This window comes from Entelurus aequoreus, linkage group LG03 (assembly GCF_033978785.1).
Source record: "Entelurus aequoreus isolate RoL-2023_Sb linkage group LG03, RoL_Eaeq_v1.1, whole genome shotgun sequence".
Taxonomy (NCBI): Eukaryota; Metazoa; Chordata; class Actinopteri; order Syngnathiformes; family Syngnathidae; genus Entelurus; species Entelurus aequoreus.
The window spans coordinates 81,233,968-81,306,056 of record NC_084733.1 but is presented as its reverse complement, the minus strand read 5'-3'; the positions used below and the strand labels follow the sequence as shown (position 1 = coordinate 81,306,056).

The window sequence follows — 72,089 nt, the reverse complement described above, 5'->3', positions numbered from 1 at the left end:
GGAGAAAATCCGCACCGTAACACAACATAAACACAACAGAACAAATATCCAGAACTCCTTGCAGCACTAACTCTTCTGGGATGCTACAATATACACCCCCCGTTGCCCCTTATCCCCCCACCTCAACCTCTTCATGCTCTCTCAGGGAGAGCATGTCCCAAATTCCAAGCTGCTGTTTTGAGGCATGTTAAAAAAAAATAATGCACTTTGTGACTTCAATAATAAATATGGCAGTGCCATGTTGGCATTTTTTTCCATAACTTGAGTTGATTTATTTTGGAAAACCTTGTTACATTGTTTAATGCATCCAGCGGGGCATCACAACAAAACTAGGCATAATAATGTGTTAATTCCACGACTGTATATATCGGTATTGGTTGATATCGGAATCGGTAATTAAGAGTTGGACAATATTGGAATATCGGGTATCGGCAAAAAAGCCATTATCGGACATCTCTAATTCTAAATATTTAATAAATGCGCTTACAAAGGAGCCTATAGGAGTCGCTCAATTCTGCCTATAGAGCCCTTTAAAAAAACATCCAAACACCTCCATTAGGGTTTTATAGGCATGATGTAAGTTTATATGTAATGTAGTAACGGGCACGTGTATAATAAGATGTAATATTGACGTATTTTGATCATTTTAAGCATATGCAGCGTATTAATTTTAAATAACGCATCACAACGTTTGCTTTTTTTCCCCTCTTCATCACTGATTGTTACTCACTGCTGAGCCAAAAAACAGGAAAAAAACATCACTTACTGTACAAGGTCTGCTGTCATTAGGATGCAGACTGCTGGGATGTTCATATATTCCCATTTAGGTGAAAAATGTCTCATAGTTCTCACCTGTACAACTTGAAGACGGTAGGTTTGAACCCCAATAAGGTGGCAATCTCTCAGCATGGGAAACTAAAAAAAAAAAACCACACAAAAGTTCAGTAGTCATAAGACTACTGAATAATACTGACTACAATAACAAACACATTCTTCTCAAACTAGTTTATCATCAGGTCAGCTGAATCATGCCTCAAGCGTTCTGTATTTTCCACTTATTTACAGAGAAACTTAACAGCACCGCCCGTACTCTTGACATAGTAATGTTTTTTTCAAGTTGTGTTTTACAGGGAACTTTTACATTCCATTTATTTTATTGTGTTGACATTGAGGCAAATAATGGTCGCCTCCAGGAATAGCAACTGACTCTTTTCGACGAAACAGCTCATTTAGACAGAAGCAGCCAAATTAACGGGTCTTTAACTTAAAGTTAAAGTCATAAATACACAGCGTCAAAAATAAAAAGTGTCATGTTGACTTTATAAAGCAAGTTAAAACCACACCTTTTGACTTTTGGCGCTGCCGGCGAGACTTTGAACTTGATCTTCCTCATCCCAGAAGGAAAGGCATCTGATTGGCCCACCTTCGTCGCTAAGTCCCACCCTCTGACAGGTTGTACGCCGTTTAAGAACTGTGATTGGATACATTCTGAGTTTGTCCCGCCCATTTATATGACGTTTTTAAAAATGATTGGCTTTTGTTTGTGACAACTTTTAGTCTCGTTTGTAATTCGTTAACACTGGTTTAGTGAGGGGAGGGTGTGTCCATCACCTGTCAGGTGATGGACACACAAAAAAGAGCGGAAGATGACGTCATTATAGTCCCTTTTTCAGCGGATTTCTCCGCTCCTGCGGATAATTTTGTCAACTTGTAATGTATACGTTTTGTGTGAATTTTGAAAAATTTACTTTCTCAACTTCAAACATTTTTGATTTGAGGCGCAAGACATTTATTTGAGGGGGTCACTGCCCCCTCTTGCCCCCATGTAGAGCCCCAACATACATATACCTGTGTGTGTGTGTGTGTGTGTGTTTATATATAAATACACGCGCACACACACACACTTGTAAATATATATATATATATATATATATATATATATATATATATATATACACACACATACACCCGTGTAAAATAAATATATATGTATATATATATATTTTTTATATATATACACGTATATGAATGTTTATACACACATATACATACAAAAATATATATGTAACCTATATATGTACCCGGTGGTCTTTCCTCTGCCACACACTATATATTTACATATATACACACACCGATTATATATATATATATATATATATATATATATATATATATATATATATATATATATATATATATATATATATATATATATATATATATATATATCAGTGTGTGTATATATGTAAATATATATATATATATAGATAGATATATCTATGTATAAATATATATATATATATCAGTGTGTGTATGTATGTAAATATATATATCAGTGTGTGTATATATGTAAATATATATATATATATATATATAGATATATCTATATAGATATTATATATATATATATATATATATGCGCACATTATATATAAACACACATATATATATACACACAAATATATCTACATATATATACACACATATATACACAAATATATCTACATATATATACACACATATATACACAAATATATCTACATATATATACACACAAATATATATATACACACACACACATTTATAGTACATATATACACACACACACACACACACATATATATATATATATATACACACGTATATACATATACACACACACTTATATACACATTCTGTATATACAGGTCTAGATGTTCCTTCAGGTCTAAATGCAGGTCTAAATGATGAGATGTTCCTTCAGATCTAGTTGCAGGTCTAGATGACTAGATGTTCCTTCAGGTCTAGTTGCAGGTCTAGATGACTAGATGTTCCTTCAGGTCTAGTTGCAGGTCTAGATGACTAGATGTTCCTTCAGGTCTAGTTGCAGGTCTAGATGACTAGATGTTGCTTCAGGTTTAGTTGCAGGCCTACATGACTAGATGTTTCTTCAGGTCTAGTTGCAGGTCTAGATGACTAGATGTTCCTTCAGGTCTAGTTGCAGGTCTACATGACTAGATGTTTCTTCAGGTCTAGTTGACTAGATATTATTTCAGGTCTAGTTGCAGATCTAGATGACTAGATGTTACTTGAGGTCTAGTTGCAGGTATACATGACTAGATATTATTTCAGGTCTAGTTGCAAGTCTAGATGATGAGATGTTCTTTCAGGTCTAGATGACTAGATGTTCCTCGAGGTTTAGTTGCAGGTCTAAACAACTAGATGTTATTTCAGGTCTAGTTGCAGGTCTAACTGCAGGTCTACATGACTAGATGTTATTTCAGGTCTAGATGACTAGATGCTCCTTGAGGTCTAGTTGCAGGTCCAGACAACTAGATGTTCCTTCAGGTCACTTCACCCATGAACCTTGTGGTGCTTTTAATGTGAAAATCCTCCTCCAAGCTTCCTGACAGAGTTGTCTTGAGGTGGCGCCACGAGTCTGAGGTCAACATTGTTGGCGGCCATGTTTGCACCATCAACAATGTGTGAGGTGATGATGTCGCCATGATGCTAGAAACACACCTCTTTGTTTACACTTCACACCTGGACACACCTAAAACCACACTGGACCTGGAACACAAGCAGACTGGACCCGAACTAGAACCACATCATACCTAGACCAGAACCACACCCAACATAGACTAGAACCATAATGAACAAAATACCAAAAGATACTCTCTGTGACCTTTTACCTGGTCCCGCCCACAGGCTTTCCCCTCCCCCCGTGACCTGCTGACCTCCGTGCGTCAGGTGGAGAAGATGCTGGCAGCCCACGAGGTCTCCTTCCAACAGCACCTGCGCTCGCTGCGCAAGAAGATGAGCGCTCTGCACAACAGCACGCTGGCCGCCATGAAGGCCGCCAACGGTGAGAGGACGCCATGTCGGCTGTCACATGACAAACGCCATATCGGCTGTCACATGACAAACGCCATGTTGGCTGTGACATGACAAACGCCATGTCGACTGTCACATGACAAACGCCATGTCGACTGTCACATGACAAACGCCATGTCGACTGTCACATGACAAACGCCATGTCGACTGTCACATGACAAACGCCATGTCGACATGACAAACGCCATGTCGACTGTCACATGACAAACGCCATGTCGACTGTCACATGACAAACGCCATGTCGACTGTCACATGACAAACGCCATGTCGACTGTCACATGACAAACGCCATGTCGACATGACAAACGCCATGTCGACTGTCACATGACAAACGCCATGTTGGCTGTCACATGACAAACGCCATGTCGACTGTCACATGACAAACGCCATGTCGGCTGTCACATGACAAACGCCATGTCGGCTGTCACATGACAAACGCCATGTCGGCTGTCACATGACAAACGCCATGTCGGCTGTCACATGACAAACGCCATGTTGACTGTCACATGACAAACGCCATGTTGACTGTCACATGACAAACGCCATGTTGACTGTCACATGACAAACGCCATGTTGACTGTCACATGACAAACGCCATGTCAACTGTCACATGACAAATGCCATGTCGGCTTTTGTGTCACATGAAAAAACGCCATTTCAACTGTCACATGACAAACACCATTTTGTCTTTTGTGTCACCTGACAAACGCCATGTCAACTGTCACATGACAAACACCATGTTGTGTTTTGTGTCACCTGACAAACGCCATGTCAACTGTCACATGACAAACGCCATGTCGGCTTTTGTGTCACATGAAAAAAAGCCATGTCAACTGTCACATGACAAACACCATTTTGTCTTTTGTGTCACCTGACAAACGCCATGTCAACTGTCACATGACAAACGCCATGTCAACTGTCACATGACAAACACCATTTTGTCTTTTGTGTCACCTGACAAACGCCATGTCAACTGTCACATGACAAACGCCATGTATGCTTTTGTGTCACATGACAAACACCATTTTGTCTTTTGTGTCACATGACAAACACCATTTTGTCTTTTGTGTCACCTGACAAACACCATTTTGTCTTTTGTGTCACCTGACAAACGCCATGTCAACTGTCACATGACAAACGCCATGTTGGCTTTTGTGTCACATGACCAACATCATTTCGGCTTTTGTGTCACATAACAAACGCCATGTCGGCTCTTGTGTCTCATGACAAACGCCGTGTAAACTGTCACCTGACAAACGCCATTTTGGCTTTTGTGTCACATGACAACCGCCATGTCGGTTTTTGTGTCACATGACAAACGCCATTTTGGCTTTTGTGTCACATGACAAACGCCGTGTTGGCTCTTGTGTCACATGACAAACGCCATGTCAACTGTCACATGACCAACACCATTTTGGCTTTTGTGTCACATGACAAAGGCCATTTTGGCTCGTGTCACCTGACAAACGCCATTTTGGCTCGTGTCACATGACAAACGCCATGTTGGCTGTCACATGACAAACGCCATTTTGGCTCGTGTCACATGACAAACGGCATGTCAAATGTCACATGACAAACGGCATGTCAAATGTCAAATGACAAACGGCATGTCAAATGTCACATGACAAACGGCATGTTGGCTCTTGTGTCACATGACAAACGCCATGTCAACTGTCACATGACCAACACCATTTTGGCTTTTGTGTCACATGACAAAGGCCATTTTGGCTCGTGTCACCTGACAAACGCCATTTTGGCTCGTGTCACATGACAAACGCCATGTCAAATGTCACATGACAAACGGCATGTCAAATGTCAAATGACAAACGGCATGTCAAATGTCACATGACAAACGGCATGTCAAATGTCACATGACAAACGCCACGTCAAATGTCACATGACAAACGCCACGTCATATGTCACATGACAAACGCCACGTCATATGTCACATGACAAACGCCACGTCATATGTCACATGACAAACGCCACGTCATATGTCACATGACAAACGCCACGTCATATGTCACATGACAAACGCCACGTCAAATGTCACATGACAAATGCCACGTCAAATGTCACATGACAAACGGCACGTCAAATGTCACATGACAAACGCCATGTCAAATGTCACATGACAAACGCCATGTCATATGTCACATAACAAACACCACGTCAAATGTCACATGACAAACGCCATGTCAAATGTCACATGACAAACGCCATGTCAAATGTCACATGACAAACGGCATGTCAAATGTCACATGACAAACGGCATGTCAAATGTCACATGACAAACGCCACGTCATATGTCACATGACAAACGCCACGTCATATGTCACATGACAAACGCCACGTCATATGTCACATGACAAACGCCACGTCAAATGTCACATGACAAATGCCACGTCAAATGTCACATGACAAACGGCACGTCAAATGTCACATGACAAACGCCATGTCAAATGTCACATGACAAACGCCATGTCATATGTCACATAACAAACACCACGTCAAATGTCACATGACAAACGCCATGTCAAATGTCACATGACAAACGCCATGTCAAATGTCACATGACAAACGGCATGTCAAATGTCACATAACAAACGCCACGTCAAATGTCACATGACAAACGACATGTCAAATGTCACATGACAAAAGCCATGTCAAATGTCACATGACAAACGCCATGTGTCTCCCCACAGCCTCCTGCCCCAAACCGGAACCGCCCGCCCACGGCCACCGGCTGGGCCGCGTCTTCTCCGTGGGACACGAGGTCCACTTCCTGTGCAAGCCGGGCTACGAGCTGATTGGTCCGCAGACACAAGTGTGTCTGGAGTCGCTGAGGTGGAGCGGCCAGGCGCCAACGTGCCGCCACCAGGAAGACGGAGGTGCAGGTCCTGATCCGGCTCGGATCCACTTTAGAAACTTCTTGGTCTTATTTCTACTTTTCAGGGTCTGACGGCACCAGAAGCTCCTCCCTCTTCCCTTCTGCTGATGCCACGCCCTCCTCGCCGCCGCCGTCCTCCATGATGTCCGCCTCCTCGCCGTCTCCCCCCCCCGCGCCCTCCTCGGTGCACCCCTCCAACTGCACCCGCCTCCAGGGCGCCATGCGCTGCACGTGTGACGTGGGCTTCACCATCTCCGGCCGCGACAACAACCTCTGCACAGGTGACGGCGTTCCCGCCCCTTAGCGCCAGCTCCTTGTCCTACTTCCTGTCCTACTTCCTGTTTCCGTGGCAGACATCGACGAGTGCCGCCTGTTCTCCCTGGGCCAGCAGGGGCGCCTCTGCGTGCACGAGTGCGCCAACACGCCCGGCAGCTACCGCTGCCTCTGTCCCGCCGGCTACAGGATCGCCGACGACGGGCGCGGCTGCACAGGTCAGGGGTCAAACGGGTGGGCCGTGTGTGGCGTGCGCGGTCATGTGACGTCGGCGTGTCGCTGTGCGCAGACTTGGACGAGTGCGACGACGGGGAGCACGACTGCGGCGGCGAGGAGCTCTGCGTCGACACGCACGGAGGTTTCCGCTGCATGACCGTGGCGTGTCCCCGCGGCAACAACGCCACCTACATCAAGACGTCGCCAACGTAAGAGCGCCCGCTTCTACAAAGCTCCAAAACCAGTGAAGTTGGCACGTTGTGTAAATGGTAAATAAAAACAGAATACAATGATTTGCTAATCCTTTTCAACTTATATTCAATTGAATAGACTGCAAAGACAAGATACTTAACGTTCACACTGGTAAACTTTGTTATTTTTAGCTCATTTGGAATTTGATGCCTGCAACATGATTAAAAAAAGCTGGCACAAGTGGCAAAAAAGACGGAGAAAGTTGAGGAATGCTCATCAAACACTTATTTGGAACATCCCACAGGTTAAGAGGATAATTGGGAACAGGTGGGTGCCATGATTGGGCATAAAAGCAGCTTCCATGAAATGCTCAGTCATTCACAAACAAGGATGGGGCGAGAGTCACCACTTTGTCAACAAATGCGAGAGCAAATTGTGGAACAGTTCAAGAACAACATTTCTCAACGAGCTATTGCAAGGAATTTAGGGATTTCACCATTTACGGTCCGTAATGTCATCAAAAGGTTCAGAGAATCTGGAGAAATCACTGCACGTAACATTGAATGCCCGTGACCTTGGATCCCTCAGGCGGTACTGCATCAAAAAGCGGCATCAGTGTGTAAAGGATGTCACCACATGGGCTCAGGAACACTTCAGAAAACCACTGTCAGTAACTACAGTTGGTCGCTACATCTGTAAGTGCAAGTTAAAACTCTACTATCCCAAGCGAAAGCCATTTATCAACAACACCCAGAAACGCCGCCGGCTTCCCTGGGCCTGAGCTCATCTAAGATGGACTGATACAAAGTGGAAAAGTGTTCTTTGGTATGACGAGTCCGCATTTCCCAAATAGTTTTTAAAAGCTGTGGACGTTGTGTCTTCCGGACCAAAGAGGAAAAGAACCATCCGGATTGTTATAGGCGCAAAGTTCAAAAGCGAGGGGGTGTATTAGTACCCAAGGCATGGGTAACTTACACATCTGTGAAGGCGCCATTAATGCTGAAAGGTACATACAGGTTTTGAAGCAACATATGTTGCCATCCAAGCAACGTTATCATGGACGCCCCTGCTTATTTCAGCAAGACAATGCCAAGCCACGTGTTACATCAACGTGGCTTCATAGTAAAAGAGTGCGGGTACTAGACTGGCCTGCCTGTAGTCCAGACCTGTCTCCCATTGAAAATGTGTGGCGCATTATGAAGCCTAAAATACCACAACGGAGAGCCCGGACTGTTGAACAACTTAAGCTGTACATCAAGCAAGAATGGGAAAGAATTCCACCTGAAAAGCTTCAAAAATTGGTCTCCTCACTTCTGAGTGTTGTTAAAAGGAAAGGCCATGTAACACAGTGGTAAAAATGCTCCTGTGACAACTTTTTTGCAATGTGTTGCTGCCGTTAAATTCTAAGTTAATATTAAGTTTCTCAGTGTGAACATTAAATATCTTGTCTTTGCAGTCTAATCAATTGAATATAAGTTGAAAAGGATTACTAAATCTTTGTATTCTGTTTTTATTTACCATTTACACAACGTGCCAACTTCACTGGTTTTGCCGCCGACATTCTCAAACGCTGTGTGTGTGTGTGTGTGTGTGTAGGCGCTGCGAGAGGAACCCCTGCATGCTGGGCGACAAGGCGTGCGCCAAGGCGCCCAACTCCGTCTCCTTCCACTTCCTGTCCGTGGTGTCCAACATGTCGACGCCCCGCGTGCTCTTCCGCGTGTCGGCGGCCCGGGCGCTGGGCGACACGCTGCGCTTCGGGCTGGCGGGCGGCCGGGGGCGGGGCCACTTCAGCGTGCAGCGCTCGGGCCGCCAGACGGGCACGCTCCTCCTGGTGGCGCCCGTGCTGGGCCCCGCCACGCTGGAGGCCGAGGTGGAGATGAGCGAGCTGGAGCGCCACACCCTGCTGGGCCGATACCTCACCAAGGTCACGCTCTTTGTGTCGCCTTATAACTTTTAAAGGACCGCCTTTAGCATTTTTCAATTATTTTTTATTATTATTACCCTATTTTTCCCGGTACATAAGCCACACCAACTACATTTTAGAAACAGTAAATATGTTTCCATATATTAGCTGCACGGGACTATAGCTCCATTATATTACAATAGCATGTACAAATATGCATGAAAACACTCCTACGGACGTCACTTTAGTAAGTAAGAATAGTTTTAGTTATATTGTAAAACTTACAAACGTCGCTTGGGAGCGATTTATGAAGAATCCCTACGAGTACACCGCGGCACCTGCAGTGAGCGAACTCGTCCAAAAGATGGCGCCGTGGCACATACAAAAAAACACACCTTTTCAGTGTTTGTTTGTTTTGTTTTTTAACTATTTGCATTATGGCCATAAATTAGCCGCAGGGGTCAAAGCGTAGGAAAAACCTAGCAGCTTAGAGTCCGGAATTTACAGTTGTATTGGTGTCACGGAAAAAAAAATTCACTTCCGATATTGGAGCCTTGAGTATTGGCCGATACCAATGTTAAGCCGATACGATATCAGCAAAAATCCTACATTGTGTTCTTTAGTAGTGTGGCGAAAAGGTTTGATTCGGTGAAAATGGTCAAACAGAAAACAATGGTAGCAATGAAAAACTTTAGCATATTTATTATTCACCGTCTGGAATGGACTAATGCAGTCTTTAATTTTTTTGGGGGGGGCGAATATACAGTAACTTGAATGATGCGGACACGTTTGTTACTGGATACATTCTAATATGCCTTGGAGATTTTGTATATGTGAGCACTATGCAACTATAATTGTTTGATATTGGCTTATATTGACAAATGTGCTGTTTTATACTTTCAGTTCATTAATACGTTATGTCTAGCTTGTGTGCTATGGTGTGCTTAGCTGTTGTGTAGCTGCTAGTAGCCTATAGACTAGCATGTTTACTTTTTGTAAATGACTTGACTAAAACACAACAAAAGACCAACCTTGTGAGCTTATTGGAGGAATATGTACTATTTACTGACTGAAATGGACGTATGCTGTCTTTAAGTTGAAGTGGGGGGGAGGGAGATAAAGTGAAAAAATACATAAATATGTCAAATAAAATAAATGAAATAAAATACAAAGTTGAAGTGGAGTGCTAATTGTTTTTTTGGCGACAATAATTCATGAAGCCAAGCTCATGATACAGTAAGTTGAATGATGCGGACACATTTGTTACTGGATACTTTCTAATATGCCTTGAAGACTTTGTATGTGTAAGTACTATGCGACTATAATTATTTGACACTTGTTTATATTGACAAATGTGCAGTTCTATATTTTCAGTTGATTATTTCGTATGTCTAGCTTGTGTGCTATGGTATGCTTAGCTGTTGGCTAGCTGCTAGTAGCCGAGAGCCTAGCATGTTTACCTTTTGTAAACAACTTGACTAAAACAAAAAAAGACCAACCTTGTGAGCTTATTTGAGGAATAAGTACTATTTACTGTCTGGAACAGACATATGCTGTCTTTAAATTGAAGTGGGAAAAAATATTTTACAAAAAATACATAAATATATACAATGAAATAAAACAAAATACAATAAATGAAATTACATAAAAAGTTGAAGTGGAGTGTTAATTGGTTTTTTTTTGGCGACAATAATTCACGAAGTCAAGTTCATGATACAGTAAGTTGAATGATGCGGACACATTTGTTACTGGATACTTTCTAATATGCCTTGAAGACTTTGTATGTGTAAGTACTATGCAACTATAATTAATTGACACTCGTTTATATTGACAAATGTGCTGTTTTATATTTTCAGTTGATTTTTACGTATGTCTAGCTAGTGTGCTACAGTGTGCTTAGCTGTTGGGTAGCTGCCAGCTTCTAGTAGCCTATAGCCTAGCATGTTTACCTTTTGTAAACGACTTGAGTAAAACACAACAAAAGACCAACCTTCTGAGCTTATTGGAGGAATATGTACTATTTACTGACTGAAATGGACGTATGCTGTCTTTAAGTTGAAGTGGCAAAAAAATCCATTGAAAAAATACATAAATATGTAAAATGAAATAAAATAAAAAGTTGAAGTGGAGTGGTAATTGTTTTTTTGCAACAATAATTCATGAAGTCAAGCTCATGATACAGTAAGAATGATGCGGACACATTTGTTACTGGATACTTACTAATACACCTTGAAGACTTTGTATGTGTAAGTAATATGCAACTATAATTGTTTGATACTCTTATATTGCCAATGTGCTGTTTTATATTTTCAGTTGTTTATTACGTATGTCTAGCTAGTGTGCTATAGTGTGCTTAGCTGTTGTGTAGCTGCTAGTCGCCTATAGCCTCGCATGTTTAGCTTTTGTCAGTGACTTGAGTAAAATACAAGAAAAGGCCAACCTTTTGTGCTTCTATCGGGCATTTTCCGATACTTGTTCTTTTGCTGATAACCGACTGATATCAATATTGGACCATGACACCCCTAATTGCTACTTCTTCAAAAAAAAAATTAAAAAGCATAAAAGTTTAAATTAGGCATCTTTTTTAATTGAAATTTAACAAATATCAAAATTAATGTTAATAACATTAGAATACTTAGTACCGTTATTAGTATTATTCATTGTGATTTTGACTTTTTATGTTGTCTTTGAATAATAAAAAATATTTAACGTGTCACATTTGTTTATGTTTATTATAAAAAAAAATATTAGTCGCACATATGCTGTATGAAACGCAAATAGCGATACAGTGTCCCTCGATGTGTGTGTCACTTTAAGAAAAACAAAACAAGTTTGACATTGATTTGTCGTCATTGTCGATCCGAATGAAACAAAGAAAAAGGAAAAATTCCCCCCAAAATTAATTGTTTTGATAAAATATGCCAATACTGTATTTGCAAGTTAAATGTAGTGACTTCTTTAGTCCAGCAGATGGCGTGTGACCATTATGAAACCAGTGCAGTGTTGATGCAGGTAGTGAGTGTGGCACACACTCGCTGTGGTCGTTTGGTTCCTGGTCCAATAAACGTCAGCAGCTAATTCAACGCTTGTCAATGATGAGAAAAGCCCCGCCCACTTGGACCAAAGTCGGCCCTGATTGGCCGCTCAGAAACAACGTGCATAAAACACAGCAGAAAACACTTGGCCCTCTAAGTGCCACCATAATGAGTGAAGTACAGGAGCGTAGCAGGCCTAAGTATTTATTAAAAACAATTTTTTTATACTTTTGGTTTGAGAATCGCTGTCCGAGAACATTCCAGGAGCTGTTCGGCTCCGTTTTTAAAGTCGACACATTTTGACGCAGGACGCCGTAAAATCCACACGGGCGCCGTCTTCGCTCGCCACGCCGGCGGAGGAATTCCACACGGACGTGACAGACGGCCGACCAAACAAGACATCATCAGCACACAACGTGACGTGTTTTGATGTCATGGCCTGTTGAGGCAACGGTTACTATTGGCTGCTTGAAAAGGGGGCGGGGCTGACCTCAACCCCGCCGCCCCCCACTGTTTAAACCTGTCCCAATTGTATTGTGCTGCAACATTTTATCAGTCCTAACCAAATGTTTGCAGGCAAGTTTGTGCCTTCAAGGTTGGAACTTGAAGGCTGGTTATGAATAAATACACCAAGTAAAAACTATAAAAAGTTAACTTAAAAGCCGTGTCGGCACAAACAAAAAAACTAATTTTTGTACCACAAACGACTGGAAAAAGTTTGGGGATGTTCTGACATAGTTTGGGGGGAAGACGGGGGCTAGTTTTGATTACCAACACGTTAACATAAAAGCCATAAAACGTTAACTTAAAAACTGTAATAGACCAAAAATGTTTGCAGTACAAATTAGCACGAACGATTAGCACAAGTTTGGGGATGTTTTGACATAGTTTGGGGGGAAGAAGGGGTCTAGTTTTGATTAATAACACGTTAAAGTAAATTGAATATGTTTATTTTTTAAATATACCGTATTGGGTAATGTTAACATATTTAGAGTTACATTACGTGTTATACCTGGTGTATCAAACTTGATACACACATTTTGAAAAGTTTACTATAAAATATATTCTATATTATTCAGTAATTTTACATTGCATCAAACTGTTCATACTGATGTGTCAGTGAAACAAAATTGTTCTTACCTTATCCCTTTCCAACGTGGCAAAGTTTCTCTTCAAAACAATCAGGTGTCTCCCCTTTCTTCTTTGTGGCAATCTTGCAGGATCACAGCACAGTTCTCTTAACAAATTAATTACTGACCTCATGTGGATTATACGTGTAATGTATGTATCTAATCTGATACGTCAGGCTTTTTACGGAAAAACGTACTACACTGATGTAGAGGGCTCAAACACTTGATATAACCCTAAAAAACTAACCCTATAACGCCTTATGTTAGGCGTTATAGGGTTAGTTTTCGCAAAATCCTTTGACTTAATTGCCATTAAAGGCATTAACCCTTTAAAGCCTGAACTACTGACTCAAAAAATGACAAAACTCCCAAGTATTTGAAACTGGAGCTTTGATTGGTCTTTTTGAACAAATCATTCCTCCGCCCCCACAAAAATCAATTTACATAATTTTTCATTTGTATCATATTTGATACATCCAGTCCCACATTTTCATAACAAACCAAAACGTAATGCAATAGACAGAAATATCTACATTGTTATAATCAAACATTAAAAGAACATCAGCATTCTTTCCAAATATTATTTAAAGCATATTTAACGTAATTGATATCTAAAAAAAACTTACAAAAAGTCAACATCATTATGTATTTTTTCCCCCCTCACAAAAATCTGAAAGATAATTTACTATTGCAACACACACCGAGTGATTGCAATAGTAATATACCGGTACCACATTGTGTAATGTAAACATTATATTTGTTTGACACACTTAAAGACTGCATGTTGCTCCATGGTATTTACAATGCAAGAAATACAATCAAATGCCAATTGACCCATTTAGAGTTACATTACCTTTTATACCTGCTGTATCAAACTTGATACACATATTTTGAAAAGTTTTACTATAACATATATTCTATATTATTCAGTAATTTTACATTGCATCAAACTGCTCATACTGACGTGTCAGTGAAACAAATGTTTTCTTACCTTATCTTTTTCAAATGTGGCAAAGTTTCTCTTCAAAACATCCAGGTGTCTCTCCGTTCTTCTTTGTGGCAATCTTGCAGGATCACTGCACAGTTCTCTAATAAATTAATTACTGACCTCATGTGGATTATACGTGTAATGCATGTATCTAATCTGATACGTCGGGCTTTTTAGGGAAACACGTATTACACTGATGCAGGGGGCTCAAACACGTATGTATCACTTATGATACGTTAGGCCTTATAAGGTTAATTTTCACAAAATCCTTTTTTAATGACTTAAAGGCCTTAACCTTTAAGGGGAAGTTTGATTGGTCTTTTTGAACAAATCATTCCCCCCCACAAATATCAATTTACATAATTTTTCATTTGTATCATATTTGATACATCCTGTCCCACATTTTCATAACAAACCAAAACGTAATGCAATAGACAGAAATATCCATCATATTATAATCAAACATAAAAAGAACATCAGCATTCTTTCCAAATCTTTTTTAAAGCATATTTCACGTAATTATTTGATATCTAAAAAAAACGTACAAAAAGTCAACATCATTATGTATTTTTTCCCCCCTCACAAAAATCTGAAAGCTATGATTTACTATTGCAACACACACTGAGTGATTGCAATAGTAATATACCGGTACCATATTGTGTAATGTAAACATTATATTTGTTTGACACACTTAAAGACTGCATGTTGCTCCATGGTATTTACAATGCAAGAAATACAATAAAATGCCAATTGACCCATTTAGAGTTACATTGCCTTTTATACCTGCTGTATCAAACTTGATACACACATTTTGAAAAGTTTTACTATAAAATATATTCTATATTATTCAGTAATTTTACATTGCATCAAACTGCTCATACTGACGTGTCAGTGAAATAAATTTTTTCTTACCTTATCACTTTCAAATGTGGCAAAGTTTCTCTTCAAAACATCCAGGTGTCTCTCCGTTCTTTGTGGCAATCTTGCAGGATCACTGCACAGTTCTCTAATAAATTAATTACTGACCTCATGTGGATTACACGTGTAATGCTTGTATCTAATCTGATACGTCAGGCTTTTTAGGGAAACACATATTACACTGATGCAAAGGGCTCAAACACGTATGTATCACTTATGATACATTAGGCCTTATAAGGTTAATTTTCACAAAATCCTTTTTTAATGACTTAAAGGCCTTAACCTTTAAGGGGAAGTTTGATTGGTCTTTTTGAACAAATCATTCCCCCCCCCACAAATATCAATTTACATAATTTTTCATTTGTATCATATTTGATACATCCAGTCCCACATTTTCATGTTTTCATAACAAACCAAAACGTAATGCAATAGATAGAAATATCTGTCATGTTATAATCAAACATAAAAAGAGCCTCAGCATTCTTTCCAAATCTTTTTTAAAGCATATTTCACGTAATTATTTGATATCTAAAAAAAAACGTACAAAAAGTCAACATCATTATGTATTTTTTCCCCCCTCACAAAAATCTGAAAGCTATAATTTACTATTGCAACACACACCGAGTGATTGCAATAGTAATATACCGGTACCACATTGTGTAATGTAAACATTATATTTGTTTGACACACTTAAAGACTGCATGTTGCTCCATGGTATTTACAATGCAAGAAATACAATCAAATGGCAATTGACCCATTTAGAGTTACATTACCTTTTATACCTGCTGTATCAAACTTGATACACATATTTTGAAAAGTTTTACTATAACATATATTCTATATTATTCAGTAATTTTACATTGCATCAAACTGCTCATACTGACGTGTCAGTGAAACAAATGTTTTCTTACCTTATCTTTTTCAAATGTGGCAAAGTTTCTCTTCAAAACATCCAGGTGTCTCTCCGTTCTTCTTTGTGGCAATCTTGCAGGATCACTGCACAGTTCTCTAATAAATTAATTACTGACCTCATGTGGATTATACGTGTAATGCATGTATCTAATCTGATACGTCGGGCTTTTTAGGGAAACACGTATTACACTGATGCAGGGGGCTCAAACACGTATGTATCACTTATGATACGTTAGGCCTTATAAGGTTAATTTTCACAAAATCCTTTTTTAATGACTTAAAGGCCTTAACCTTTAAGGGGAAGTTTGATTGGTCTTTTTGAACAAATCATTCCCCCCCACAAATATCAATTTACATAATTTTTCATTTGTATCATATTTGATACATCCTGTCCCACATTTTCATAACAAACCAAAACGTAATGCAATAGACAGAAATATCTATCATATTATAATCAAACATAAAAAGAACATCAGCATTCTTTCCAAATCTTTTTTAAAGCATATTTCACGTAATTATTTGATATCTAAAAAAAACCGTACAAAAAGTCAACATCATTATGTATTTTTTCCCCCCTCACAAAAATCTGAAAGCTATGATTTACTATTGAACCCACACACCGAGTGATTGCAATAGTAATATACCGGTACTATATTGTGTAATGTAAACATATTTGTTTGACACACTTAAAGACTGCATGTTGCTCCATAGTATTTACAATGCAAGAAATACAATAAAATGCCAATTGACCCATTTAGAGTTACATTGCCTTTTATACCTGCTGTATCAAACTTGATACACACATTTTGAAAAGTTTTACTATAAAATATATTCTATATTATTCAGTCAGTAATTTTACATTGCATCAAACTGCTCATACTGACGTGTCAGTGAAACAAATGTTTTCTTACCTTATCACTTTCAAATGTGGCAAAGTTTCTCTTCAAAACATCCAGGTGTCTCTCCGTTCTTTTTTGTGGCAATCTTGCAGGATCACTGCACAGTTCTCTAATAAATTAATTACTGACCTCATGTGGATTATACGTGTAATGCATGTATCTAATCTGATACGTCAGGCTTTTTAGGGAAACACGTATTACGCTGATGCAGAGGGCTCAAACACGTATGTACCACTTATGATACGTTAGGCCTTATAAGGTTAATTTTCACAAAATCCTTTTTTAATGAATTAAAGGCCTTAACCTTTAAGGGGAAGTTTGATTGGTCTTTTTGAACAAATCATTCCCCCCCACAAATATCAATTTACATAATTTTTCATTTGTATCATATTTGATACATCCAGTCCCACATTTTCATGTTTTCATAACAAACCAAAACGTAATGCAATAGATAGAAATATCTATCATGTTATAATCAAACATAAAAAGGACCTCAGCATTCTTTCCAAATCTTTTTTAAAGCATATTTCACGTAATTATTTGATATCTAAAAAAAGTGTATAAAAAGTCAACATCATTATGTATTTTTTCCCCCCTCACAAAAATCTGAAAGCTATAATTTACTATTGCAACACACACCGAGTGATTGCAATAGTAATATACCATATTGTGTAATGTAAACATTATATTTGTTTGACACATCTAAAGACTGCATGTTGCTCCATGGTATTTACAATGCAAGAAATACAATAAAATGCCAATTGACTCATTTAGAGTTGCATTACCTTTTATACCTGCTGTATCAAATTTTATACACACATTTCCAAAACCGTTTTTCTGTAAAATATATTATAGATTATTAAGTAATTTTTACATTGCATCAACAAATTAACTGTTCATACTGATGTATCAGTAAAAAAAAAAAAAGTCTTATCTTATCCCTTTCACGTTTGGCAAAGTTTCTCGATAAAAATAGTTTCTTTTTTGTGGCAATCCTGCAGGATCACTGCACAGTCTTCTAAAAGGTCAATTACTGCCCTCATCTAGCTTATAGTGTAATGCATGCATCTAATCTGATACATCAGGCTTTTTAGGGGAAAAACAAATTACGCTGAAGTAGAGGGCTCAAACACTTATGTATCACTTATGATATGCTGGGCGTAAAAGGGTTAACTTTTTTAAATCCTTTTAATGACTTTTTGTGTTTTCTACTGCCCAGCCGCAACCCTGTTAGACATACCTTTGTAGGTGCGACCACAAAGATGACGGAGTAGAAACCTTGCAGACTTTATTATCAACAAACTGCCCAATTTTTCATCTGTACAACAAAAAGAGCACACAAAAGAAAATCAAATAAAAAAAGCTCCATGATTGGACACAAACATTTGTTTACAAAAACATCTTTAGCACAAAATAAAGCGGGACAAGAGGAAATAGAAGAAGTCACACTCAAACAGTCGTCACGCACTCTCGTGCTCCACTGATGGTCCACGCCAAAGATCCCGCGGGAGGCGACCCAATGTTTGATTGTGGGAGGGGCCAAAAACTCAACGCCGTAGATGTATCTCTGACAGAAAAAAATTAAGTGGTGACACAAAATGGCGTCCTCTGACATTGAATTTGAGTCTTCAAAGTAGCGTAAACACGCACACTCGCTCGCCGCGTGAAGGCCACCAGGGAACATTCATTCGCAAACAAATAAATAAGGCTATGAGCAAACTATATATATATTTTTATATGCATTTAGAAAAAGCAAATCAAGTGTGCAAAGATACCGCCGCTAAGAGAAACCCTTCCCAGCTCGCCCGCAGAGGGCGGCGCCGCAACACACAACTTTCCTAGCTCCGAAATAAGACAAAGCCTGTGAAGTCACAACTCAAGCAAACAGCAGGGGGCGCGCTGCATTTATGGCACGGGGCAGGGCGTGGGGGACGGGAGGGGGACTGCATGAGGTGGGCTGAGACGCCCAAAAGAGAGCGGGGAAGGAAAAAAACAAAACATTTAAGGACGGAGAGCCGCAGTGACGTCTCCGTGGAGGAGGAGGACGGGTTTAGCACCGCCCGCCTGGCAGTCCCAGGGCGATAAATCAAAGAGCCACGATGCATCTCTCACACTAAACCAGTCACTCAAGCGCTTCTCATGTCACACTTTCTACACATTTACACTCCCTCATGTCCTCACCTCTGACCCCGAGACCCCCCCTCCCAGTGCCCCACAGCCGGGGCGCCTCTGTTGGAAAACAAACCTGTAGTAAGGGGCGGGGCCTCCTGAACAGTGGTTCGCCATCCAGGAGGGTCAAGGAGGGGGGAGGGCGGAAGTCACGTCAACATGGACGCCCGCGGGGGTGACACGAGGGGGGGGGGAGACGCGTGGGAGGGCTTGGGGGTCAACGGCGTGGTAGTTTCTCCTGTTGGGCGTGTCCAGACCCCCTCGCCCCCCCCTCCCCGTGGGTGGGCGTGGTCTACCTGTCCTTCAGCTCTTGAGTGACGCGCTTGGTGATCCTGCCGCAGAGGAGCCCCATCAGGAAGAGCACCGCCACGCCGGCGCCGATCATGGTCAGGATGTAGTTCTTGGACGGCGACGTCATCACCTGCACGGCCAGGTCCGAGAAGCCCTCGGCGGGAGCCACCTGGGGAACGGTAACCACGCTTTAATTACGTGCTTCTTAAAGGGTGGGTCGGTGCACCCCGAAAGGGGGCGTGAGAGGCATTTTTATCGTTAGTAAAGAATTGTCTTGACACAAAAATTATTTCCCCGATAAAAATGTAATTTGGCAAGTTCTAAACAACCGCCCATTTTTTATTTAAATTATTTTTTTCTTAAATTGTTAGGAGGGGGGGCCTGAGAGGCAATAAAGTACATCTTGACATATACAAATACATTCACTTCAGGGGTGAATAAAATGATCTACCTGGGAAAAATTTTACTTTTCAATTTCCAAACAGCCCCTTATTTTTAATGAAAATATAAAAAAAATGTTGGGGGGGGCATGAGAGGCAATAACATATCTTGACATTAACAAATAAATAAACATTCACTTCAAGGGGGGAGGCATGGAAAAAAGTATTTCTTTAAGAAAAATTTTACTGTGAGCAAGTTCCAGACAGCTTCATTTGGAAGAAAGGGGGCGTGAGAGACATTTTTAGCGTTAGTAAAGGATTGTCTTGACACAAAAATTATTTCCCCGAGAAAAATGTAACTTGGCAAGTTCTAAACAATCGCCCAGTTTTAATTAAAATTATTTTTTTCTTAAATTGTTAGGAGGGGGGGGGGCCTGAGAGGCAATAAAGTACATCTTGACAAATACAGATACATTCATTTCAAGGGTGGGGGTGTGAAAAAAATGATCTACCTGGGAAAAATTTTACTTTTCAATTTCCAAACAGCCCCTTATTTCTAATTAGAATAAATAAAAAATCCATCCATCCATCCAAATGTTGGGTTAGGGGGGCATGAGAGGCAATAACATATCTTGACACCAACAAATAAATTCACTTGAAGGGGGGAGGCATGGAAAAAAGTATTTCTTCAAGAAAAATTTTACTGTGAGCAAGTTCCAGACAGCTTCATTTGGGGGAAAGGGGGGCGTGAGAGGCAATGCCGTAATAGCATCTTTAGTGTTAGTAAAGAACCATCTTGACATACAGATACACACACTCACTTCGGTGGAGGCGTGAAAAAAATGATGTCCCTGAGAAAAAAAGCAAGTTCTTAACAGCTGCCCATTTTTAATCTAAATTAGTTTTAAAAAATGTGTTGCAGGGCGGGGGGGCGTGAGAGGCAATAACGTATGTCCTAACACAGACCTGGGCAATTATTTTGACTCGGGGGCCAAATTTAGAGAAAGAAATGTGTCTGGGGGCCGGTATATCTATTTTTAGGAACACTACTACAAAATCTCACAATAATGTCTGATTGAATGCTAAAAACGTTCTGACAGACCGCCTTAAAAACGGAATGGAATTTCAACTTGTTTTACTGAATGAGACGCCCAGAATGTACGTGAAAATAAAGAATGTGGGGTTTACAATAGTAACTATGACCGATAAAACACTGAATATTGACATATGAACGTCACACCCCCTCTCGATTGACATATTTTACAATCAAGCGAAATGCAACAAAAATACAACAAACAACGAAATATGAACGCGAAGGGTAAAAAAATAAATAAACCTCCTACAATCTGATTTATCACTAAACTTTAGAACTTTGTTGTAAAAATCTCCTTCCCCGAGACCCGCATTTCAGGCTGGCCGCTCTGGAAACACTCTGTGGAAACGCTCCCCACCCCCACTGCTGAGCTGCTGTGACTTAGATTACCATAGTAACTAATTAGAATACCATAGTAACTAATTAGATTAACATAGTAACTAGTATATTAAAGTTAAAGTACAACTGATGGTCACACACACACTAAGTTCTGGCGAAATTACCTTCTGCATTTGACCCATACCCTTGCTCCACTCCCTGGGAAGTGAGGGGAGCAGTGAGCAGCAGCGGTGGCCGCGTTCGGGAATCATTTTGGTGATTGGTGATTTGGTGAGATTATGCAAAAGCACCGATTCCAACCATTGAAATACTTTGTATAGATCAAGACTTATGGTCATTTGAAAACATCACTGCACATCATAATGGCAGCTACAGTTTCCATCTTAAAGATCTAAAAAAATTATTTGGAAATGTACGGCGGGCCGGATTGAAAAGCTTAATGGGCCGCATGTGGCCCCCGGGCCTTACTTTGCCCAGGTCTGTCTTGACACATAGACAAATCAACATTCACTTCGGGGGGCCGGCAGGGAAAAAAGAAGAACTAACACAAAGAACTATCTTGAGACATACAGGTAAACATTCACTTCGGAGGTGGGGGGGGCGTGAAAAAATGTAACTTTGCAAGTTCCAAACAGCCGCCCATTTATAATTTAGTTGGGTGGGGGTGTGGTGAAAAAGGCAGTAACATACCTTGACACATACAGATAAACATTCACTTCAGGGGTGTGGGGGGGGCGTGAAACAAATGATTTACCCGAGACAAATGTAACTTAGCAAGTTCCAAACAGCCCCTTATTTTTAATTTAAATAAAAAAATATTTCTTCATGTAAAAGTTTACAGCGAGCAAGTTCCAGACAGCTTCTTTTGGAAAAAGAAACGGAAAAAATGTTTCCCTTAAGAATTATTTTACTGTAAGAAAGTTCCAGACAGCTTCTTTCAGGAAAAAGGGGGGGCGTGAGAGGCTATGGTGTAATAGTGAAATGAAGTTAATTACATTTATATAGCGCTTTTTCTCAAGTGACTCAAAGCGCTTTACATAGTGAAACCCAATATCTAAGTTAGATTTAAACCAGTGTGGGTGGCACTGGGAGCAGGTTGGTAAAGTGTCTTGCCCAAGGACAAAACGGCAGTGACTAGGATGGCGGAAGCGGGGATCGAACTTGCAACCCTCAAGTTGCTGGCACAGCCGCTCTACCAACCGAGCTATAGCATCTTTAGTGTTAGTAAAGAACTATCTTGACACATACAGCCCCTTCAATGTGTTTTTTTAAGGTGGGGTGGGGACAGTGATATATGTATGGGGGGCAGGGGAGCGTGTGATGCAATAGCGTGTATCTTGACACAAACCAATTACCATATTTTTCGGAGTATAAGTCGCACCGGCCGAAAATGCATAATAAAGAAGGAAAAAAACATATATAAGTTGCACTGGAGTATAAGTCGCATTTTTTGGGGAAATGTATTTGATAAAACCCAACACCAAGAATAGACATTTGAAAGGCAATTTAAAATAAATAAAGAATAGTGAACAACAGGCTGAATAAGTGTACGTTATATGAGGCATAAATAACCAACTGAGAACGTGCCTGGTATGTTAATGTAACATATTGTGGTAAGAGTCATTCAAATAACTATAACATATAGAACATGCTATACGTTTACAATGTGTATAATGTAGCCCGGAAGAGTTAGGGCTGCATGGGATTCTGGGTATTTGTTCTGTTGTGTTTATGTTGTGTTACGGTGCGGATGTTCTCCCGAAATGTGTTTGTCATTCTTGTTTGGTGTGGGTTCACAGTGTGGCGCATATTTGTAACAGTGTTAAAGTTTTTTTTATACGGTCACCGTCAGTGTAACCTGTATGGCTGTTGACCAAGTATGCCTTGCTGTCACTTACGTGTGCAAGCAGAAGCTGCACACAACATGTGGCTGGGCTGACACGCTGTTTCTACAGGTTGTAGAGGGCGTTAAAAGCTGTGCCATCACGGCACGCCCTTATTGTTGTTGTTAGGGTGAAAATCAGAGACTAATTGCCACGGGATATTTCTGGGAGAGGCACTGAAATCCGGAAGTCTCCCGGGAAAATCGTGAGGGTCGGCAAGTATGCAGCTGAGCCGCATCAGAGTGGTCAAAGAGCCGCATGCGCCTCCGGAGCCGCGGGTTGCCGACCCCTGGTCTAGTCTCTTACGTGAATGAGCTAAATAATATTATTTGATATTTTACGGTAATGTGTTAATAATTTCACACATAAGTCCCTCCCGAGTATAAGTCGCACCCCCGAACAAACTATGAAAAAAACTGCGACTTATAGTCCGAAAAATACGGTACCACAAATTAATTTTACACGGAGCGTGTAAAAAAATGTTTCCCCGAGAAAAATGTAACGGGGAGCAAGTTCAATTTCTTTAATGCGGCGCTTCTTGAGGTGTCGCGGGAAAGGGGGGGCGTGAGAGGAAATGGCGTGAGAGCATCTTTACTGTTATTAAGATCTTGACACATACAGATAAATAAATATTAACTTCAGGGTGGGGCGTGAAAAATATTCAGTCCTTTCGGGGGAGCGGGACAGAAAATAATTGAGAACCACTGATTCAGTTGAACTCGACTTCCTGGTCATCGTTAGCGTTCGCTTGTGTGGTGGCGAGGTACCTTGGCGGCGTAGCTCCACATGTCGATGCGGTCCTGAAGCCTCTTCTTGCACTCGGGCTGAAGACGCACGCGTTTGTCCTGCAGCGACTCCATCAGGCACGACATCTCTGCGGAGAAGCAACACGGCCGCATTGATGACTGATAGCAAAACCAGACCTCAGTCCTCGGGAGTTTGCGCGTGCGTGGGGACTCACGGCGCCCCCTGCCGGGCGGGATGGCAGCGCAGTGGTGCTTGATGTCGAGCGCGCAGGCCGTGTGCAGGACGGGGTCGACAAAGATGTCCGCCTTGCTCTCCTTCAGCATGTTCAGGACCTCCTGCGGGACCGACGCGTTGGGTTAATGAGGAGAAAGGCGGTGAAGAGTGCTGAGACGTCCGACTGTCAGTGAAGGCATCACCTTCTTGCATTCTTCCTTTTTGATCTTCAGCAGGTTCACCTTGAGACACTCCTCCACCTGGCCCGTCTGCTCCTGTGCTGCTGCCTCCTCTGGACACAGCTGGGATATCTAACGTGCACACAATTATAAGACCGACTTTTATATTTTAGTAAACTCTTGGACAACAACAATTTTAGTCCAAGTAACAGTCCTTGTGTGATTTATGCTGTATTGCTTCTCTTCACTGAATTAGCCTGCTCTGTCTCAAGGATACCACTCATTTATGGCTCCCCTGCAAAATTCCTCAGGCCCTGCTGAGATTGATCTGCTCAGGTTCCCACATTAGTCCCCCATACATCCCAAGAAAATGAGACAAGAAATGTTGTGATGCCAGAGATCACTAATCAATATTATATTTGTATTTTGGTCAAAGGTTACACTCCAAATGGCTTTATTTTGTGATTGATGCTGTATTACTGCCTATCCAAGATTTACCCCAAACAAAGATCAAATATATTTTGTATTTGTCTTTTGGTCAAAAGTTACTCTCCAAATTGGTTTCTTTTGTGATTGTTGCTGTATTACCAAGATTTACCCAAAACAAATATATTTATATATATATATATATATATATATATATATATATATATATATATATATATATATATATATATATATATATATATATATATATATATATATATATATATATATTTATTTATATATATATATATATATATATATATATATATATATATATATATATATATATTTATTTATTTATATATATATATATATATATATATATATATATATATATATATATATATATATACATATATATATATATATATATATATATATATATATTTTTTTTTTTATCTTTTGGTCAAAGGTTTTTTCCAAACAAGTTTATTTTGTGATTGATGTTGTATTACTGCCTTTCCAAGATGTACCCAACACAAAAATCACAAATAAATATTGTATTTGTCCTTCGGTAAAAAGTTACTTTCCAAAATGTTTTTGGGATTGATGCTGTAAAACTACCTTTTCAAGATTTACCCAAAACAAAGATCACAAATATATATTTGTCTTTTGGTCAAAGGTTACTCACCAAATGGGTTTCTTTTGTGATTGATACTGTACTACTGCCTATCCAAGATTTACCCCAAACAAAGATCACAAATATATTTTGTATGGGTTTCTTTTGATATTGATGCTGTATTACTACCTTACCAAAACAAAGTTCACAAATATATATTGTATTTGTCTTTTGGTAAAAGGTTCATCTCCAAATGGCTTTCTTTTGTGATTGATGCTGTATTACTGCCTTTCCAAGATGTACCCAACACAAAGATCACAAATAAATATTGGATTTGTCCTTTGGTAAAAAGTTACTTTCCAAAATGTTTTTTTGTCATTGATGCTGTTATACTATCTTTCCAAAATTTGACCAAAACAAAGATCACACATATAGATTGTATTTGTATTTTGGTCAAAGGTTACTTTTCAAATGGGTTTATTTTGTGATTGATGCTATATTACTGCCCAGCCAAGATATACCCAAAAAATAAGATCGCAGATACATATTGTATTTGTCTTTTGGTCAAAGGTTACTCTCCAAAGTGGGTTTCTTTTGTGATTGATGCTGTATTACTGCCTTTCCAAAGCGTAACCAAAACATTGCTGTTTTTGCTAATGTCACAATCAGTCCGTTTTATTCTTCTTCCTTTCTCCCCCCAAAATGCGCCAATTTGCCACAACTCCTCTCTCTTCTTACATTCCTAAAGCGGATATAAAGATCTGGAAGATTTATTTTGCGCTCTTGCTTTTTCTTCCTTCTTCTGTTAGCAGCGTGGGCTTGCTTCTCTGTCCCCTGATGTTATTTGACATCTCAAATAAATATTTAAAAGACCTTAGCTTTCACTGGACTTTTCATTATGAAATAGGACAAAATTCCAAAACCTCATGAGTGCAGTAGATCTGCAGCTGGGGGTCCAGTCGGTAGTCCAGCGCCGACTCCTGCAAGATGACTCGTATCTGATCCTCGCAGTCTGCCGACAGACGCTGGGGACGGTCGTCACGATGAATTTAGAAGCGCGTTAAAAAGACGCAAACGTGCACAAACATCTCCTGCTCTCACCTGATCCGCGTACTTGAGTTTGAGGCAGGCGATGACCTGACCCTCCAGCTCGCGGTCAACAGTCGCCTTGTTCAAAATGGGCTGGCAGAACTTGGGGATGTCAGCTTTGCAGGCCTTCTTCAGAACCGGGTTTAGCCTGTAGTCTGTGCTTACAAACACACACACACTCAGTCACCACATGGCGGCAGAAGGTTCGCGCTGTTTTGTTGCTATGGAAACAAAAGGCGTACCAGTGTTCTGAGTGATCTGACGCTTGGTGATCATCTGTTTACACTTTGGATCCATCAGCTCGCTGTTCTTGTTCTGTTTCAGACACTGAAGGACGTTCTTGCCCTCAGACTCGGTGCAGAAGCGCTGTCAGGCAAACGAGCGCAAACACACACTGGTTGGAATATTGCAGATGCAATTGGAACATTAACGAGGTGGATTAGGGCCTTACTCAAAAGAGGGAACGGTTGAAATATTCAATGTTTGAACAAGATATAAACAATAAAAAAAGATTGCAATAACTAGATTCTCATCTTTCTTCACTAAGTACCACCTCAGAAAACACTTGGCTCTCCAAGAACCACCATAATGACCAACATTAAAATACAGTAGCGTAGCAGGCCCAAGTAGTTATTAAAAACAAGGCAGAGGTTTTATTTAACAATTATATTTAATATTTTTTGCCACATTTTAAAAAGTAACGCTGTGTTTGAATACTGGGAAATAAAACAGTAATCAATGTTCTTTGGCGTACCACGACAGTTTGAGAATCACTAAGATAGCTAGCAATAGTAAAAGTCATCCAATATAGGTTGACATGCTCTTTGAAGAAAATAGTATATTTATATTATTATATCATCCTCATCATCATTTCTTTGTATTCCTTTCAAGAAAATGCATATATACAAGCCATATACAGTTGACACTTTCATTGTTTTTTTGTTTCTTATACATTTCCATGATCAGAAAGGAGCAGATGGAAGAATACTATTCTTATATTTATCTGCCCCCTTTTTAACACAAATTATTTTAGATGACTTTATCACTGTTCCCTCCACCAACACCCCAACTCCAACATACTTTAATTTTCGTCTAAGCATTTTCAAAATGACACGTCCAATCAAAATCAAAAATCTGTTCGATATAATTCCAGTTGTCTCCTTTTGTAACTGTTTTTAGATTCAAAGATATTCTTGCAACTTTTTAAGTCTTTGTCTAGAGAATTCCATGCTTTCACACCAGCACCAGACAAGCACATTTGCTTCAAATTTGTTCGTACTCTTGGATGTTTAAAATCATACGGCCTATATCAATTCCTTTATAATAAATATTACACTAATATACTGTATATTATTAGTTGTATTAAAAAAATAAAAATAAAAGTTCAGAAAAACAAATTGTTGGACGAAAATGGCTTCCAAACCACACTTTGGACACTCCAGGCTAGGGATAGGTATCGTTTACATTTTAACCGATACTAGGACTAAATCGGTAATTGAAAAACAGTGCGGGTGCTTAAAAAATGGAAAGCGGATTTTTTTTTGTTTGGACAGAATTTTGCAAGAAAAAAAACAACTCAACACTTTTATCCTTAAGACATTTTGGGAGATTCACGTTGAACAGAAAATAGTAACCAAGAAAACCTTTTTTTTTTTTAATCCATGAGCATAACAAAAATGATCAATTATTGCGTAAATACAGAACATAGGAAAGGTGCAAATTGTGTTGCAATACTGGTGCTCATACTTCCGGGGGTTCTTTAATGCAACCTCGTATGCTGTAAGCGTCACTGGTGCATAAAGAGGAAGTGTTGTTGTTGTTGTTACAGCGAGTGTGTGATGAGGGCTTCTTAAAGTTAACAATGAAGTTTCATTATGAGAGTGTCAGATTCTGTGGGCTTCTGTCAGTACTACTACATTACTTATATTACTAGTACAATATCACTATTACTGCATTACTTATATTACTAGTATAATATCACTATTACTGCATTACTTACAATGTATTACTAGTACAATATCACTACTACTACATTACTTACAATGTATTACTAGTACAATATCCCTACTTTTACATGACTTAGAATGTATTACTAGTACAATCACTACTACTACTACTACATTACTTACAATGTATTGTAGTACAATATCCCTACTACTACTACTACATTACTTGCAATGTATTACTTGTACAATATCCCTACTACTAGTACATTACTTACAATGTATTACGAGTACAATATCACTACTACTACGTTACTAACAATGTATTAATAGTACAATATCACTACTACTACATCACTAACAATGTATTACCTGTACTATATCACTACTACTACTACTACTACATTACTATACAATATGTTACTTGTACAATATCACTACATTACTAGTACAATATCACTACTACTACAACTACTACATTACTTACAGTATATTACTCGTACAATATCCCTACTACTAGCACATTACTTACAATGTATTACGAGTACAATATCACTACTACTACATTACTAACAATGTAATACTAGTACAATATCACTACTACTACTACATCACTAACAATACATTACTAGTACTATTTCACTACTACTACATTACTATACAATACATTACTTGTACAAAATCACTACAACAACATTAATTACAAGGTATTACTAGTACAATATCACTACTACCACTACATTACTTATAGTATATTACTAGTACAATATCACTACTACATTACTTACAGTATATATTTGTACAATATCACTAGTATTACGTATAGTATATTATTTGTACAATATCAGTACTACATTTCTGACAATATATTACTAGTACAGTATCACTACTACTAACAATATATTACTAGTACAGTATCACTACTACTACATTACAATATATTACTTGTACAATATCACTACTACATTACTTACAGTAAATTACTTGTACAATATCACTATTACATTACTTACATTATATTACTTGTACAATATCACTCGTACTACATTACGTACAGCATATTACTTGTACAGTATCACTAGTACTACATTACTTTGGTTACCCTGATCATGTGCTTGCAGACCCTCATCAACTGATAGTCGAGTTCTGGATCCACCATCTCAACCTCCTGAAGCTTGAAGATCTTCTGATGACATCGCTGTGTCAGCTGACGTTTGCTCTCCTTCAGACACTCGATCACCTTTGGACAAAGATGTCACATGACAATGCTTTGGAAGCCACCCTTCCACTCTGTGTGTGTGTGTGTGTGTGTGTGTGTGTGTGTGTGTGTGTGTGTGTGTGTGTGTGTGTGTGTGTGTATGTGTGGGTGTGTATGTGTGTGTGTGGCTGACCTGTGCGTTGCCAAAGGCCACATTCTGACACATGCGGCTGATGTCCTGCTTACAGGACTCGTAGAGTTCTGGTTCCAGACGGATGTCCTCAGACTGCACACACACACAACAGAAAAAGTGTGTAAAAAGTGATCAACATCCCCCCCCGTATTTTTTAAAAACAGTGCATGTACCATCTCCACTTCCTCCACGCGGAGCTGCTTGCGACACTTGACGGACACGCGCTGCTCCTTGGCGTCCTGCAGGGTGTCGTTCCTCACCGTGGTGCTGAGGCAGATCACCACGTCCACCCTGAGGACCGAGTGTGAAACAGCAACATGTCAGTAACACAGCTCCACATGGGTGAGCGTTTTGATGTGATTGATGTGGAATGACAACACGGGACACGCAATGCTAACAACCCGGCAAATAGTCGTAGCTGCGACTGTCAAGTTGACCAAGTTACGGCAGAACAGCTTATGCCCGGGTGGTTTCAGCACATGGAAGCCCAGTTCTAACTAGGAACTATCTAAGACAGGGGTGCTCATTACGTCGATCGCGATCTACCGGTCGATCGCGGAGGGTGCGTCAGTCGATCCCCAGCCAGGCATTAAAAAAATAGTCCTAAAAATGAGCGATCATAAATGTTCACTATGACGTCACTTTCGTCACTTGATTGACATTCACGGCACCCGAGGGTCTTCTGAGATGACGCTGGCTGCTGCCAGCTCATTATTAAGAAAAAATTACTGACAGGAAGGCGAGAAACTCTTTTTATTTCAACAGACTCTGGCGCCGTACCTGTCATCAAAACTCCAAAGACCGACTGCACAGTTGCACAATAAAAGCGCTGCATCATGCTGCCTGCGCTAACAACATAAGAGTCTCAGAAAGCTGGCGTGCACAAGCTAGCAAGCTACGGAGTTTGCCGCCAATGTATTTCTTGTAAAGTGTATACAAAGGAGTACGGAAGCTGGACAAATAAGATGCCAAAAACCAACCACTTTCATGTGGTATTGGACAGAAAGGAGGACTTTTTTTCTCCTCCATTTGAAAAGGCGGACGTTATCAGCACCACTGTCTTATTCCTATCAATGCAAGTCATCAGAATCAGGTAATACACCAATTTATATTCTTGTCGTCATGAAAGAAAGGAATCTATATGTGTTAAACATGCTTGCATTATCTTTAAACACCTTTAACTTGTTAACAATATTAACTATATGTGTTAAACATGCTTGTATTATCTTTAAACACCTTTAACTTGTTAACAATATTAACTATATGTGTTAAACATGCTTGCATTATCTTTAAACACCTTTAACTTGTTAACAATATTAACTATATGTATTAAACATTCTTGTATCATCATTAAACACCTTTAATTAAATAACAATATTAACTATATGTGTTAAACATGCTTGCATTATCTTTAAACACCTTTAACTTGTTAACAATATTAACTATATGTGTTAAACATGCTTGTATTATCTTTAAACACCTTTAACTTGTTAACAATATTAACTATATGTGTTAAACATGCTTGCATTATCTTTAAACACCTTTAACTTGTTAACAATATTAACTATATGTATTAAACATTCTTGTATCATCATTAAACACCTTTAATTAAATAACAATATTAACTATATGTGTTAAACATGCTTGCATTATCATTAAACACCTTTAACTTGTTAACAAAAACATATATTTCATAAATAAGTAAATATAAATTATATATATGAATGAGGTAGATCCCCGCGACTTGATCAATTGAAAAGTAGCTCGCCTGCAGAAAAAGCGTGAGCACCCCTGATCTAAGATGTGATGAAGTATTTCCACGTTTTTTATGCATTCTGAATCATAAATAGATGACAGCAAAAGTCAGCTAACAATGGAGTTAATGGGCATTTCACCTATAAAGCGCTCTAAAAAACATCCAAAAACCATACATTTTTTATATACACACTGTAAGTATGTTAGGGTTTCCCCTTAATGTAATAGAATGTGGCACGCCACCAAAGTATTTTCATCACCGCCACATCTTGAAAGTAAGGCTTTTTTTTTTTTTACTTGAAAACAAATTTAAGTAATATAATATATTTTAACCCCCAGAAGAAATCACACAAAGTCCGACGCTATTTTTAACTTCTTTTACCAATTTTATGATAACAAATGGCAAAATTCGGACAAGTTTTACCTCCCGTGCAAACACTTTCGTATCGTGAGTCCGCGTTTCCCCGGACACACAACAACACTTCCTCATTCTACGCCAATCACCTTTTTGGCACGGTGTGTTTGCAAGCGTGGGAAAAACTGACATCAAATCCAAACCACACGAACATAAAACATTAACATTAGCCAGTCGTTACTGTATGAATTGATAAATATATATAGTCTATTATTTGTGCACTATTGACAAGTTAAAAAACTTGACCACCGAAAAAAGACTTTGATCACCGAAATGTAAACAAAAGGCACAACATTGTGACTGTCTGGAGCGTTGTCAGCATGTCTGTGATGTGGACGTAATTTTTACATATATAGCAGATATACTCGGGGACGTCCACCTACAAAATGTGCAAATATTAAGAGGACAGTGGTGGCTTTTAAGAAGAGAAAGTGAAACTGAGCCACAGTGTGAAGCAAGTGTGATGTCATGCTCGCTGCAGCTTTGCCTCTTTCGTCAGTGACATCGAGGGACAGAAGTAGAGTCTCTAAACACGAGTACAATCTATAATAACACCAGAAAAAGACGCTAGATTTGTCGCTATTTTTTTAAAGTCACTAAAAGTCTGTCAACACTAAAAAAATCTCAACAAGTACATTGTACAAAAGCAGCAACAATTGAAAGTATGGCAAAATGATTAAAAAATATGTTATTAATAATTCATAGTAACAGATGTGTTTTAAATGTATACATTTTTTTTAGCCTTTTTACAGAAAATCACATCATGGCAAATTATGCAAATTACTCGATTAAGCCATGGTGACCACGCCCCCACCGCCACAGGTATCTTGGCAGTCTAGGGGAAACCCTGCACATGCAATGTAGTAACGTTCATAATAACAAGTCATACTAACATATTTGGATCATTTTAAAGGCCTACTAAAACCCACTACTACAGACCACGCAGTCTGATAGTTTATATATTAATGATGAAATCTTAACATTGCAACACATGCCAATACGGCCGGGTTAACTTATAAAGTGCAATTTTAAACTTCCCAGGAAACTTCCGCTTGAAAACGTTGCGGTATGATGACGTATGCGCGTGACGTCACGAGGTCAAGGGAAGTGTTTGGACCCAATTCAAATACCTCTGTTTTCTTGGACAAAATTCCACAGTATTCTGGACATCTGTGTTGGTGAATCTTTTGCAATTTGTTTAATGGACAATGGAGACTGCAAATAAGAAAGTTGTAGGTGCGATCGGTGGAGCGGCGGACTACAGCAACACCAACACCAGGAGGTTGTGTTGTGTTTTGAGCAGGATAGCAGACGCACTACAGTGAGTAAGCCCGCCGCCGCATCTAAGTTAGCTTCTGTTTTTTTAGCTTCGCCAAGCTGAATATTATTAATCGTGTATTTACATGTTCATGGTTTAATAGTATTTTTGATCTTCTGTCTATCCATCCAGTCAGGGTTTTTTTTTATTTAGTTTCTATCTGCATTTGAGACTGCTATGCTATCACGTTGGCTACGTAGCTAGGTTAGCGTCTATTTTTTTAGCTTCGAAAAGCTGAATATTATTAATCGTGTATTTACATGTTCATGGTTTAATAGTATTTTTGATCTTCTGTCTATCCATCCAGTCAGGGTTTTTTTAAATTTAGTTTCTATCTGCATTTGAGACTGCTATGCTATCACGTTGGCTACGTTGCTAGGTTAGCTTCTATTTTTTAGCTTCGAAAAGCTGAATATTATTAATCGTGTATTTACATGTTCATGGTTTAATAGTATTTTTGATCTTCTGTCTATCCATCCAGTCAGGGTTTTTTTTAATTTAGTTTCTATCTGCATTTGAGACTGCTATGCTATCACGTTGGCTACGTAGCTAGGTTAGCTTCTATTTTTTTTTTAGCTTCGAAAAGCTGAATATTATTAATCGTGTATTTACATGTTCATGGTTTAATAGTATTTTTGATCTTCTGTCTATCCATCCAGTCAGGGTTTTTTTTTATTTAGTTTCTATCTGCATTTGAGACTGATGCTATCACGTTGGCTACGTTGCTAGGTTAGCTTCTATTTTTTTAGCTTCGCAAAGCTGAATATTATTAATCGTGTATTTACATGTTCATGGTTTAATAGTATTTTTGATCTTCTGTCTATCCATCCAGTCAGGGTTTTTTTAAAATTAGTTTCTATCTGCATTTGAGACTGCTATGCTATCACGTTGGCTACGTTGCTAGGTTAGCTTCTATTTTTTTAGCTTCGCAAAGCTGAATATTATTAATCGTGTATTTACATGTTCAGTCACTGTGAATGTCCATTTCGCGTTCTCGACTCTCATTTTCAAGAGGATATAGTATCTGAGGTGGTTTAAAATACAAATCTGTGATCTACAATAGAAAAAGGAGAGAGTGTGGAATCCAATGAGCCAGCTTGTACCTAAGTTACGGTCAGAGCGAAAAAAGATACGTCCATCACTGCCTCTCAAGTCCTTTACTGTAACGTTCCTCATCTACGAATCTTTCATCCTCGCTCAAATTAATGGGGTAATCGTCACTTTCTCGGTCCGAATCTCTCTCGCTCCATTGTAAACAATGGGGAATTGTGAGGAATACTAGCTCCTGTGACGTCACGCTACTTCCGGTACAGGCAAGGCCTTTTTTTTTATCAGTGAGCAAAAGTTGCGAACTTTATCGTCGATTTTCTCTACTAAATCCTTTCAGCAAAAATATGGCAATATCGCGAAATGATCAAGTATGACACATAGAATGGATCTGCTATTCCCGTTTGAATAAAAACATTTCATTTCAGTAGGCCTTTAAGCATACGTATTAATTTTACAGATGCATCACAGCATTTGTTTCCTTCAACAACATCAACACTACTAAACATGGCAGACTTTGTGAGAGACAACAAAGACTACTTTGGGACAAATGATGATCCAGAAACCTATATTTTTAAACCTGAATATAAGGAGGATGGCCTAGTGGTTAGAGTGTCCGCCCTGAGATCGGTAGGTTGTGAGTTCAAACCCCGGCCGAGTCATACCAAAGACTATAAAAAAATGGGACCCATTACCTCCCTGCTTGGCACTCAGCATCAAGGGTTGGAATTGGGGGTTAAATCACCAAAATGATTCCCGGGCGCGGCACCGCTGCTGCCCACTGCTCCCCACACCTCCCAGGGGGTGAACAAGGGGATGGGTCAAATGCAGAGGACAAATTTCACCACACCTAGTGTGTGTGTGACAATCATTGGTACTTTAACTTTAACTTTAAATGATCTACAGCTTTAAGAAGCTGAGTGATTGTATTACTCTGGGTGATAAAAAAGGAGCCACCGGGGTCGGTTGTCGGCAATGCGCGGTAGACACTTCCCGCCTTCTGGATCCTTCCTTAGCTATGCCGGTGAAGGAACATCAAAAGATAGCGGTATATTCTCAAATATATACCTCTTTCTAAAATATACTGGTATTGATATATACCGGTATACTGCCCAGCCCTAATTCATGTCACCATATATAAATAGAGTCTTGTTGGCGGTTTTTGGATGTTTATTTATTGGGTTTTACAGGCGGGATAGAGGACCTCCCATTGTCTCTGCAGTAAGTGGACTTTTATTTACGAGTTAGAATGCATAACCAAAAAAAATACATCCCTCAGCATGTCTTTCATGATTGTGAACAATAGGCAAAATTCCCCAAAAAGTGGAGTCCCCCTTCAACAGTATGCATTAGTCAACCTTTCCAAGTCGTATAGTATGTCTGACTAGCTGTACCTAATAAAGAGGCCTTACTTCTTCTTGATGTTGGGACACAGTTTGAGGACGTCCTCTTTGCAGGCCGTCTTGAACTTGTAGGAAAAGCGAAAGTCTTTAACCTGAATCTGTGCACACAAAGAAAGGGCGTGAGAACTCCCGGCAGAGGAAGTGACCATGTGGACGACGGTGTCCGCTCACCAGCTGGAAGTGCGTGACTCCCACTGTGCACTTCTCGCTCATCTCCTTCTGGTGTTTGTTCTGAGCCAAGCACTCCATCAGGTCGCCGGAGTCGATCTGGTTGTCAGCCAACTCCTAACAGGGGGGAAAAGAGCGTGTCACCAACGGTCACTTCTCGGCGTGCGCACGCAGGGGGAGGAGGACGCTTACATGACAGTAGGCTTGGATGACGGGCTCGCAGGCTCGCATGAGCAGCGCCTCGATCTGAATGTCCTGACAACACACACGTGGTCAACACTACCGACAAGCGCTTCCGGTATCGGTCACAATTTGGATTTGAAGATTACCTCGGACTCCAGCTCTGTCAGGTTGCCCACCACATTCCGACAGTCCAGACCCAGATCCTCCATGTGGTCCTGAAGACACTCCAGCTCCTGACCCGCCTCGGTCTTCTCGCTGCACCACTTGCCCAGGTCGGTCATGCAGCGTCTCTGCAGCTCGGGGTCCAGCTTCACGTCCAGCGCCCTCTGGTGGAGGATCCTATGCACCTCCACCTTACAGTCCCGGGACAGCTGCAGGCCAGCATCAGCACCAGTTTTATCGTCATGGAGTGTTAGTAATACAAAGTTATTTCCCCGTGTCAATCACCTCAAACACGAGCACACCTGCACTCCATGTGACATTAGGGCTGGGCGGTAAAACTATCAATAAACATTAATAATTCTTTGTTGGAAAAAAGCAAAAGTATTGAAGCAATGTTGGTTGCATGAACAAAGGGAATATCTCCGCTTCAAATTGGATGGGCAATATGAGCCTATCAACACGGACAAATGAGCAATAATTCTGTCATGGCAACAAAAAAGGGCGAGGTCCCAACTAGTTTTTACAACTGCAAAACAAAATGCATTGTAAGATGTTCAATATTTATTTAGGTTAAATTTTTGCTCACAAAAATGAAAGTAAATCTAATTTTTTTGTTTATTTATGTAGGATGACAAGGTTATTTACCTTCAAATTACAGTGCAACTGTAAACAATTCTACAGTAATGAGGAATAAAAATGTATATCCTTTTAATAGTTACTTGAATTATTATATATTATGATTACATGATAAACAATGTATAATTTTCATTATTTCTTCAGTTTAGGAGCATGATGACAACATTTCTGAGTCTTTCTGCATACAGCCAAATATTTTTTAAAGTAAATTATTGCATATTGTTCTAATGTGTGGCACCTGGAGACAAGAATAAGTTGATTGACAGTCTAAAAGGAACATGTCTTCCATCACTCCCTATTTTCACAGTTGTATGCATTTATATGTGTAAAATATAAAAATCCCGAATCGATTCGCAATTTTGGGGAGAAAATTTGCAATTACTTTTTTTCTCAAAATCTTGCAGCCCTACGCAACAGTATGGTAGTTCTTTGTATTTTTTTCAAGGCGCTCGTCCCCACCAAGACCACTAATACCACACCACATTAGCTGTGCTCACTCTTTAGAGCACAGCCATAACTTCTTGGCACTAAACCTGCGGAAAATAGTTATTCTCAGTTTTCTCTATGTTGACATTTTCACACTTTGCACTATTTTTTTTCACCTAATTTCTTACATGACTATTGTTAAGTGTTCAATGTGATTTTACTATTTTGTTTACATTGAGGGTTTTCCATGCTTGTGTTGACATGTCCTTTCCTGCCTAATCAGAGGTTACAATTCAAATAAAAAAATGTTTTTTTCCTGCTCCTTATTTTCTGTAAATCATAAAAAATATCAGTATCGATATCGACAAACATAAAACACTTATATCGTGATACAGTTTTCAGCCATATCGCCCAGCCCTAGATGATATAATACTTATCATATTACCATATATTTTGTTATGCATAATACAATTATTGAGTCATGCATTGGCATCAATTAGAAATGATCATACCCACTGATGTCCACACAAACACAGTTTTAGCAAAAACAAAACCACTCCAGGTTGATAGATCTCTATTCATATAATAAAAACCAACTCACAGGCTATGGAGTGCATGCCAAGTCAACAGGTGGCGCTAGTGACCCAAAACTGCATGAACGTGTCTCTTGCAGAAAGTCACTGGTGGGAAGACTATGACGATAATGGGCTATGGAGGACTTACTCCTCTACATAACACCGCAGTATAAAACATACCACATTTTCCGGACTTTAGAGCACACCGGTGTATAAGATGCACCCACTAAATTCTAAGGGAAAAAATATATTTCCATATATTAGCCATACCAGACTATAAGCCGCAGATATATACGCAAAATTAGTTATTTACACATAAATATTTTGTAAATGTTTACCATACTTGCCAACCCTCCCGTTTTTAGCCTCTCCCGACAGAGATTTTCTCCCGACAAACTCCCGGTATTCAGCCGGAGCTGGAGGCCACGCCCCCTCCAGCTCAATGCGGACCTGAGACTAAGTGGGGACAGCCTGTTCTCACGTCCGCTTTCCCAGAATATAAACAGCTTGCCTGCCCAAAGACGTCATAACATCTAGGGCTTTTATAGAGTGCACAACTGCGCACACAACAAGGAGACGAAGCAGAAGAACGAGGAAATTACAGACATGGCGGCCGAAATGATAGACTCATCATGAACGGAGAAGTTAAACAGGACAATACTGCCATCTAATGGCTAGCCACCGGAACACTGAAATTCAAGTATTTTTTTTTTTCTATGTAAATAAAATTTAAAAAAAAAAATATATATATATATATATAGCTAGAATTCACTGAAAGTAAAGTATTTCATATATATATATATACATATATATATATGAAATGCTCGAGTTGGTGAATTCTAGCTGTTAATAACCACGCCCCCAACCACGCCCCCCCCCCCCCCACCCCTGACCAAGCCCCCCCACCTCCCGATATTGGAGGTCTCAAGGTTGGCAAGTATGATGTTTACATACCTTAATTGTTTCCAAACAGTGTCTGTAACACGGCAGCAAAACGGCTGATTAAACAAAACAGAAGTCATCATCATGGACCCACTAGCTGCGCAAGCTAGCTCTCCAATCAGCTAAACAGACTCAATAACTCCACAGTGACGTTTTGGTGAATTTACTGAGGAATTTGTGAAACTGAAACATAACAAAAAGAATGCCATTGTAAGTTATTAATACTAACACATACACTCGTGTAAACATGTTAGCATAACGACACTAGCTTTGTTACATTACGATAGCACGTACAAATATGCTTGAAAACGCTCCTAGACATCACACATGGGACGGTTTAATAAATAAGAATTGTTTTAGTTATATTGTGAAACTTACAAACGTTGCTTGGAGTGATGAATGAACGGCACTTCTACTTCCGGTTGAAAGCTCTAAACATGAAGGGCACTGCCGCACCTGCAGTGAGCGAACTCGTTCAAAAGATGGCGCCATAGCACAAACAATAAAACATTATCAGAGTATTTTCTTTTTCTTTTTTTTTACTTTTTATTATGACCGCCAGTGAAGAAAAATCCATAAATTAGTCGCAACGTGTTATAAGCCGCAGGGTTCAAAGTCTGAGAAAAAAGTAGCGGTTTATAGTCTGGCATTTTCGGTTAAAAAAAACCCTCCAGCTGAAGTTTCCCCAAAAGTTTAAAAATGACTTTGCGTTTTTAAAAACTGTGTTTGTGAGACATGGCTAAAAACCCGACCAAAGCACCAGGATCATGTCCCTCATCTTCATCATTAGGTCAGCTGATTAGCAGGAAGTACTCACGGTCCAAGTAATGTTTCGTGTCTCATTGTTTCCACCAGGGAGCTACAATGAATATTGTGCGGTCAGTGAGCACACAGTTGCTAGGCGACGTGATCTGTTGACGCTTTTTCAGCATCCTTGACAACCCGAACCCGGTAAAAACCTTCAGTCCAGAGACTCACCCGGCGCCCCTGCTCCACCGAGCGGTAGGCGTGGCGATACAGGCAGGAGAAGATGGCGCCGGGCGGCATCATCTCGCTGGTCTCGTTCCAGCCGGGCGTGTGGCAGAGTCTCGCCGCGTCGCCCTGGCACTTCTTGTAGAGGATGGGGTCCAACCTGGGGGCCGGCGCAGGTTAGGAGAGAGATGGGACCAGAAGGAGCTACAGGACTTACTTCCAGTCCCGCGCGATGAAGTACTGCAGCTCCAGCAGCCTGTGCTCACAGTCCTCCACCATCTTGTCCGTGTACAGATGCTCCATCAGACACGATAGGATCCTTGGGCACAAAAACCGCTAAGTCAGCACTGAGAGGAAGTCTGCACGCGGCATGACGGCCAAGACGCTCACATGGGGTCTCCACTTCGGATGTGTTTGCAGGCCGTCTGGATGACGGACTCGCAGGCTTCGTTCAGTGCACGGTCGATGCGGTAATCCGCTCCGGGGTCTACCTCCTGGATCAGATTCTGGAGCTGAGGACCACAATCATCACCGTGTTTAAAAAACATGTCTTTGGTCTTTGAGGATAAGTAAGCTGAGGACACTGACCGCCCCCTGACAGTTGGAGTCGATGGCGCCCATGTCGCCTCGGCCCACCCTCATCAGGCAGTGGAGCGTGCGACCTTTGCGGTGCAGACCCGAGCAGTGTTCCTCGATCTCGCTGCGACAGTGGAGCACGATCTCTGGGCTCAGGGAGAAGTCCTCCATCAGCATCCTCCTGTAGTCCATCATCTCACCCTGGCACTCGCCGCTGACCACACGACCTGAAACCCGCAAAAGTAGGGCTGGTACCATGGTCCACTTCCTGGATCGGTTTGATTTCCATTCATATGGTTCTAAAACGCTTAATCATGATTCCATGGGATTGCTGTGCACTTACAAACAGGTAAAATGTAACAAGAAAAAGTTGCAATGTTGACCAATAACACAAAACTGTTTTTTTCTTTACAACTGTCATTGCTCAAAAAAGAATATCATGCTCTGTGAATTTAATTGAATGTATTTGTTCAAAACGGTGCACAATGATAAACACGCTGTAAAAACTGTAAATGAGCTAAATTAGTGCAATCGTACATGCGCAATATGTATTACTTATTGCTAATGTTTTTTTTCCCATTGTTTTACTCTTTTAGCTGTATGACACGAAAAGCGCTTGCAAGAGAGGATTATGAGTCATCCTTCATCTAAACGGGAATATATGAACATCCTAGCAGTCGGCATCCTAATGACAGCAGACCTTATACAGTATGTGATGTTTTATTATGTTTGTTGGCTCTCATAAAGTCTGCAGTGAGTAATAATCAGTGATGCGTTTTTTAAATTAATGCACCACATATGCTTAAAATGATCAAAATACTTAAATATTAAATGCTATAAATGTTACTACCGTACATTACATATATACTTACATCATGTATATAAAACCCTAATGGAGGATTTTTTAAAGAGCTTTATAGGCAGAATAGAGTGACGAACAGAGGCTCCATTGTAAGCGGACGTTTGATCGAATTTATTTAACATTTAGCATGCATCCAAAAAAATAATTCCTTCCGTCGTCATGTCTTTCATAATGATTGTAAATGATAGGCAAATTTCCCTTTAAGGAATTTAGGCGACTAAAACTAAATTAATCTGGAGGAGTAAAACAAAAACCTTTTCATCAAAAGACTGACTAAAACTAAACCGTCAGAATTAATACTGGTGTGCGTGTTGGCAGAGCAGCGCATACAGAGGACAGCAGCTTCTTGTTGTTGTCTTGTTAATAAAGATACACTTGATCCATCACCGCCCTATGTTTTTTTGATGTACAGTACTGTATAGCATAAACCTTCACAAAATGATGGACTTTTGTTGAGGCTGGAACCAATTATTCATTATTACATTGTTTCTTATGGAGAAATGTGCTTCAGTATACTAACTTTTTCATTTACAAACCCTATTCAAGAACCAATTGAGGTTTGTAGAACGCTTGTAGAGCTGATGGCGCTTCTTCACGTGTCAGGTGGGCCTACCTCGATGCACGGCCGACTCAAGGCAGAGCAGCAGGTAGGAGAGGCGAGCCTCTCTGGCTCGGGGCATGCCACTATCCGTGCTGCAGCGGTACTTCCTCAGGTCCGACTTGCAGGCCTTGGCCAGCGAGTAGCTCACCTTGTAGTCCTGAGCGATCAGCTTCTGCCTGGTGGTCAGCGCGTCGCGACACTTTGGAGGACACATCCACGCTGTCAGCGTGATTTAAGTGCGGAATAAACACACACACTTACCCTCTCGGACATGGCCTCCTCAAACTTGTGGTTGAAGAGACACTTGTAAACTCGGCCCTCGCCCGCCAGTGTCTGCAGTAAGAAACAAATGGCGTGAAGAGACTGCGTGACAAAATGGCTGTGTGTCGGAGCAGGACGCGGCGATGATGCTCACATGCTCGCAGAAGCGCTCGCGGTCCTCGCGGCAGGCGAAGTAGAGGTAGCGGTCCAGGTGGAAGTCGTCGGAGGAGAGCTCTGCCACCCTCATGATGGACTTTTTGCACTCATCCTTGATGGGGTGCGCCCCCACCTGCTCTTCCGCCTCTCGCACCAAACCTTTCTCCAGACAAGCGATGACTTCGCCCTGTGAGTGGATGTCCTGCACGCAAACAGGCAAACATCCCTTCAGCCCAAATGTAATCTTTTCTTCTACTCTATTTTAAATGTCAGTTCTCCTTAAATACAGGCGTGAGAGTCAATAGCGTATAATACACAAAAAGCTACCGTAAATTTCAGATTATAAACTGATATTTCCTACACTTTGAACCCTGCGGCTTCTAAAACAGTGCGGCTAATTCATGGATTTTTCTTCGCTGACGGCCATAAAGCAAATAGTTTTCACTAAACACATGCAAAGACCCTTCAATGGTGTGTGATTGTTTGTGCTAAGGCGCCATCTTTTGGATGAGTTATCTCACTGCAGGTGCAGCTGGGTATTTACATGCCTACAAGTGTTTCTTGCTTTAAACCGGAAGTACAAGTGCCGTTCCTTCTTCTAGCCGTCCATAGCGTTACCAGTCGCATGGATTCTTTATTCATCGCTCCAAGCAACGTTCGTTTTACAATATAACTAAAACAAATCTCACTTACTAAACATTCCTTACAAAAAGATGAACCACAGTCATCTTGAAAACTTGATACTTTGAAAAACCTTTCAAAAAAAGTAGGGAACTTAAAAGTACATGGGTCCAGTTTATTTTTTTACCGTAGTATTGTATGATGACAACCCTCTAAACCAGTGGTCCCCAACCTTTTTGTAGCTGGGGACCGGTCAACGCTTGAAAATTTGTCCCACGGACCGGGGGGTGGGTGATTTTATTATATTTTATTTTTTTCTTAAAGAAATACAATCATGTGTGCTTACGGACTGTACCCCTGCAGACTGTATTGATCTATATTGATATATAACAGGGGTGGGCAATTAATTTTCACCGGGGGCCGCATAAGCAACCCGAGCACTGCTGGAGGGCCACACGACAATATTTCAATTAAATTTTGCTCAATATTATTTTTGATATACCGTAAGATAAATAATAATTATGATAATAATAATAATAATTAATAATAATAATAATAATTTAATTTAACCTAACTTAACTTTATACAAAAGCAGATTGCTTTTGATGGTCACTTTATCCTGCATTATCCAACATTTTTCCCCATCAGATTTGGACAACCATCTGTTGTTAAAAATAGTTTTTAATCATATTTATTTTATATTGTTTTTTATATTGGTTTTATATGTAATTGTTTTTTCTTTTTATTCAGTCATTGGTGGAGCTAAGGATAATATTTGAATATTGTTTGTAATATTGTTGTGCAGCACTTTGGAAACATTTTGTTGTTTAAATGTGCTATATAAATAAAGTGGATTGGATTGTCACACCTGCCAGCTTGTCCCAACATGCATTTACCTCTGTGAACAAGTCATTACCTGTGGTTGTCTCTTTAATTGACTGCATCAGAGATCTCATCCAAAGTTAGCGAAAAACAGTCCATGTCTCCGGGCATTATCAGCGCAACAAAGTCCAATAAGCACTCCTTAATAAACTCTCCGTCAGAAAACGCCTTACTTTTTCTGGCGCTTTTGTGAGAAATGACGAAACTTGTCCTGACGGCTGCATCTCTGGGGGTGTGAAATATGGCACAAAGTCCTTGTTGGGTTTGCAGTTTTACCATCAACGCATCAGCCTCCCTTGCGCGCGCTTCATCAGACACATTCCGGTATTTTCCCTCGTGTTTCTTCGTGTAGTGGCGATTAAAATGATATTTAAACACAGCAACCTGTGTACCACACATTAAGCACACGGCTTTACCATTAATTTATGTAAAGAAATACTTGGCAGTCCATGTCTTGTTGGAAACACGCCATTCCTCATCAACTTTTCTTTTTTTAGCGTGTCATCACTTGTCTCTATGCACCTTCACTCACAGGTTCCCCCCGGACATACGGCATAAATAACACATTTCAAAATAAAAGCAGCACAGTTGTATTGCGCGCACGACATAGATGTTTTTTAAACTTTATTTTGTAATTTGTAATTGCGCCGTTCAATTCACTCACAATCGCACACGCGCATACGTCCACACGGAAGTAATACAAATAACGCTTTTCAAAACAAAAGCAGCACCGTTGTATTGCACACTCGACATAGATACTTTTTGAAATTTATTTTGTAATTTATGATTGGCCTCACGCGGGCCGGACAGGGATGCGCAAAGGGCCGGATGCGGCCCGCGGGCCGTATAATGCCCAGGTCTGATATATAATGTATATATTGTTTTTTATGTTGATTTAATTAAAAAAAATTAAAAAAAATTTTTTTAAATTTCTTGCGCGGCCCGGTACAATCGGTACCGGGCCGGTGGTTGGGGACCACTGCTCTAAACAATATGCATGGTTACAGTCTGGTAGTGTTATACTGTCGTGTATAAAGCAGTACCTTCTCTCCAGTGCTGATGCTGCCACAGTGCAGAGCGTTGATGTCCTCGCGACACTTGTCCATGAAGCCGCAGATGAGGCGGTAGTCGCTGAAGACGATGGTGGTCATCTTGGTGATGTACTGGCTGCACTGGTAGTCGCTGATGTTGCTGCGGTGGTCCACCAGGCAAGACACCAGGTAGCCCTTCCCCAACTCCTCCGCTGCACACTCTTTGATCTAAAGTGACACAAAAAAACACATGCAGGTAAAAAAAAGGTCCTCTTCTGGGCGTGATTTAGTCTTTCAGGGAAGCAAGTTTGTTCAGGAATCGGGTGTCCAAAGTGCGGCCTGCAACTCATTTTTTAACAGCACATTTTACAAATGCTATGAAAAAATACATTAAAAAGTAGAATAAAAGAGCAAACAGGTAAAATGTAACAAGAAAAAGTTGCAATGTTGACCAATAACACAAAACTGTTTTTTTCTTTACAACTGTCATTGCTCAAAAAAGAATAATGAATCAAATTCAATGTTTAGAATTATTGACCTAATCAAGGCTTCAATTGCATCACATCAAATATTAAACATTGAAATATTTGTTGGGTGAAATATTACATATTTTGTGCATTATTAAAAACAAAGTTTGCTTTGACAAGAAGGGCATAAATTAAACTAAAAACATGACACAATAATAAAAACTTACTACCTGACATACTACTGACTGATAATTGATATAGAAACTTATCTGTTAAAAGTAAAACAATTACAATTAAATAAATAATAAATTATTGGCATATTCAATTGCTCCAATTACTTCCCATTAAATATTCCTCTTAAACTAAATTTTGTGTTTTTGCCATAAAAAACTATGACAATTTTTTAAACACTTTTATGAGTGGGGCCCCTTTTGCATCCCCCCAATTTGTTTTTTTTAACTGTCATTGCTCAAAAAATAATAATTAAAACCAATGTTATGAATTACTGACATATTCAAGGTTCCAATTACTTCACATTAAATATTACACTTTGACATTTCTTTAGAGACAATATTGATATTTTGTGTTTTTGCCATAAAAAGAGGGTAATGACAAAAAATTGAAAAAACAAGACAAAAAAACCATGGAAAAAATAAAAAACTTGGAATCAAAGGATAGATCTAAAGTTGATCTAGATATTAAAGCGTTGAAAGTATAAAACGTTTTTAAAAAAACTTTAAAAACCCTTTATGAGTGGGACCCTTTTGGATACGCAATAAAAAATTTTAAAACATTTCTAAATTGTCAATGCTCAAAAAATAATGAATTAAAATCAAAGTTATGAATTATTGACCTATTCAAGACTCCAATTACTTCACATTAAATATTCCACTTTGAAAAGGTTGCATAATTTGTGCTTTTGCCATAAAAAACAGGTTTACAACAAAAAAGACAACCCCCCCTCCCTAAAATCATGAAAAAAAAAATAAAGCTCAGAACCGACAAATAGATCTGAAGTTGATCTAGACACTTAAGCGTTGAAAGTTATAAAAAAAATAATAATAATAATAAATTTAATTAATTAATTAAAAAAATAAAATAAAAAAGGCTTATTTTTAACACTTTTATGAGTGGGACCCTTTTGGATCCCCAATCATTTTAGTGGGATTTTTTTTAACTGTCATTGCTCAAAAAAAGTGAATCAAAATGAGTGTTATGAATTATTGCCTTATTTAAGAATCCATTTACTTCACATTAAATATTCCACACTATTTTGTGTTTTTGCCATTAAAAACACAGGGTTGTAAAAAGGCAACCCCTCACCCCACCAAAAAACCATGAAAAAATAATAAAAACTTGGAATCAACAAACAGATCTTAAGTTGATGATTAGACTTAAGCGTTAAAAGTTTTTAAGAAAGAAAGACTTATTTTTAACACTTTTGGATCCCCAAGAATATTTTTGGTATCTTTTAAAATAACCTTTATTTAGAAAATTATAGCTGAAGTTGTTTTAGAGACTTAAGCGGGGAATTAAAAAAAAAGTTGATCTGACCTTTTTTAAACATTTTTATGCTTTTATGTGTGAAAAGACAATTATGAGTGGGAACCTTTTGTATCCCCAATACTTTAAGTGGGATTTTTTTTAAACTAATTGCTTAAAAAATAATAATGAATCAAATTCAGAACAGATCTGAAGTTGATGATTAGACTTAAGCGTTAAATAAAAGAAAAGAGAAAGACTTATTTTTAACATTTATGAGTGTGGCCCTTTTGGATCCCCAAGTTTTAGTGTTTTTTTGTTTTTTTAACGGTCATTGCTCAAAAAATAATGTTGTTATGAATTATTGACCCATTTAAGGATCAATTTACTTCATCTTTGAAAATATTGCATATTTAGTCTTTTTGCCATAATAAACAGAGTACAAAACATAAAAATAACCTTTATATCAACAGATATACCTGAAGTTGTTTTAGAGATTTAAGGGTTGAATAAATAAAAAAAAGTATATATATATATATATATATATATATATATATATATATATATATATATATATATATATATATATATATATATATATATATATATATATATATATATATATATATATATATATATATATATATATATATATATATATATATATATATATGGCCTTTTTTTTTTTTTTTTTTTTTTTAATTTTTATGCCTGAGACCCTTCCGGGTCTCCAACTCGAGGGGAGCCCTAGAGGTTAAAAAAAAAAAAATCTATATATTGTATTGGTTTTGAAAATGATAACTATCAAAATGACCTCCGCATGCTTTGATTGTTCAGGGGGAAAAGTCTTGACACCCCTGGTGTAGATTCTCAGTCTGCAAAAGGGGCGGAGCTAGTGACTGACCCCAGAGATTGTGGACCGGCACACATCCACGGCAACGGACTCAAACTTGGGGTCGGTGGTCAGGTTGTATTTGTAGTTCCACAGCAGCTGCAAGACGGAGAAGAGAAGAAGAATAAAGACGCCTGACCTGCTGGCGGTGCTAGCACAGCAAAGTGTCACCGGGCTTTCCTTGATTTGCCCCTAAAGGTTGATGAAAACACTTACATGGTTGCATTCATTAGCGATCTCGGTGCCCTGAAAGAGAAACAAAAACAATGACATTCTGGAACCATCTTTCCGCTACCTAATGTGTTCTTTACAGCACTTCGATCATGAGGAAAATCAGACATCCATAACTCTGGTGAGACATTCTGAGACAAAATGACTTTGAGTTGTGACCGTCTTATCGTCATTCCTAGATAAACATGCGCATCGCACTTGGTATCCATGCTGGGATGCCTTCAAGGTCAATAACGATAACAATGTTGACAGATATGTATCCTTGCTGACAACAAATACCGTACGACAGTGATACAAGTTGACATTTCAGAGCCAAGCACAAAAAAACAGGCCATGTTATGACATATTTCTAAATAAACAGGACTTTTGCAGCCAACTTTCCTTCTAAAAACAACAGATCTACGTCGGGCAAAATGAAATAAAAACATTTTTAAACGTTTTTCCCGATTATTTTGGATAAGCACTCAATCTATAGCAAAATAGCTTGGCTTCAAGTTCCACATTTGCAGCTTCGAGTTGATTTCACCGCACTCTCTCGGCTTCCGTCTGATCCAACGTTTCCCCCTCTCCTTCGTGCTCGCTTCTAGAAGCAGCAGTTAATCGAGTGTTTCCCACACATTCATTTATTTGTGGCGGCCCGCCACGAAAGAATTACGTCCGCCACAAATAAAATTAAAACATTTTTTTTTTTTTTGTCCTGTCCAGCTTCTCAGGCAAATCATATAGTTGATGTAGATGCCCATATAGGCTGTTGAGATTTACTTTACAAAAGAGAAGTATAGGATACTTCTCTTGTTGCCTTATTTGTATTTGACCACTACTGTTTTCTGTTTATTTGTTACCGACTGTGGCAGGACACCTCTGCCTCTGTTTCACTTTATGTTGCTGGTAAATAATATGGTTGTAGTAGTAGGCTAAAGTTAAATTATTTAGTATGCACTAATTAAAGGGGCAGAGCTTTAAGAGACATTTTAGCTTTTATATTTTATAAGATATATTTTTTGTAAGAACCACAATTAATAAATATATTTCAGTGAATAACTTATTGTTCAAATCTGTATATAAATATGTACATAAAGTATTGTAATTATATTGTAAAATGGATGGATGGATGGATGGATGGACGTTTAAAACAAAACTGTTATTATTAATTAGTAAGTATACATTTTTTGAGCCTTTTTAGAGAAAATCATATCATTGTAGTAAATTATGCAAATTACTCGATGATGTCATGGTGACCACGCCCATAGCCACGCCCCCACCACCACAAGTATCTTGGTAGTTTATGGGAAACACTGTAATCCTCCGTATACTCGGCTTCAAAAAGATAAGGTTGTGAATCCTCATTTGTCCAAAAATAGACGTCTTCGTCTTTCCCAGATAAACATGCGCATCGCACTTGGTATCCATGCTGGGATGCCTTCAAGGTCAATAACGATAACAATGTTGACAGATATGTATCCTTGCTGACAACAAATACCGTACGACAGTGATACAAGTTGACATTTCAAAGCCAAGCACAAAAAAACAGGCCATGTTATGACATACTTTTAAATAAACAGGACTTTTGCAGCCAACTTTCCTTCTAAAAACAACAGATCTATGTAGGGCAGGGGTGTCCAAAGTGCGGCCCGGGGGCCATTTGCGGCCCGCAGCTAATTGTTTACCGGCCATTCTGCAAAAATTTCAAAATTGATAATATTGCAAAAATTTAAAAAAACATTTTAAAAAAGTGTAATGAGGTGAAATCTAACAAGAAAAAGTTGCAATGTTGACACAAAGCTGCCATGCAGGCTGTTTTTTTTCTTTTGTCTTTGTTTATTTTTCTTTTTTTTGCCATTGCTAAAAAAAATTTAAAAAAAGACTAAAAATCTATATAATAATGATTTATTACTTTAAAAATATCACTTTAAAATGTTTTATGTGGAAAAAATATTGCATATATTGTGTGGTTGCCATAAAAAAACATTAACGTTTTATTTGACAAAAGAGCATAATACAAACAAAATAATAGTTCAAACGTAAAATCGACAGATATATCTTAAGTTGATCTCGTAATTTAAGTGTTAAAAAGTAAAAAAAAACTAATAAAAATGTATCACTTTATGAGTGGGGGACCTTTTGGATCCCAAATATATTTAGTAGGATTTTATTTAACATTTCACTGTGATTACTCGAAAATATTAAAGAATTAAAATCAATGGTGTCCTGCATTATTGATCTTTTAGGGCTCTAATTACTAAATACTGCATATTTCAGTTTTACTATAAAAAACAAAGTTGTCTTTGACAGAAAAGGCATAAAACCTTTTTTTTTTTTTTTTTTTTACTTTATATCAACCTGAAGTTGATATAGAGATTTACTGTAAGCGTTAAATAAAAAATAATAATAATTTGACTTATTTTTTACATTTTATGACTGAGACCCTTTATGGTCCCCGGGAGCCCTAAATGTTAAAAAAAAATCCATATATTTTGTTAAGGTTTGAAAATGAAAAATATCAAAATGGCCCCCGCATGCTTAAATTTTTCCGTGTACGGCCCTCAGTGGAAAAAGTTTGGAGACCCCTGATGTAGGGCAAAAGGAAATAAATACATTCTTAAATAGTTACTTAAAAAGGTAGAGGGATGTTCCAATCAGGGATTTGTTAGGACTGGGCGATAAAACACGGTAAATAAAAATGTGTTCGATAAAATATTTGTTTACTTTTTCGTGTGATGAAAGCGGACGTATGGAAGCAAGGTTGGTTGCAAGAACAAAGGCACTCGCTCTCTGGTAACCGAGCAACGCAGGAAACAATCACTGATCCATGGGAGTGACACGCTGACAGCCAATCAGGTAACAGTATGAACTGTCACGTTTGGTCGTCTGGCGGTTGATTATTTGCATGGAGTGAAAAGAGAAAGGTTTTTTTTTTTTGTTTCCCCCCCCACCCCCATAAATAAATACAATCATGTGTTGACTGTATTGATCTATATTGATATACAATGTATATATTGTGTTTTTTATGTTGATTTAATAAAAAAATAAATAAAAAAATAAATAAAAAAATTGTATTTCTTGCGCGGCCCGGTACCAATCGGTACCGGTCCGCGGCCCGGTGGTTGGAGACCACTGCTTTACAGCACAGCTGTAGCTTCCTGGCACTAAACCGGCAGAAAATAGTTCTCAAATTTCAAATTTTTTCATCCTCTGCTTAAAAGACGTAACCTCGATTCTGACCTCCTGATAAACTACCAGCCTGTGTCACACCTCCCCTTAATCTCTCAAATCCTCAAAAAAAAATTGATGCACAGCAGCTAAATGAATACTTGGCGTCTAACAATCTTGCCGTTGGGTTTCCTTTTCACACTATTTTCTTACACTTTACTAAGCATTTCTTACATAGTCCTTATTTTTTCACCTTCATTTTAAGAGTTTTTTTTATTGTTAAGTGTTCGATGTGGTTTTCCAATTATGTTTACATTGAGTGTTTTCCATGCTTGTGTTGACATTTCCTCTCTTGATAGCTGAAAGCATTATAACGAGACGAAGGCTACATTTCAAATAAAAATATATTTTTCTCCCACTCCTTATTTTATATAGGTCATAAAAAATATCAATAATTATCCATATTGACTGATATAAACACTTGTATCGTTATACAGTTTGCAGCCATTCCGCCCAGCCCTAGCTTCTATTGTTAGCTAGCTGGTGTTAGCATGCTATTTCTTTCTCGGAAACCAGTTAGTATTTTTGTCACTGATATCAGATAAAAAGTTTAGGTGGTTCATGCCAAAAAACTTTGACCTTTCCTTAAAATGTAGCATATAGCAATGTGTTGCCTTTCTCTTAGTGGCAAGTCAGCAAGCAAGTTTAGCGACCTTCTTCCCTCACTGTGTTTGTACGGCATGTGAAGTATTCATAACAGCGGATTTAATAATTTTTGACAAAGTTCAGGGAACTTGCCTCCTTCGTCTGTCACTCACAGCCTGCAGAGCTGTGTGCATGTGACTTTACCGGTAGATCCAGAAAATCCCCAACCCAGAGTTCACTGGTTTGATTTTTATCATACAAACTTGGCCTTTTTGATTTCAAATCAAGTTATCCATCCAATTGTACACTGTAAAACCGACAACATTTACAGTGTTTTTTCCAGCACATTACTGTAAATTGAAAATACAGTAATCATTTTTTACATTAAAATTCTGTCAACTGAGTTGCCGGTTTTTCCAGGAAAATCTACGGTTGTTTTTTACCGTGACAATGGAATTTACAGGTAAATGGAAAAACAGTACCACATTTTAACGGTAAAAACGGTCAGATCAGTTGCCAGAATAATAAATAAATAACAGTGCTTCTGTTCTTCCATTTAACCACCGTACATTTCAAAGTAAAATTCTGGCTGTCAATGTTTTCCTTAAAGAACCCTTAAACCAAGGCACAGCCTTATCTAAATCAAATAATACTTATCATGCCAAGGTTCGACTAGCTAAGATTTGAGACAGAATATCTGTATCGCGTGATCGGTGCCAACAGTCTCCAGCTAATTCAATAGTTTAGGCTCCACCCATCCCTGAACAGCTATTGGACAGAAATGTTTGACACTATCGGTGGTCACTGGTGCAAGGATTGAACCGAGTGCAGTCTAAGTTGACTATTTGTGGTAGCACCTCAGTCATCTACTCTTAAAAGGGAACTGCACTTTTTTTGTAGAATTTTGCCTATCTATCACAATCATTATGAGACACAAGACAGAAGTTTTTTGTTTTTTTGCATACATGTAAAAATCAGGTAGCTAGCAATGCAGCTAATGGGAGCAATCAATTCTACCTCTACCTCCGTAACCTGTATAATAACAAAGCTGTAAGAACATTGTTATTGTAAGAGCGAACAAGCTGACTACAGAAAGAGATAAGCTAGCTTCTACATCAGCACAAAATGCATTTGAGTTTGTAATGCACAAAACTGAGATAGGACACTAATCTGTACTGACTGAAAAACATAAACAATCATATTACAGTATCTGTAAAGTATTATTTCATGTTTTGTTTCTACACAACTAGCCAGACAGCGTATGTACTGTAGTTGTACGAACACGCATGACGTGCTGCGTGTATCATGATCAATATAAAGTGTGACTCACTCGATGGACAGTTGTCTGTTTGGTCCAGCTGGCCGAGGACGTTTTTTCCGGCTTATTTTGGGTAACCACTTAATTTATGTTGAAATAGCTTGGCTTCAAGTTCCACATTTGCAGCTTCGAGTCGATTTCACCGCACTCTCTCGGCTTCCGTCTGCGCCAACGTTACCCCCTCTTCTCCGTGCTCACTTCTAGAAGCATCAGTTAGTCCTCCGTATATTCAGCTTCAAAAAGATAAGGTTGTGAATCATTTGTCTTTGTTGTTTGGTACAAAGTCTGCCAGAATTAGAACACACTCTTGTTTGTTTCCAGAAGTAGGAACACACTGGAAGTCGGACGTGCGCTGCTATGGAAGCGGAAATAAATGCGCAGAAAAAGTCAGTACCGGAAATTATTAAAATGATTAAAATACGGTAAATATAGTACATGTTACATGTTGTTATGAAGATGTCTGTTACTACATTATATATATATATATATATATATATATATATATATATATATATATATATATATATATATATATATATATATATATATATATACTACCGTTCAAAAGTTTGGGGTCACATTGAAATGTCCTTATTTTCAATGAAGATAACTTTAAACTAGTCTTAACTTTAAAGAAATACACTCTATACCAGGGGTCACCAACGCGGTGCCCGCGGGCACCAGGTAGCCCGTAAGGACCAGATGAGTAGCCCGCCGGCCTGTTCTAAAAATAGCTCAAATAGCAGCACTTACCAGTGAGCTGCCTCAATTTTTTGAATTTTATTTATTTACTAGCAAGCTGGTCTCGCTTTGCCCGACATTTTTAATTCTAAGAGAGACAAAACTCAAATAGAATTTGAAAATCCAAGAAAATATTTTAAAGACTTGGTCTTCACTTGTTTAAATAAATTCATAAATTTTTTTACTTTGCTTCTTATAACTTTCAGAAAGACAAATTTAGAGAAAAAATACAACCTTAAAAATGATTTTAGGATTTTCAAACACATATACCTTTTTACCTTTTAAATTCCTTCCTGTTCTTTCCTGACAATTTAAATCAATGTTTAAGTAAATGTATTTTTTTTCATTGTAAAGAATAATAAATCCATTGTAATTTAATTCTTCATTTTAGCTTCTGTTTTTTGGACGCAGAATATTTGTGAAATATTTCTTCACACTTATTATGATTAAAATTCAAAAAAATTATTCTGGCAAATCTAAAAAATCTGTAGAATCAAATTTAAATCTTATTTCAAAGTCTTTTGAATTTATTTTAAAATTTTTGTTCTGGAAAATCTAGAAGAAATAATGATTTGTCTTTGTTAGAAATATAGCTTGGTCCAATTTGTTATATATTTTAACAAAGTGTAGATTGGATTTTAACCTATTTAAAACATGTCATCAAAATTCTAAAATTAATCTTAAACAGGAAAAATTACTAATGATGTTCCATAAATTTTTTCAATTTTTGTCTTCTTTTTTTCGGTTGAATTTAGAATTTTAACGATTAGAAATTGAAGATAAACTATGTTTCAAAATTTAATTGTCATTTTTTTCGTGTTTTTTCCTCTTTTAAACTGTTCAATTAAGTGTAAATATCATTAATTATTAATAATAACATAGAGTTAAAGGTAAATTGAGCAAATTGGCTATTTCTGGCAATTTATTTAAGTGTGTATCAAAATGGTAGCCCTTCGCATTAATCAGTACCCAAGAAGTAGCTCTTGGTTTCAAAAAGGTTGGTGACCCCTGCTCTATACATTGCTAATTTGGTAAATGACTATTCTAGCTGCAAATGTCTGGTTTTTGGTGCAATATCTACATAGGTGTATATAGACCCATTTCCAGCAACTATCACTCCAGTGTTCTAATGGTACAATGTGTTTGCTCATTGGCTCAGAAGGCTAATTGATTATTAGAAAACCCTTGTGCAATCATGTTCACACATATGAAAACAGTTTAGCTTGTTACAGAAGCTACAAAACTGACCTTCCTTTGAGCAGATTGAGTTTCTGGAGCATCCCATTTGTGGGGTCAATTAAACGCTCAAAATGGCCAGAAAAAGAGAACTTTCATCTGAAACTCGACAGTCTATTCTTGTTCTTAGAAATGAAGGCTATTCCACAAAATTGTTTGGGTGACCCCAAACTTTTGAACGGTAGTATATACACTACCGTTCAAAAGTTTGGGGTCACATTGAAATGTCCTTATTTTTTAAGGAAAAGCACTGTACTTTTCAATGAAGATAACTTTAAACTAGTCTTAACTTTAAAGAAATACACTCTATACATTGCTAATGTGGTAAATGACTATTCTAGCTGCAAATGTCTGGTTTTTGGTGCAATATCTACATAGGTGTATAGAGGCCCATTTCCAGAAACTATCACTCCAGTGTTCTAATGGTACAATGTGTTTGCTCATTGGCTCAGAAGGCTAATTGATGATTAGAAAACTCTTGTGCAATCATGTTCACACATCTGAAAACAGTTTTGCTCATTACAGAAGCTACAAAACTGACCTTCCTTTGAGCAGATTGAGTTTCTGGAGCATCACATTTGTGGGGTCAATTAAACGCTCAAAATGGCCAGAAAAAGAAAACTATCATCTGAAACTCGACAGTCTATTCTTGTTCTTAGAAATGAAGGCTATTCCACAAAATTTTTGGGTGACCCCAAACTTTTGAACGGTAGTGTGTATATATATATATATATATATATATATATATATATATATATATATATATATATATATATATATATATATATATATATATATATACTTGCAGTGTGTATATTGTACATATTACATATTGTTATGAAGGTGTCTGTTATTACATTATATATATACTCGCAGTGTGTGTATTGTACATATTACATATTGTTATGAAGGTGTCTGTTACTACATTATATATATATATATTCTTGCAGTGTATATACTGTACATATTACATATTTTTATGACGGTGTCTGTTACTAAATGATACATATAATTGCTTGGTGTATAACACATTACATATTGTTATGGTGTCTGTTACTACATTATATATATACTTGCAGTGTGTATATTGTACATATTACATATTGTTATGAAGATGTCTGTCACTACAATATATATATATATATATATATTTATATATATATATATATATATATATATATACTTACAGTGTGTATATTGTACATATTGTTATGATGATGTCTAATACTACATTATATATATACACAGTATATATACACACACACATACATACATATATATATACACTTGCAGTGTGTATATTGTACATATTACATATTGTTGTGAAAGTGTATGTTACTACATTATATATATATACTTGCAGTGTGTATATTGTACATATTACATATTGTTATGAAAGTGTATGTTACTACATTACATATAAACTTGCAGTGTGTATATTGTACATATTACATATTATTATGAAGATGTCTGTTACTACATTATATATATACTTGCTGTGTTTGTATAACACATTAATGGAGGGTTTTGAAGTTGTTTTAGAGGCTTTAAAGGCTACAACGGTGATTTTGTTTGATTAATTATCTGTAATCAATCTATCAATCAATGTTTACTTATAAAGCCCTAAACCACGAGTGTCTCAAAGGGCTGCACAAGCCACAACGACATCCTTGGCTCAGATCCCACATCAGGGCAAGAAAAAACTCAACCCAATGGGATGACAATGAGAAAACTTGGAGGGGACTGCTGTAATTAATTAATTATCTGTACCAGGTTTATCTGTACCAGGGTTTCCCCTACACGTAATTGAGCCACGGCAAGATAAAAACCGCCACACCATATTTTTTTATTTTTTTTACATAACATGAAAACATATTTAAAAAAATAATTATACGAGGGAGTAATATATGAGTGGATATCGTGTAGTCTATTACTTATGTACTATTGGCCGTAATACATTTGAAAAACATCTCAAATATCATAATAACGTTCCTCTGTGCTTTATTTTGGGGAAGAAAACAAAAAACGTGCATCTCAATCGCATGTCAGGAGCGCTACAGCTAGTCGCGTCCCTAAACAGAGTTGACACCCGGCAAAAGTAAGGGGAGAAAGTTGAAGACAAAGGTATTTCAAGTTAATGAATGCATTTCTACCTTTATTTTGACATTACTACCGACAATAACGTCCATCTTTACACCGTGTGCTTCTTCCAACCTGCGTTTGGACATCTGGGTGTCAAGTGTGCATGTTCTAAGGGTACTCCGGCATCCTCCCATGTTCCAAAAATATGCATGTTACTAACATGTCTTAGTAACATTTATTGGGGACCGTAAATTGTCCATAGGTATGAATGTGAGCGAATGATTGTCTTTCCATGTACCTGAATGGCCATGCTAATTTTGGTTAGCCTGTCAATGAGCCGCTCCACTGTACGTTAGCATTAAGCTAGCGGCATCATAGCAAACCTTCATCCTGTGTAATTGTATTGCTTTTTTTCAGTTTATTCCAAATTACATCCTGTATTTTCTCCATTGTGGGATACATAAAAAAAGTCCATCCTATTCTCAATGAATGGGTCAAAGTGTGTCTTTTTGCGGCGGGTTTATTTTTGACACATTATAAACATTTTCTGCACGTTCTTGACCAAAAGTCTTGCGCCTCCTCCTCGTCCTCCGATTCCACGTATACCAAACCACAGCCACTGACTGCACACACACACACACACAAAAATGTTGTGGGTGTAAAAGCCACGCCACGCCACGCCTGCCGGGGGCCTTTGTCGCAGGACACGACGTTACACACCCACAAAAGCCTTTGACTGTGCTCAGGTTGTGACAAACATGATGAATGTCCCTGCAAAACCACAGTCGGTACATTTCCACGTACTAAGTTAGGAGCAGTTCTTCTGGTTTACACGCTCATTTTTTTCCCGCCTAAAAATACTATTAAAAAAGACAAAAAAATTATAAAAAAGTGGAACAACAGAGCAAACAAGTGAAAAGTAACGAGAAAACGTTGCACTTTTGACTCCAATAATACAAAGCCATACAGGCTGTATTTTACTTTAAAACTGTCTCTGACATAATAATGAATCAAAATCAATGTTGTTATGATCTATTGACCTATTCCATGCTCCACATTCTTCACATTAAATGATCCACTTTGAAATAGTTTGGGGGCAAAATTTGGCGTATTTTGTGTTTTTTTTTACATTAAAAAAAACAAAGTTCTCTTTGGCAAAAGGGCATAAAAACACAAAAAAAATACATAAAAAAATAATAAAAACTTACAATTGGTGGATAGAGCTGAAATTGATCTACAGGTATAAATGTTGTGAGTAACAAAAAAATATGATTTATTTTTAACACTTTATATTCCTTTTTGGACCACCAGGAATTTCAGTAGAATTTTTTTTTTAAACAGTCATTGCTCAAAAAATAATGAATAAAAATCAATATTATGAATTATTGATGATTTAAGGCTCCATTTACTTCACATCAAATATTCAACTTTGAAAAACTTTTTAGGGGGGAAAATATTCCATATTTTGTGTCTTTGCCATGAAAAAGGGCGTAAAACATAACAATGAAAAAATAAAACTTTACATTGACAGACAGACCTAAAGATGACTTAAGCGTTAAACAAAAAATATATAAATATATTAACCTGACTTTTTTTCATGACTGAAACCCTTCCCTTTCCTCGGGTCCTAACTTGAGAGGAGGTCTAAATGTTACAATTTTTTTATATATTTGTATTGGTTTTAAAAATGAACAATATGAAAATGGCCCCGACATGCTTGAATTTTTCCGTGTGCGGCCCTCAGTGGAAACATTTTGGAGACCCCTGCTTTAACTCCTACTTTACATTCGAGCCAACACCAAGGAGTTATATGGGCAGTATTGGTCATATACCGATGCTGATGCTTCACATTTTCAATATCACTGTATCATTCCATTTTCAATCACAATTATATAGCTGGCAGTGTACCAGTATCAATAAAAAAATGCTAATTATTTCCTGCTACTGGCTCTGAATTCAATCCTGGTTTTTTTGCACCCTTAAAGTCGTATTATTTCCTGAGTTTGTAAATAATAATAAAAACGACAAAATATTTGTTTATTAAAAATATTGATTAACCACTGTGGTACGACTATATAATATTATACTTGGTATCGTTACCGTTTATATTTGTATCAATACGCCCACCTTTGTTTACATTCAGGAGCTGTAACTTGGGGTTAGTATATCCTCCTATCTTTCCTCATTAAGCTATTCCTCGTCCTCCATTGACAACGATACTTGTAAGAAACAAAGTTTACAATATTTTCCAACGCTTTCACACCCGCGGCTCATAAAACGGTGTGGCTAATTTATGAATTTTTCTTTGCTATCGCCCATGATGTTTCGTATTCAACAAAAAGTTTTCATATTACACCGACAGACACTGAAAAGGTGTTATTGTTTGTGCTATGGCCCCATCTTTTGTACAAGTTCACTCACTGCAGGTGCTGCGTGTTGACATTCTATTTCCTGTTTCGTGCCTTGACCCAGAAATATTACTTTCCATAGCGTTTCTGCTCGACAGGATTCTTCATTCATCCCACAAAGATACATTTGCAAGTTATACAATATAACTAAAACAATTCTTGCCAAACCGTCCCATGTGTGATGTCTGTAGGACTGTTTTCATGCATATTTGTACCGATTTAAAATGGGTACAAATATCAGTCAAATGTAATGAAGCTAGTGTTGTTAGCATTAGCTAATATGCTAGTTCAGTTCAGTTGATTTAATTATATAGCACATTTAAAAACAACCCCAAACGGCCAAAGTGCTGTACAGACATAAGAAAAGGGGCACATAGTGTCACATTTACATTGCAACACAAAAGGATGAACACAATAGTAAAATATACCTTAAAAGAAGTGCAGAATGTATCACCTAAAATACTATGTAATAAATAAAAAACGATAAAACAAGAAATAAAACATGCTAACATGTTTACGAGTGTCTCTGTTAGTATTATTATTCTTTTTGTAATGTTCCGGTTTCGCAAATACACCAAAACGTTACTGTGGAGTTAGAGTCTGTTTAGCTGATTGGAGAGTTAAATTCCGCAGCTAGTGAGTCCATGACGATGACTTCTGTTTTGTTTGATGAGCCATTTTACTGCCGTGTTACAGGCACCGTTTGGAAACAATTGATGTATGCAAAACATTTACAAAATATTTCTGACTAAATAACTCATTTTACACCATATTAAACGTTGAAATACGAGCTGTCTCTCAGATTTTTGTGACGCTTAAAGTTGTGAGCCGGTCTCAGGCGTAACTGCCCGCAGATCGACACAATCCTGCCCTCCAACTCAGAAAGTTAGACCAAAGCGGAAGATGGAATTGAAAAATCAAAAGATAAACAGATGTCTCACAGGTTGGCCGACCCAACCCCAAACATTTATCCATGAAAATATGGAACTGCTGATCATCACGTTGTAAAGGTTTTCAGAATACTTAAGTTTTTCTATTCCTTATCTAATTAAAGGGAGCTTTTCTCAAAATGTTAAACAATCTTGAGGATAAATAGTTGTGTGTAATGTACGTGTGTGTAGTTATATATCTTATATTACATGTATTTTTATATTATGCTTTTTGGTTTGATTTAATTTCTATGGGCGACGTTGATTTGAAATACGAGCTCGGTCGATGAAACAATTGAGCCACTACTGTACCTAAAATTGTGGCTGCTAGCATATACACGTCAACGTCACCGGATGTGCGATATTTTTGATTCACCGAGCAATACAGAGGATGTCGTTGTGGCTTGTGCAGCCCTTTGAGACACTTGTGATTTAGGGCTACATAAATAAACATTGATTGATTGATTGATTGATCGATTGAGAGCAACGATGAAATTGTATGAGTTCTGATGGATTCGGCTGAGGAATCTTTCGCAAACAACACTTTAATGTTAGTCTCTTTCTTCATTACTGTTATTACAGTAATGAAGAAAGTTATTATTACAATGCCATAAGCAGGGGTGTCAAACTGGTTTTCATTGAGGGCCACATCGTAGTTATGGCGGCCATCAGAGCGCCGCTTTAACAGCGAATAATATATGAATTTGCCTTTGCATTTGTATATCATATATATATTTTTCATATAAACTGTTGAAAATACTTGTAGATTTTCCAAGAGAAAACTTGCATCTCAGTCACCAGAATTGTACTGTAATAAAAAAAGTATTTTTACATCATATTACGGTAAATGGAAAAACAGTAACACTTTTTTTACAGGGAAAAAACTGACAGCTCATTTGCCAGAATTTATTTCTTAATTCATATCTTGTTTAAAAATATATCGATATACCTTACAAACTTGATGTATCGCCCAGCCCTAATTAGACTTAGACTTCCTTTTATTGTCATTCAAATTTGAACTTTACAGTACAGATAAGAACGAAATTTCGTTGCATTAGCTCATGGTAGTGCAGGATAAAAGAGCAATAAGGTGCAGATATAAATTAATAGATTACTGTACAGATAAATATATATTTCACTTTTGCATATGCATCCACGTTTATGGATGTATGTTATATTGATGGATGTATGTTATAATGTTTAATAATATGAATTATTAATATTAATTAATAATAATGATTAGAGATGTCCGATAATATCAGACTGCCGATATGATCGGCCGATAAATGCTTTAAAATGTAATACCGGAAATTATTGGTATCGGTTTCAAAAAGTAAAATTGATGACCAAAACGCCGCTGTACGGAGTGGTACACGGATGTAGGGAGAAGTACAGAGCGCCAATAAACCTTAAAGGCACTGCCTTTGTGTGCCGGCCCAATCACATAATATCTACGGCTGTTCACACACAAAAGTGAATGCAAGCATACTTGGTCAACAGCCATACAGGTCACACTGAGGGTGACCGTATAAACAACTTTAACACTGTTACAAATATGCGCCACACTGTGAACCCACACCAAACAAGAATGACAAACACATTTCGGGAGAACATCCGCACCGTAACACAACATAAACACAACAGAACAAATACAGTATTTTTCGGACTGTAAGTCTGAGTTTTTTTCATAGTTTGGCCAGGGGTGCGACTTATACTCAGGAGTGACTTATGTGTGAAATTATTAACACATTACCGTAAAATATCAAATAATATTATTTAGCTCATTCACGTAAGAGACTAGACGTATAAGATTTCATGGGATTTAGCGATTAGGAGTGACAGAATGTTTGGTAAACGTATAGCATGTTCTATATGTTATAGTTATTTGAATGACTCTTACCATAATATGTTACGTTAACATACCAGGCACATTCTCAGTTGGTTATTTATGCGTCATATAACGTACACTTATTCAGCCTGTTGTTCACTATTCTTTATTTATTTTAAATTGCCTTTCAAATGTCTATTCTTGGTGTTGGGTTTTATCAAATAAATTTCCCCCAAAAATGCGACTTATACTCCAGTGCGACTTATATGATTTTTTCCTTCTTTATTATGCATTTTCGGCGGGTGCGACTTATACTCCAGAGCGACTTATACTCCGAAAAATACGGTGCCCAGAACCCCTTGCAGCACTAACTCTTCCGGGACGCTACAATATACACCCCCCGCTACCCCCCACCTCAACCCCGCCCACCTCAACCTCCTCATGCTCTCTCAGGGAGAGCACGTCCCAAATTCCAAGATGCTGTTTTGAGGCATGTTAAAAAAAATAATGCACTTTGTGACTTCAATAATAAATATGGCAGTGCCATGTTGGCATTTTTTTCCATAACTTGAGTTGATTTATTTTGGAAAACCTTGTTACATTGTTTAATGCATCCAGCGGGGCATCATAACAAAATTAGGCATTATAATGTGTTAATTCCACGACTGTATATATCGGTATCGGTTGATATCGGAATCGGTAAATAAGAGTTGGACAATATCGGATGTCGACAAAAAAGTCATTATCGGACATCTCTATCATTTACCATTTGAAAGTGTTGTGTAGTAAATATTTAGTTGTAATAAAAGTCTTATAGTATTCACTATACCAAAAATACTTTGTTTACTGCAGAATGTTTGTGATGAGAAGCAAAAAAACTAAATAACTTTGAGAGGAAAAAAAGTAGTTTTCTCTACTTACACAAAACGTACCGAAAAAGAAGCAAAACCGTGGCCCTAAAATCAGGTAAGGACCGTAGCGTGGGTTACCTGTACTGTTGCACCTCTAGTAAATACAATTATAGATAGGAACAAAATGTTAGCATATATTACAGTGGAAGTGTCTGTTACAAGATACTGCAGTAGTACACAGTAGTGATGCAACGGAACTCGCTGTATATATCGGTATCGGTTAATATCGTAATCAGTAATTAAGAGTAGGACAATAACGGATACCGGCAAAAAAGCCTTTATTGGACATCTCTAATAATAATAATAATATTATAATTATGGATAATAATAGAGTTTAAATGTGCAACTTCATGCAGTACATATATTTTTCTGTAATAATGGGCATAAATACATTTAGTGAGAAAAAAATAAGATACTTTATCGAAGCTTATTATTTCCAAAACGTTAGCGGGCCGTTTAAAATTATGTTGCTGGCAAAATGTGGCCCCCGGGCTTTGAGTTCGACACTTGTGCCATAGACAATGTTCTTAAAGTGACACCTCGGGCACACAAAGAGACTATTTGTTGTTATTGCACCGCGCCGAACTGAGCCACATAGTTTTGTGGTTCGGGTACTACCTTCAAATATGTAATACGTTAGTTATTATTTGGACAACGCGGCGACAAAGTAGAAGTTGTGGGCTTAATGATTGGAGTTCCGCGTGACGTTGTCTGTGTGCTAGCATGTGGCTAACTGGGCTAGCTGGCACACCCTCGCCTAAATCCCCGGCATTTCTCCGGCTGACTCACATCCTTCTTGTCCTGCAGACACTCGAGCACCGCCAGGTTGTTGTTCCAGGACTCCTTGGTGCACAGCCGCGTCAGGTCGTCCCTGCACACCGCCTCCTCGGACAACTTCCAGCCGGTAGAACGCTTCCTCGGCGCCGAGGCCCCGGCGCCCAGGATCCTCTCGGCGGCTCCCGCGTTCATCGCGGCCGGAGCCGCGCCACCAGGCTGGTTCTGGAGGCTACCAGCATTGGACCGGGCTTTGCCGAGGCCGGTGTTTTCGGCTTGGGACGGGTAGAAAAGCGGCAAGGAGCAGATGAAAAGCAGCAGCAGAGGAACACGTACACAGTCCGCCATCTTCGCTCAGCCTGCTGCTGCGTTCAGGGATGTCTGGGATTTTGACCACCGGAAGTTTTCTCTCCAGGCTGCGTCATGAATAATTAATGAGCACGTGTGGGTTCAGGCTGACAGTCGTCCAATCACAGAAGCCCTTTGGATATTGTCATAGTTTTTTCCGTAACTATATAAACCCAATTAAAGACGCTATGTAATGTCCGGCCTCGAATTTTAACTTTTTAAGGTCAAGGCAAGTGTTGCCTTAAAACCTCTTACGCCCAAGCTGTTTGTTTACATACTTTTTTTTAGAGATGTCCGATAATATCGGCCTGCCAATATTATCGTCCGATAAATGCTTTAAAACAGGGGTCTCCAAACTTTTTGACTTGGGGGCCGCATTGGGTTAAAACAATTTGGCCGGGGGCCGGGCTGTATATATATATATATATGTGAGTGTGAATGTTGTCTGTCTATCTGTGTTGGCCCTGCGATGAGGTGGCAACTTGTCCAGAGTGTACCCCGCCTTCCGCCCGATTGTAGCTGAGATAGGCTCCAGCGCCCCCCGCGACCCCGAAGGGAATAAGCGGTAGAAAATGAATGGATGGATGTATATATATATATATATATATATATACAGTATATGTATATATATATATATACAGTATATATATATATATATATTAGATATATATATTTGATTTATATTATATATATATATATATATATATAAATATAGATATAGATATATATATATTAGATATATATAGCGCACTTTCCGCGCGCGCAATGATGTCACGTTATCGATGAGAAAATGCATTTTTAGACAATATGATTTGCCTGAGCGGCTAGGAGACACCGTGAGTAGCAAGCGGTACAAAGTGGATAAGAAAAGACAGAAACAAATAATTTTTATTTTTATTTATTTAATTTTTTTTATACTTGGGACTTCCCGCGGGCCTGATTTTGGACGCTGGGCCGTAGTTTGGGGACCCCTGCTTTAAAATGTCGTATCGGAAATTATCGGTATCGTTTTTTTATATATTTTTTTTATTTTTATCAAATCAACATAAAAAACACAAGATACACTTACAATTAGTGCACCAACCATTTACACTCATTCACACAAAAGGCTTGTTTCTTTCTGTTATTAATATTCTGCTTCTTACATTATATATCAATATATATCAATACAGTCTGCAAGGGATACAGTCCGTAAGCACACATGATTGTGCGTGCTGCTGGTCCACTAATAGTACTAACCTTTAACAGTTAATTGGACTAATTTTCATTAATTACTAGTTTCTATGTAACTGTTTTTATATTGTTTTACTTTCTTTTTTATTCAAGAAAATGTTTTTAATTTATTTATCTTAATTCATTTTTTTTTAAAAAGGACCTTATCTTCACCATACCTGGTTGTCCAAATTAGGCATAATAATGTGTTAATTCCACGACTGTGTATATCGTGTTTTTTTTTATTGATTGAGACTTTTATTAGTAGGTTGCACAGTGAAGTACATATTCCGTACAATTGACCACTAAATGGTAACACCCGAATAAGTTTTTCAACTTGTTTAAGTATATCCACTTAAATTGATTCATGATACAGATATATACTATCATATATACTATTATCATAATAAAGTACTATCTATCTATCCAATACAGTCATCACACAAGATAATCACATTGAATTATTTACATTATTTACAATCAGGGGTGTGGAGGGGGGGGTAGGATATGGACATCAAGTAGTGGACATAGATAGAGAGAGAGAGAGAGAGAGAGAGAGAGAGAGAGAGAGAGAGAGAGAGAGAGAGAGAGAGAGAGAGAGAGAGAGAGAGAGAGAGAGATAGAGATAGAGATATCAGAAGGCATAAGAAAAAGTATCTGCATTTGATTGTTTACATTTGATTATTAGCAATCCGGGGAGGGTGTTAGTTTAGGGTTGTAGCTGCCTGGAGGTGAACTTTTATTGCGGTTTTGAAGGAGGATAGAGATGCCCTTTCTTTTATACCTGTTGGGAGCGCATTCCACATTGATGTGGCATAGAAAGAGAATGAGTTAAGACCTTTGTTAGTTCGGAATCTGGGTTTAACGTGGTTAGTGGTTAGTGGTTAGTTACCACTTCACCAGGGAAGTGGTGAAAGCTAAATCTGTGTACTCTAACCGTCTACAGGAACAGTTCCGCTCCAATGATTCTGCGGCAGTTTGGAGAGGTCTAAGGGCCCTTACGAACTATAAGCCCAAAACCCCCCAGGCCCTGAATGACCGAATGACCGGACTCTCGCTCAGGGCCTCAACACACATTACTGTCGTCATGAACGGCCTTCAGCTCATCACAGCCATGCTCCCCCCACCATCACCCTCCCCACCAATGCCAGCACTTCATTAAAGGAGTTAAAGGACTCAAAGGACTCCAAAAACATCATAAGACTGTAAAGACCCTCTCCATCAAAGAAGAGGATGTACGCCGGCAGTTCTTGAAGCTGAATACGCGGAAGGCCCCCGGGCCGGATGGTGTCTCCCCCTCCACTCTCAGACACTGTGCGGACCAGCTGGCTCCTGTCTTCACTGACATTTTTAACACCTCTCTGGAGCTATGCCGCGTGCCGTCCTGCTTTAAGACCTCTACCATTGTCCCTGTCCCCAAGAAAGCACGGATCACAGGACTAAATGACTACAGGCCGGTCGCGCTGACGTCTGTGGTCATAAAGTCCTTTGAGCGCTTGGTCCTGCCCCACCTCAAGGACATCACCGCCCCCCTCCTGGACCCACTGCAGTTCGCCTACAGAGCCAACAGGTCTATGGATGATGCAGTGAACCTGGCCCTCCACTTCATCCTGGAGCATCTGGACCCCCCAGGAACCTACGCTAGGATCCTGTTTGTGGACTTCAGCTCTGCCTTCAACACCATCCTCCCTGGACTGCTACGAGACAAGCTCTACCAGCTCAGCGTGCCCGACTCCCTCTGCAGTTGGATTAATGACTTCCTGACAGACCGAAGACAGCACGTACGGTTGGGGAAGATTGTCTCGGACAGTCGAACCACAAACACTGGTACTCCTCAGGGCTGTGTACTCTCCCCCTGGCTCTTCTCCCTGTATACAAACTGCTGCACCTCCAGTCACCAATCCGTAAAACTGCTCAAGTTTGCGGATGACACCACCCTCATCGGGCTCATCTCGAATGGCGATGAGTCCGCCTACAGGAGAGAGGTGGACCGGCTGACGTCCTGGTGCAGCCTCAACAACCTGGAGCTGAACGCCCAGAAAACAGTGGAGATGATCATGGACTTCAGGAAAGTCACAGCCCCACCATCCCCCCTCACCCTGATTGACTCTCCCACCCCCGTCCCCATTGTGGACTCCTTCCGTTTCTTGGGCACCATCATCACCCAGGACCTCAAGTGGGAGCTGACCATCAGCTCCCTCATCAAGAAGGCCCAGCCGAGGATGTACTTCCTGCGGCAGCTGAGGAAACTTAAGGTGCCGACCGAGATGCTGGTGCAGTTTTACTCAGCCATCATAGAGTCCATCCTGACCTCCTCCATCACAGTGTGGTTCCCCGGCGCCACAGTCCAGGATAAGAATAGACTGCAGCGCATCGTACGTGCTGCTGAGAAGGTGATTGGCTGCAAGCTCCCATGCCTCCAGGACTTGTTCTCCTCCAGGACCAGGAGGCGTGTGGGTCGGATCACAGCTGACTCTTCTCACCCTGGACACACACTATTCTCCCCTCTCCCCTCAGGCAGGAGACTACGCTCCATCCAGACCCACACCTCCCGCCACCTGAACAGTTTTTTTCCCCTCGGCCATCAGGCAAATGAACAATAACTCCTAACAGCAGCTCCTTGAATTCCTTCTAAGTCTATCTGATAGCTCAGTTACAGCCCTTTTTATTACCAAATATGTGTTATAAGTGTTTTATGTCGCACGTTTGCACCAAGAAAAATTCCTAGTTTGTGAACCCGTTCTCAAACAATGGCAATAAAACTATTCTGATTCTGATTCTGGAGCTCCCCCTGGTGTTGTGGTTATGGCGGTCATTTACGTTAAGGAAGTAGTTTGACATGTACTTCGGTATCAGGGAGGTGTAGCAGATTTTATAGACTAGGCTCAGTGCAAGTTGTTTAACTCTGTCTTCCACCTTGAGCCAGCCCACTTTAGAGAAGTGGGTAGGAGTGAGGTGGGATCTGGGGTGGAGGTCTAGAAGTAACCTGACTAGCTTGTTCTGAGATGTTTGGAGTTTAGATTTGAGGGTTTTGGAGGTGCTGGGGTACCAGGAGGTGCATGCGTAATCGAAAAAGGGTTGAACGAGAGTTCCCGCCAGAATCCTCCAGGTGCTTTTGTTGACCAGAGAGGAAATTCTGTAGAGAAATCTCGTTCGTTGGTAAACCTTTTTGATTACCTTGGTTGCCATTTTATCACAGGAAAGGTTAGCCTCTAGAATGGAACCTAGGTGGGTGACCTCATCTTTCCTGGTGATAACAATGTCACCTACTTTTATGGTGAAGTCATTGACTTTCTTAAGGTTGATGTGGGACCCAAACAGGATGGATTCTGTTTTACCCAAGTGTATGGATAGCTTGTTGTCAGCGAGCCAGGTGCAAGTTCTACAGAGCTCAGCACTGAGGATTTTCTCCACCTGTGACTTGTCCTTGCCGGATACCAGCAAGGCAGAGTCATCCGCAAACAAACAATTCACAGTCGCATGCCGATGACATGTCGTTTATGTATATTAGGAACAGTAAAGGTCCCAATATACTGCCTTGGGGGACTCCACAGCTCACCGAGAGGGGGGGGGGGGGGGGGGGGGGGGGGGGGACACTGTGCCGTTCACCTCTACCACCTGCTCCCTCCCCTCCAAGTAAGATTGCATCCAGCTCCATGAGGTTTTGTTAAATCCGATTGCTCTGAGCTTATCCAACAGTATAGCGTGGTTAACGGTGTCAAAGGCCTTCTGAAGGTCCAGCATGACCATGCCGCAGTATTTGCCCGCGTCCACCTCATGTTTGATGTGGTCGGTCAGATAGAGAAGGCATGTGTCAGTGGAGTGGTTAGTTCTGAAGGCGGATTGGAATTTGTAAATGAGTTTATTAGTGGCAAGGTAACTATCGACCTGTTCATAAACTATTTTCTCCATTACTTTCGAAACGGAACTGAGAATAGAAACAGGTCGGTAGTTGCCAGGTTCCAATTTGCTTCCTTTTTTAAAGAGGGGAGTTACTCTTGCTATCTTAAAATCTTTTGGTACTTGGCCTTGTGTAATTGATAGGTTTATTATGTGCGTGATGATCGGGGCAATGATGGAGGCAGAGTCCCTGAGGAATCTGGAGGGAATATTATCAAGGCCGGTGGCCTTGTTAGGGTGGAGCGCGCTCAATTTTTTAAACACCTCATCAGCTGTACCATTTCTAATTTGAAATCATCGTTGGATACTCCTAGCCAGTGTTGGGTTAGTTACTGAAAACCAGTAATGAGTTATAGTTACTAGTTACTTCATTTCAAAAGTAACTAAGTTACTAACTCAGTTACTTACACCAAAAAGTAATGCGTTACTTTGAAAAGTAACTATTTAGTTACTTCTTTTTTTCTTTTCTTTTTTAAAAGCTCCCATTAATGCCCTTTAGCCTTCATTTCAGTACTGTTATTGCACTGGAGAATAATACAATGTGTTGATCAACTTGACATGCATTTGCATCTCTGAACTCTGCTAAGCAATGTGCTCTACATACAACACACAAAGACAAAGATATGTTTCAAAGGCCAATTTGTTTCTGGCCAGAACAAATTGACAAAACTATTTTAAATAGCTGCAACATAATGGCACTTTAACTTGAACTTGAAGTAGATAGGATATTTGATCCAAGACACAACTTACATTTAACTAAAATGTTATTTTCTTTGTGCTCGACAAAAGAAAAGAATTGAGAATTTCTCCTTGTTAAAAAAATCGACTCTTGGCTTCGCCTTGATATGTCTTGTTAGTTGTTATGATAGTAGCGTATGTGTGTGTGTGTGTGGCCCTTTAAGATATGACAGCATGTGGGTGAGTGACGTCAGTGAGTGAGTGGGCGAGAGAAGTGAGCGAGCGGGACAGTGAGTGCGTGCAGGTGCTCTCTCTAGCTTGCTGGATGGCTGCGTCCAATAAAGTCACAAAGTTGCAACAAACCGCCGGCCTCGTCATTCACCCTCAGCTGTAAAGACCACTTCCGGGTAAAGTGAAGGTTGTTAGCCCTGAAGGAACGTCTCCCCTGCGCTCCTCAACTACGGTATGGGAGTCCCCCCCGCCCCCACCCACACAAAGCACGTACGCCTTTTTTTTCCCACCGCAGCGCTGCCACAAAACACACTCAGATCTTCAGTTTCTAGCCGATACTACATAAAAAATAACGTAAAATAACGCAGTAACGCATCATGTAGTAACGGTAACTGAGTTACTGAATATAAAAAATAACGCGTTAGATTACTAGTTACCGCCAAAACTAACGGCGTTACAGTAACGCGTTACTTTGTAACGCGTTAGTCCCAACACTGCTCCTAGCTTTCTGTAGAAGGCTTTAATGTGTTCTACACCAAAGCGACCAGAGTGGTGGGACAGCTTGTTGACAAGAGTTGCGGCTATGCTGGTGAAAAAGATGTTAAGTCTGCTAGCTACCTCCATTTTGTCTGTAATGAGGGAGTCACCCTCCTTGATGCTGATGTTGGTGAGTCTTGTTTTAAGTTTCTGGCTGCAACCAGGAAGCTGGTTGTTGAGAATTTTCCAGAGCTCACGTGGCTTATTTGTGTTTTCCTCTATTTTGTCGTTAATGTAATTTTTTTTTAAGGATTTAGTCAGGTTGGTTCACTTATTTCTTAATTTATTGCATTGCTTTTTGAGAGTTGAAAGGAGTAATTTGAGGTTCATATTATTGGGTTGTTTATCTACTTCTGTTTTACATTTTTGGTATTCAGAGTATTTCCTGTCTCTGTCTTTTATGGCAGCTAATAGGTCCGGATTCATCCATGGTTCCGAGCGGGCTTTGATCCTGACTGTTTTCACGGGAGCCATGTCATTTAGTATCTTTAGGAACGCCGTTTTGAAGCGATCCCAAGCAACATCGACCATGTTGCTCGCGAGCACGGTATCGGTTGATATCGGTATCGGTTGATATCGGTATCGGTAATTAAGAGTTGGACAATATCGGACATCCCTTTTTTTTAATTTCTCTTTGCTATTTGGGCTTATTGGACCTAGGGCTGCAACTAACGTTTAATTTGATAACCAATAATCTGTCGATTATTACTTCGATTAATAATCGGATAAAAGAGACAAACTGCATTTCTATCCTTTCCAGTATTTTATTGGGGGAAAAAACAGCATACTGGCACCATACTTATTTTGATTATTGTTTCTCAGCTGTTTGTACATGTTGCAGTTTATAAATAAAGGTTTATAAAAAAAATAATTAAACATTTTTAAAAAATGCGCATAGCATAGATCTAACGAATCAATGACTAAATTAATCGCCAACTATTTTTTATAATCGATTTTAATCGATTAGTTGTTGCAGCCCTAATTGGACCCTAATTAGAATAAAAACTAAGAATCATCTTTTGATTAGATGTACTTAGTCCGAATGCAGCTGAGATAGACCCCAGCACCCCCCGCGACCTCAAAAAGGGACAAGCGGTAGAAAAATG

The 72,089-nt window shown here is 38.9% G+C and overlaps 3 protein-coding genes across 6 annotated transcripts in view; 1 reads left to right on the top strand and 2 right to left on the bottom strand.

Moving 5' to 3' along the window:
* Positions 1-1,399, bottom strand: part of LOC133646951 (5-hydroxyisourate hydrolase-like) — a 12,145-nt gene extending 10,746 nt beyond the window's left edge. Inside the window, exons 1-2 of one of the 2 annotated variants that reach the window (XM_062042915.1) lie at positions 1,344-1,399; positions 853-915 (exon numbers count right to left, since the gene is read on the bottom strand). The gene's annotated coding sequence lies outside the window, so the exon portion shown is untranslated. Of the gene's footprint in view, positions 1-852; positions 916-1,343 lie in introns of those variants that run through there. The other variant, XM_062042914.1, reaches the window with a different exon arrangement.
* Positions 1-9,649, top strand: part of LOC133646947 (fibulin-7-like) — a 17,837-nt gene extending 8,188 nt beyond the window's left edge. For both annotated transcript variants that reach the window (XM_062042902.1, XM_062042901.1), the window contains exons 2-7: positions 3,688-3,844; positions 6,579-6,764; positions 6,829-7,044; positions 7,117-7,254; positions 7,326-7,461; positions 9,041-9,649. In XM_062042902.1, coding sequence (XP_061898886.1) covers positions 3,739-3,844; positions 6,579-6,764; positions 6,829-7,044; positions 7,117-7,254; positions 7,326-7,461; positions 9,041-9,401 — 1,143 coding nt within the window. In that variant the 5' untranslated portion in view covers positions 3,688-3,738 and the 3' untranslated portion in view covers positions 9,402-9,649. The remainder of the gene's footprint in view (positions 1-3,687; positions 3,845-6,578; positions 6,765-6,828; positions 7,045-7,116; positions 7,255-7,325; positions 7,462-9,040) is intronic.
* Positions 9,650-18,503: 8,854 nt separating this feature from the next.
* On the bottom strand, positions 18,504-64,469 carry LOC133646943 (Golgi apparatus protein 1-like). Of its 2 annotated transcripts, XM_062042893.1 has the most exons (26): positions 64,093-64,469; positions 48,041-48,070; positions 47,837-47,923; positions 44,996-45,211; positions 42,448-42,651; positions 42,294-42,365; positions 42,045-42,231; positions 40,582-40,796; positions 40,384-40,505; positions 40,211-40,312; positions 40,000-40,153; positions 39,839-39,880; positions 36,427-36,651; positions 36,290-36,352; positions 36,101-36,214; positions 35,939-36,027; positions 30,165-30,282; positions 29,992-30,084; positions 29,703-29,840; positions 26,900-27,023; positions 26,670-26,812; positions 26,492-26,593; positions 24,548-24,655; positions 24,346-24,466; positions 24,152-24,258; positions 18,504-19,858 (listed from the first exon to the last, which is right to left on the bottom strand). In XM_062042893.1, exons 1-26 carry the CDS (start codon positions 64,423-64,425, stop codon positions 19,691-19,693), a joined length of 3,477 nt encoding a protein of 1,158 aa, XP_061898877.1. In that variant the 5' UTR covers positions 64,426-64,469; the 3' UTR covers positions 18,504-19,690. The 2 variants fall into 2 exon arrangements, with proteins under 2 accessions (XP_061898877.1, XP_061898878.1); XM_062042894.1 differs by lacking the exon at positions 39,839-39,880 and having other exon boundaries at positions 64,093-64,468.
* Between the last annotated feature and the right edge of the window lie 7,620 nt (positions 64,470-72,089).

What these genes read in the sequence shown, in the direction of transcription:
- LOC133646943 (XM_062042893.1), bottom strand. Translation starts at nt 64,425, where the DNA reads ATGGCGGACTGTGTACGTGTTCCTCTGCTGCTGCTTTTCATCTGCTCC. An exon ending in GTCTGCAGGACAAGAAGGAT is followed by an intron (nt 48,071 to 64,092) that starts GTGAGTCAGCCG and finishes TTTCTCTTTCAG; the next exon opens with GGCACCGAGATCGCTAATGA. An exon ending in TCAGATCACTCAGAACACTG is followed by an intron (nt 26,813 to 26,899) that starts GTACGCCTTTTG and finishes TTGTAAGCACAG; the next exon opens with ACTACAGGCTAAACCCGGTT.